At 43.1% G+C, this 72089-nt stretch overlaps 1 non-coding gene and 2 pseudogenes across 1 annotated transcript; all 3 read right to left on the reverse strand.

Moving 5' to 3' along the window:
- Positions 1 to 1761: 1761 nt before the first annotated feature.
- LOC112315315 (ADP-ribosylation factor-like protein 6-interacting protein 1 pseudogene) lies at positions 1762 to 2308 on the reverse strand (annotated as a pseudogene).
- Positions 2309 to 2506: 198 nt separating this feature from the next.
- On the reverse strand, positions 2507 to 19215 carry LOC112315644 (nucleolar protein 10 pseudogene; annotated as a pseudogene).
- Positions 19216 to 28099: 8884 nt separating this feature from the next.
- On the reverse strand, positions 28100 to 28229 carry LOC112315813 (small nucleolar RNA SNORA31). The gene has a single exon (XR_002975951.2). It is a non-coding gene; the product is annotated as a small nucleolar RNA SNORA31 (small nucleolar RNA).
- Positions 28230 to 72089: the final 43860 nt, after the last annotated feature.

Here is a 72089-nt window from a genome sequence, read left to right on the forward strand (position 1 = left end):
GAACCTCCCATTTCGTGGGACACATTTTACAGCACTAAGAAACCACCACCTGGTCTGCTTGATTAAAACTGGGGCAAAGGACGATGTTTATGGGGAGCAACCACTGGCAAAAGCACCCCACGGCTGGCACTCTGACCCAGAAGGCACGGGGACAAGTTGCCAAATCTTAACCTCTATATATGTGTCAAGAATTGGCATGGAACTTTTATTTATTTATTTTTTTAGGGATTCCAGCTTTTATTTTTCCCCTTTCACAAAGCAAAGTAGAAGAAATAATACTAGATTAAAACCACAAAAATTGTTAAACTGGTAGAGCAATCTAGATATGAAGACAGGCTTATTTACATTGAGGAAACACAGGAAAATTAGGGCAGCTTGTGGTTTTCATATGAAACATGAACAAGACAACCGTATGCTGTATGGGTGTCACTCTTTACAGCAACAGAGAAGGGGAAGAACACCACTCATTTAGGGGCAGACATACCACAAGGTCAAGGTTTTACAGTATCACTGCAATATATTCACAGATGAGGACTCGAGTCTATGACTTTTACTCCAAGACCAGCTAATCAAGGACAAAAATCTTCCTGTAGTTCATCCAGATTCAGCAGAAAATAGTCTTATACTACTAATTTTTCAATTCTCAGCTTATGGTAATGTGGCTGCTTTGGTCCCCATGGATTTGGCCTAGGAGGAGGTGACTACGCCGGCATCTGACTTTTGTACTGGATACTTTTCGGAAGGATACAAGGGCTGTTGGTGAGAGCGAATTTGGGGAGACGATAGATAGCCTTGCATCTGTACAGATTTTGCAACTCTTGGAAAGCATCTGAGAGTCACTCCCCCTCTCAGCAGTTAGAGGTTTGGAGTATTTGAAGTCTGTGGAATGAGACTCTAAGGGCCGAAAATGTGACATATTTGAAACAGGTCTTAAACTCTAATTAATTAGCTGTAATAAAGTTCTGTGAATATCTTACATGCTTTAGTTTTAGACTGCTGAAAATCTGAAATGAAAAGTACTCTAAAATTCTAAATCCAAGCTTTTAGAAGTTTGCTACTCAAAGACTTTGAAGGATAAGTGCACTAAGCCTGTCAGAGTCCCCGTTTCAGGGGAAGGATAAATATTTCCACAAAATGCTAAGTTTTGCACAAGAGAGAAACCAACATAAACGAGGGCATGTAATTAGTTTCATTTTATCCCATGAGGATTGTTCTCCCGTGGCACAGAAACAGAATGACTGAATCTTCATTGGTCTCTTCATTGGGGTGGTAAACGTGGTCCCTATATTCATGAAGCCAGGCAGTTTTTCTAAGCAGACTGTGGGCGTAGACAGTAGAACCAGTTTTCTGTCTCCACAGACCACTACACCTTGTATCTAGCTAAAAATAGCAAAGATCAACTGGAACAATTATCCAAAGTCGCAGTTAACTGCCCTTTAGGGTGAAACTCACCACTATATTATTTTAAAGGAAGTTGCCTACAAGTACAAATTCAATTAACCCAGGGTAAGAAAAATCAAAACAAGTTGTATTCCCAAACGAGTTGTCCGTTTCAGGTCCACTGTTGAGATGCACCCAGATGCACTTGACATGAAGATACCATGTATAAAGCCTTAGGCGAGTCTGGGTTTCTAGTAACTCAGGGCGGAAGGAGTGACAGCACAGTGCTAGTTATGTAAGACTGTAGTATCAGATGATACACACTGTTCCCAAAGACAACCAATGTGCACACTGGTAATCACACTGAACAGAGAAGATGCATTATTCACTTCTCTTTTCTTTTTGCTTAAGAAGCTTCTTCATCTCCCTTTTGGCCATTCCTATGTATTTTGGAATGTTTCCATATTGGTTTAGTTCAGGGAGCAATGTCAGCAAGAGAAACGATCATGGCCATGAAGTATGCTTTTGGCTTTTCTCTCTTCCTTTAGTGTGAAGAGGCATTTCAACCTGCCCACAGCTCGGCGTCGAGTGTTGTTTCATGGAATCTTTGCTGCCGCTCAGTGGTTTATTTCTTAGAGCCAAAAATTCTAGGCACTAGAATGGGAACAAGGCAGCCAGCCAAGCACAAAAACATAAGAAAACAAGAAACACCAGACAGAGCAGATGGATCTAGATAGTAGAGGGTCAGAAACACCAAGGAAACCACACACACGATGGCAGGTGGAAGCCAGGCTCTTTCCAGCTGAGGACTCTACCGGCCATGGGCATGACCTCTCCCCTCTCCCCATCCTCATCCTCACAGCTGCTCTTCCAGTCTTGCAGTCTCTGCAGCCAGCAAGACAGTGCTGTGATAACCTCCCTCTGCCATCGTCCCAAGGTGCAGCCTCAGTGAGCACAAGCCGGCTTCCTGACCGGCCTTCCTCTGCGATCAGCACAGCAACCCCAGCACCCACACAGAACTTTTAAATGTGCTCGGGGTGTCTGTGCTCAGTGTGCTCCCACCGTGATCAGTTTGGAGGAGGTGAGCCCCTCCTAAATCGAATCACCGGTGGGGATCACTCCAGACTCAGTGCAAAGGCTGTCCTCTCTTGTATTTGGACTTCAGGTTACCAGCTGAGGACGGATGCAGTGCTTTCATTTCCTGTCCGTGCAGTTTCTACGCCTCCTGTTGCTTCTTCTGATGTTCAGACCCCTTTAATGTGAATGTCATTGTTTGCTGCCAACTGTGGTGTCTGGTACACTCAGTGTCCCATTTTTTGCTTCAAGTTCCAACCAGTCTTCCAGGGTTTTATTCATCAGCTTCTGCTTGGTGGCAGAATCTTTGAAGCTTCTAAATTCTTTGCCTTCTTTGATCTCATAAAACTGGGGCTTGAGGACGTTGGGACTGGTCCTCCCCGAGCGGTTCCTGCCGCTTCACTCTTTCCTCTGCTGGAGAAGTCGGCGCTGGTCCTTGATCTCTCCCACTCAGTCTTTTCATCATCCGAACTTTCAGAACTTTCTGCATCACTTGGTTTTCCTTCCGGTTCTTTCTCCTCTTCTTTTTCACGATGTTCTTGTTGCTCTAAGAGTCTCAGTGTCTTTTTTCAGTAATCTGTGAAGTAAGTGGATTCAAAAGCCTGAAATCTTCACTCTCTTCATCTACTTGGAAGTCAGGGTTCTCAAACAGAACTTTAAATCAATCGTTGGTGAAAATATTCGGAAGGCTTTTAACTTTGTTTTTCCATGTAGGTTTTTGCTTCTCCTCCTCTTCAATTAACTGAAGACCGGCTCTCTGTTGACTTTTGGCAATTTCTCTAAGCGGACTCTCTGTCCAGGTGTTTCTTCTATCTTCCGCCGGATCTTTTACATCTTTCATAAGCAAGTGGATTTCCTACCAATTTCACCCTGTGATAGAGTCTTATATCCATAAAAAACCCACGCATGTATGCCCAGAGAAAAGGTGACCCAATGAGATGCGTGAGTCCTAAATTTTCAAGGTCTGTCTTGGTGACAAATTTGTAATGGTCATAAGCCATGCTTCCTGGATTCTCTTCTAATTCTTCTGGCAAGAGGTCTAAGAGGGAGCACCGCCTGGGGCAGGCCCCAGACTGTAGTGTAACAGATGCTCCTCTCGGGGGTTTCATTGGTGGCAAGAAGCACACCTGAGTTGGGGCAAAGGCAGGTAGGTGTCTTTGCTGTCAGGTTCTGGCTCCAAGGAAGTCAATATTTTCCCTGAGTTCTTATTCCACGTTTTGATAATTCGAAAGTCTGCAGACAAAATCAAGTCTAAAGAATCCTGGAAACCAACCGACTTAATGGGCAGCCCACATTGGGGATACTTCACTAGCAATGGCTTTTCAGATGGAAGGTCCCATAATGAGAGCTGCCCTGTGGGTGTTTCCACTGCCATGGTCAAGGTGCCGCTCAATTTCAGAGCAGGGGCTGTTGCTAAACTATTTATCTCTGACTCTGTCGTGACTCTACTTAACGCTTGGTCTAACAGGCCCCTGGGTTTCGTGTTCTTGGATCCCCGCACTCCACTCGGCCCTGTACTGTTCCTGTGGCAACCACGCCCCGCACGGAATGTACGTGAGAAACGTTATTCTCCGCAGCATTACTCTGTGGAGGACTTAGGTATCTTCCTTGTTCTAAGTTTATAAACCTCAGCTCTTGTGCCAACAAAGTGTGAGTCATGGGATGGATAATGAATGGCAAGAGAAACCTCTCCCAAACTGGTGTTCTGGCTCGGCACTAAAAACCTGACTGAATGGAATTCGCTGTGTCTATCATCATGTAAGAAGACAATTTTTGAATAGTCCTCAGACAGTGTTTCCAAGGTGACAACTTCTGAACTGATACACCTTTTAAACCTCAAGGATAATTGATCGGTGTCAGCATCGCTAAGTATATTGTCCATCTCTTGAAACCTTCATATTGGTACAAACAGGGATTTCACAGTCCTGCATACATTCAGTTCTCCTATGGGCATCGACATCTTTCTCCTGTAGGGCTCTCTTCTTCCTGTCAGAAACCACTCAGGAAAGAACCGGCTGCAGTTGAGACTGTAAATCTTTCTCCTGTTGCGGCTAGAGACCCGCAGGGTGGCAGGGAGGAGAGGAGGCCCGTGTTCCAGCTCAGGGCACTGTACCTGCAGTGCACGTCAGCCCGAGCTCCCGGGTGTCCTTGGTGCACCTCCGCGGCCTGTGGCTCCAGCACTCGTTGGCTTTTACTTCGGATAACCGGAACCATTGCAGGGTTTGGGGCACAGAGATGACTTTTAGGCAGGTTAGTAAGAAACTGGGAAAATTCTCTAGCAAGTGGAGTGAGGAAACGGAGACAAACGACTGAGCAATTAATGGCTAGGTGATACAGTACAAGACTCTATCCTCCGTAACCAAAGATCCTTGAGAGCAGGTGGTTTAAAACACCTTAATCAAGGAGATAGATAACAAAAAATTAATTAGAGCCCCACTAGTCCGAGATAGAGATGAAACTAACCAGAGAATGACCCCTGACCCCACTATGCACTCCTTTTGATATATCAGCCTGCTAAACGACCCACCCATAAATCTAATGACTATTCTGTTGAGCTCCTCCCCTGGGGCCCCCACTAAAATTCCTGCCTGTGGAGAATTGATGAACCCCTCAGGAGAAAGGACAACAGCTTTTGCTCTTCCTCGAGCACATCTGCAGCACCCTGCCCCTGCCCCCGCTTCCTCAGGCATGTACTTGGCTGCTGCTAGCCTAAGCTCTAAGGGTCCCGATGAGGCTTGCACCCAGGGGAGCAGTGGGCAGTGGCAGCTCACTCTGGGCTCACCCCCCGTCCTGTCTCCAAGGGCCCTCCTTTTGCCTCACTGACCTAAGCTTTAATAAACTCACTCTCACTTTCACCTGGACTTGTGTCTGGAAATATTCCCTGCAGGAGTCACGACCCTGGAGGTCCCTGATGGGTGAAAGTTCCCAGACCTGGCTGGGTCAGAGCCAGCCCTGGCGCTGAAGGGATCCGGTACCAACTTGATCGGACATTTGTAAAGGATCATTCTGGATTCTGAACTTAAGTTAGGACGTGTGTGTATGTAGTCAGGGGAGCAAAGGTAGAAGCAGGGAAACCTGCTAGACGGTGGTGCAGTAATCCAAGGATGCTTATGATAAAAGCTTTGACCGCCTGGTGGCTGCTGGGGAGGTGTAAAGCAGAGGGATTCTGCCTACATCTTGGAGATGATCCAACAGGCTTCCCTGGTGAATGGATGTGAGAGCAAGAGTGGAGTCAGGAGTGCCTCCAAGGTTTTAGGACTGAGCAACTGGGCAGATGGATTTACTGTCAATGAAAATGGGGAAGGATGTGGAGAAAGAGGGTTGAGGGGATGTAAAGAAAGTTTTGGGTTTTATATGTTTCTTAGTCATCTAAGTAGGGATTTTGAGTTGGCCGTCGAAACTCACATCTTGAATTTGGGAGAGAAATGTGGGCTGGAGATATACATTTGGGAGTGGTCAGCTTATAGACGGTTCTTCCAGGCTGGAGCCTCAGTGATGTCACCAGTAGAGTGAGTGTCGCTGGAGAGAAGATGGGGATTAAAGGCTGAGCCTGGGACACACCTGCATTATCCAGGGAGGCTTTGTGCAGAGACAGGATGTGTTACATGATGCTGTACTAATTCTTACATCAGTGGTAGTCTTGTCAGTCTCGTTTGGTATCTTCCCCCTTTTTAACTCATCATAGGGCTTATTCCATTTTGTATGTTATTTTTTGTTTGATATTCCAGAACCCTTGAATAGTGTAAATTTTAGCTATGAACTCAGGTAAGGGCAGACCCCTGATTTCAAGTTCTCAGGGAAGGGCTTTTCCCCCAGACTTTTGACCGGGATTGACTAGCTGCTTTGTCATCGGCTTAGTGGGCAGGGTTTTCTAGTCTTTACCGAGGATTAGTGCTTTACTGTCTTGTGAGCTCTTCCATGCATTTAAGCAATTGCTTTGTTTTATGCACTATTTAGTTTGTGGTTTTTCTTTTTGAGTTTAGTCTTCCATTTTGCCTTAAATATATCCACTATGTAATCCTCTCCATTGTCACTGTCCTAGTTCAGGTCCCCTTAATTTGTTCCTTTACAACTTCACAAGCCTCTGGGCTGTTATCTTTTTGCTCTTTCTCCCCTCTTGCAATTATCCTCAGGTGGACCTTTTTTTTTTAAGCCCTGCTTTATTTTTTAGTTTTTTAAAAAGATTTTATTTATTTTATTTTTAGAGAGAGGGGAAGGGAGGAAGAAAGAGAGGGAGAGGAACATCATTGTGTGGTTGCCTCTCGCATGCCCCCTACTGGGAACCTGGCCCGCAACCTAGGCATGTACCCTTGACTGGGAATCAAACCGGCGACCCTTTGTTCCTCAGCCCACTTTCAATCCACTGATTGAGCCAGGGCTCAGATGGACCTTTTGTAATGCAAATCTGAAAATTCTATAACCTGGTCAGTTTTTATGGCATTCCCTCCCTCATAAAGATAAGTCTCTAGGTCTTTAATAGGACTTATAAGGAATCTTTGACTTTGTCGCTCACCTAATACTTTCACCCTTGCTTTGTTCCACTGAACATAAGTGTTGGAGGGCTGGCGATGCTCTGTTACACTTTCTTAACCTTTTCGTAGGCTGAGAGCTCTTCCTGGAAGGCTCCGCCAGCTTTATCTGTCTGGTTATCACCCAGTGTCCTTCCAGGCTGACTTCAAATGCCTTCTTCTTTGGAACTCTTTCATACCAGTCCCATCACTTCTTTAGGATGAGTGTGAAGACTGTCCTTTGGAGTCCTTCTCTTTGCTCCCATAGCCCTTGGACGTGATTGTGCTATAACTCTTATTCTTTGCATTGTGACCAGGCTCTCTCCCTCCAGACTGAACAAGTCTCAGGGCAGGAACTGTCTTTTTACCCCCAGCGTCTAGCATTGTGCACGTCTGGCACGTAACACATACTCGATACATGTTTGCTGAATGGTTGAGAATATGAAAACAGAAATGGGAATACACTGTATCATTATAGCATGAAGAGTCGAACATGGAGTGGTGAACACAATACAATATACAGATGATGGATTATAGCATTGTACATCTGAAACCTATATAATTTGATTAACTGATGTCACCCCAATGAATTCAATCAAAAAGATAAGAAATAAAGCATTCATACCATCAAAAAAAGAATGATCTACTTTGATTTCAAAGACAAGTTCCTAAAAATATTGGGATCAAAACATGTTTTGAAATACCACATTTAAAAAAAATGTGTTAACACCTGAATGACAACAGGGTGAAATGGCAGTTGTCAAATACTGGAGGGTATTAAGCTACTACACTTGTTCAAATCTGGTAAGAATGCAAGCCTATTCAACACAGGGCACCCTTTATAAACCTCAAGACTATTTATGTGAATATAATATACAAAATGAAATAAATATTTTGGGTGCATTAACAGTGGCAAAAATAAAATAATGGGATGGTACTTGTGATTTGGGGTGGGAGGGTGGTGTGCCAAGCTGATGACATCGGCACTGTCAGGCCCGGGTGACTCCCTATGTTTTAACTGATTGTAGCTCGGTGAGGGCAGGGCCGCATGTAGCTGGGCACATAGCAGGCGCGTAATACCTGTTCACTGAACTGAAGTGTTCCTGAGGATGCTATGAAATGTTCTTAATAGAAATGAAAAAAGTTTTAACAACAGCATGTAAACATTGGGGAGGGAATTAAAAAAAAAATGTCCTTTTATTCCTGGCTGGTGTGGCTCAGTGGATTGAATGCTGGCCTGTGAACCAAAGTGTTGCCGGTTTGATTCCTAGTCAGGGCACATGCCTGGGTTGCGGGCCGGGTTCCCAGTAGGGGGAGTGTGAGAGGCAACCACACATTGATGTTTCCTTCCCTCTCTTCCTCCTTCCCTTCCCCTCTGTCTAACAATAAATACATAAAATATTTTTTAAAATAAAAATAAATAAATAAATTTTCTAAATTTTATTTAATTTTTCTAAATTTTATTTATTATCAAGGCTATGGTGAAATACGATGGGAGAACAATCTAATGACTAGCAGTGAACATTTGTATAGCACAGATGCTGTGCTCTACAAAATACACAGTTTTATAAGCATTTCTACATGCAATAACTCATTTAATCTGTATACTCACCTTACTAAGTAACTATTAATATCATCCCCATTTGAAAGACTGGACAAGCCTGAAACACAGAGACATTAAGTAACCTGCCAGCACCTTGCAGCCAGTAAGTGACAGAGCTGAGATTCAGCTGTTTCACAAGAGCTTTCTCGTGTCCTGTTCTCTCCCAGACTCTGCTCCCATGCTCACGTGTTGCCATAGTGGTAGTTTTGACACTTAAAGTCAGAAACTCAGACGTTTGTGTAGCATGTTTGAAACATTTCCCCAAAATATCGGGCCTAACCATTAGAATTTTAATTGACTGCACCACATTCTACTGAGTTGTGCATCGTAATCAGCCTGGCTGTTTCTCCCTTGCTGGCAATTTAGGTTGTTTCCAATTTTTTTCTGTTATGTGTGATTATGTTATGTTAATGCATGTAGCTTTTTCCTTCTTTCAATTTTTTTCTTTAGGATAAATCCTTAAAGTCAGACTAACTGTAAAAGGAGGTAAATGATTTAATTACCCTTCATGTGTAATGAAATCAAGAAGGGAAAGGTTGTATAAATATACGCTGTTATCAGCAGTATGTTAAGAATCTTATTTTCTTCCCAAATCTGCTTAGTTTTTGCTAGGTGTTCTTGTTTACTTTTAAATAGGTACATAATAGAATATTCTCTTTTCATTTTCATTTGTTTATTGGAAACTTTGGATACTTCAAAATACAATGTTTCCCTCCTATATTGACATACAGGGTTCAGCACAAATAACACCCCCTTTTTATCAGAAAATCTTTTATTAGAAAATCATAAGCACGTAATTCTGTAACGTAACAGTGTCACTCAAGCACACACCATATGACATTTTAGGTGAAATGTTCGAATTAAAACTGTAAATTATTACACCCGTATTATTACCCTACCATCCACTTTCACGTAGGCCTTCCTTCTGCCAGACCCTGTGTTGCTGCAAATGCTTTTCTAATCTGTTGTTTGTCTTTACAATGTAAATATTGACAGCTACATTCACAGAAATTTGGAACTTTCACGTTGGTCAAATCTGTTTGTCTCTTTAGTTATAATGTCTCCTGTATGTCACCATTCTAATGCAAATATTGTGGATTATTGTTTATGGCTAGAGTGTTATTTGATTCTGGTATACACAGTTGGAATTGCTAAGAAATGGTAGAAGTCTCAGAAGTGTGTGAGGGAGTCTCGGAAGGAAATGCAGCTGGAGGGACAGAGAAAACTGTGCTGATGGCTGTGCCTCCCCGTATGGAAACTACAGCGACTTGCAGTGCAATACCCAATCTTCCTGAATTTGTTTACAGTTCAAAGGCCTTGAATCCGTTCCTGCAACACAGATCTGACCCAGAACAGTAATTCTCTGGTTACGCAGGATTCGAACTGTTCTGTATTGTGAAGTATTTGAGGTAAACTGGCACATGCACGCCTAATACTGTTATTTGTTTAAAGTTGAATGATGGCATTTGGCAATGTCGGGACATTATTAAGGAAGGTTGGTTTGTCAATGCCCACATGTCTGCTAAATTGGCATTTACTTTCTGTAGATTCCACACTATCAATACAAGGTCAAGTTGTCAGCTTTGAAGCTTCAAATATTTAAAGTTTTATGCACACTTTTTATGGATCCAGCTCTCAGGGGGGCAGACTCCCACTAACCCAAGCAATAAGAGACTGATGTATAAATCAATGTGCCAGTACTTTTTTGCAGGGAGAACTCTGAGCATCCCTTTGACTGAGATATTAAGGCCAGTATGATGAACATATTATCTTTCTCTTGGCAGCTGTCCCTGGGGAGTAAAGGTATGATCAGGAAGTTTCCTGATTAATATAGAATCAGAATCAGATAATAATATAATATAAATGTTGTGGGTTACTTTGTAATAATAACGTAGACTATAGAATCAGATAATTTGTCACATTGGGTTTCAGCAGCCATCTATGTTCCAGTTTCCCGATTGTGTTGCTGGGGTCTGTGGGCACTTCTCCCCACCCCATCATCAGAGCTTGTGTGAGTGTGACCCCCGTCTGGACCTTCGAGTACAGCGTCTGTGTGGAGCAGGACTGCGGCTTGACGTTCAGGCTCTCTCCCGACAGGGTTCAACGCAGATGGCCCAGTCCCTGCTTTCCCGATTACAGTCACACTCCAAGCTGGCCTTGCTGTGGGGATTCTTGGGCCCCCCGACTGGCATTTTGAGTTTTTCTGAACACACTTCAACGGTCTCTTGGAGTAACCACATGGCAAATCTAAACCAGGTTTATCTCTTTGGGGACAACCTTCCTCCCACGTTCTTGGGGAGGGGTCCCTCATTGTTGTCCCCGTTGGCTCTCGGCACTGTGGTCCAGGGAAAATGAGGGGTTTGGTCACTTTGTGCAACTCCAAATACCTTCTACCCTGGCATCTCCTCGTTGCCGTCTCTTGGGATTTCCCATCCAGACAGTTAGCCTTCATCTTTCCTTTTTGGCAAATGTCAAGCCATCCACATCTGGGGCTTGGTTTTTCTCCTTTAAAGGTTCCATGGGAGCCCGGAGCAGTCTGTGGAGCCACTCAAGCCTCCACTTGCTCCATCGCAGCTGCGTTTGTGGGGCAGTGCTCACGCTCTGCCCTCCACTCCTGTCCTTGTGGGCCACCCCGCTGTGCTGCGTGCCGGTCCCGGCTCCTGGCCTCGTGCCTGGCTTACCAGCCCCGCACAGGCTCTGCCAGCTGCTGCGTGATGGATGGCTCTCACGGGCATGCTGGCAGTTTGGTTATAACCCAAGACGATCTTTGTTCAAAGCAACAAAATAAAATAAGTGAGGCAGTACTTTGGGGAAAATTTTAAAGATTTTAAAAAGTGTACTAAGAACAGTAAATTTTGGAATATGTCACAATGCCCAGCACAACAGTCTGGACTAATTAAACAAGCCAACAAAAAACAAAGGAACAGAAGTGACCAGATTTTTCACTGTAAAGGTATCAAACGTAGTTGCCTGAGCTCACGCACCACGCCGAAACAGTGAAGCTCAGCTATCCCAGGGCTGCTCAGTGATCAGGAATGTATGAAACCTATCAAATGTGACACTGTCAAAGTTCATTCCAGCCGAGTCTTTCATTTCGTGGGTGAGAGCACAGCACTGCTGGACCCAGGCCGTCCAGAATTTAGCTCTTCTTCTTATTAGTTCAGGCTCTTTTCACTATAGTTGATGACACAGAATCATTTTCTTCAGCGACCAGGTTCCAAAGGCAAACAGTGTAGGAAGGCAGAGGGGAGCAACCAGCTTTCAACTCAGCCAGACCTGACGTCAGCCCTGGCTTTGCTGGTGACAAGCTGAAGGACCTTGAACAAGGTAACTGACCACGCTAAGTGTCAATGGTTTCCCAGCTGAGAAAATGAAGTAGTGATAACAAGAATTATTATTATGGAATAAATGAAATGGTCACAGTGCATGTAAAGTGCACAAAGAGATTAGCCCAATAATAATGGTTATTACATACATGTTTTACTGTATTATTATGTAGCACTGTTCGGTCACCCTAATCAGTAGAGAGAGGCAGCAAAGGCTGGGCAGTTGAGGATTGTGAAGATACGTAAGAGCGGCCTTTACAAAGCAGGCCGCCCTCGCATTTGCTAAGATGTTCTCATGTGAGCCTTTGCCTAGAACATCACTTTGAAAGTCCTGAGCTACGGATTTAATAGTATTTGCTCAAATAGGGTTGTATCTCAATTCCGGAAAAGACAAAGAACTTGAAAAATTAGTTGGAAAAAAGTAATTGTATTGAATTTAGGTCAGAGTGAAGCTGATAGCTGTTTTTTGCAAATGTCCTCTTTTTGAGAATACAAACATATCCTGTATTCGTCTGTGACTTTTAAGTGTGTAAAATCTTTTCACGTCCATGAACTTGTTACATTCTATGATACACTATGAAATGGCGTATCATTCATGCTCTCATACGTAAAGAAATGGAGGCTGCCGTGGCCGGGTGGCTCCGTGGGTTGGAGCGCTGCCCCCGTGCACGGAAAGGCTGAGGGTTCAATCCCCAGTTGTGGTGCGTACGGGCGGCAACTGATTGATGTTTCTCTCTCACATCAATGTTTCTCTTTCTCTCTCTCCCTTACTCTCTTTTGCTTTTTCTCCCTTCCTCTCTACAAATTAATAAAAACATATGCTCGGGTGAGGATTTAAAAAAAAAAAGAAATTGAGGCTTATTTTATAAATGGCACATCTGGAACTCTAATTTCAGGGCTTTTCCTCCACATGGTGACCAGCCCCACAGAAATGATGTCTGTACGTGACTAATGAAAGGCAGGCTTCCCGTAAACACTCACACACACACATGCACGCATTCTTGCCAAGAGCCTTTGCGTTATCGGGCTGCTATATGTTGCTGTTCACAATGACAACGGCAGGTACTAACAGAACGTCTCCTCTAAGTCTGAGGCTGTGCACATGTTTTTATTTAATTAATTAATTAATTTTGAGGGTACATTTATTGAGGCTGGGGGCAGTGAAACAAGGAAGCACTTAGAGTAGAAGAAGCAACAGGAGAGCATAGGCAGGGCTGCTCTGGCTTGCTGGAAAGTCAGAGAAAGGGGGTCTTGGAGGCAGGTTCAGGGGTTACCCTGGGACCAGCTGCTACTGTTCATTGCTCCCTAAGTTGCAAGTCCTGGAGGAACCCTTAGAGTTTGGGAGGTGCACCCACAGGGGAGAAGAAAGGCGTGGGCGTGCTCCCAGGAGGAAGGGCGTGCTGTGTTTATGCTTGACATTTGCTGATTCACTCTCAGGCCCCATGTCCACCCATTCTCTCTGCTTTTCACCTCCAGGAACTATAGTCATCCCTTGGTATTTGCAAGGGATTGGTTCTAGGGACCCCCACCCCACCCCCCAGGACACCAAAATCTGCAGATGCTCGAGTCCTTCACATCACATGGCACAGCATTTGCATACAACCTTCCTTTGCATGCAGACTACAGCAGGGCACGGCCACACATCACTTCATTCACACGGACGCGGTGTAGTGCTTGGCAGGTGGCCAATTCAAGGTTTGCTTTTAGGAATTTTCTGGGATTTTTTTCCCCCAATATTTTTGATCTGCAGTTGGTTGGTTCCACAGATGCAAAACCTGTGGATACAGAGGGCTGACTGCATGCTTCCCAGGTTACCCTGTCTGCTCACTCCTACCTCTTCTGGTCAGCAGAGGCCCTGACAGGAGAGGGGACAGCAGGGGGTGGGGAGGCCTTCTCCCCCTTCCCCTCTGCTTTGTATAGTATCTCTGAATGCAGCAGCAGCTAGTCATTCTCCGTGGCGATAGCTCTCCTGCCCACCTGTGGACGGTCCTGGCTCCTGCTAGCCACCCTGACTCCTACACAGCCACCTCCCTCTTTCAGCAGCCAGTATCCCCACGGCCTCTTTATTCTGTTTGGCTCCTCAGCTCTTCCATCTCCTGTGGAACCAAATCCCTGCCTTGAAAGACCTGCAGTGGTTTTGTTTCATGCCTGGACCATGCTGCCGCACTGCGATATTCAACCTTTCCAACGTTCCTGGGAGGAGGTTGTGAACATTTACAGAGAAGGATATTGAGGCTCAGTGGAGGCAAGTGATGTGCCCAAGCTTATACAGTCCCCGTACAGGGATTCTGGGACTCAAATCCAGCAACATCCAGGTGACAAGGGACACTGACGGGGCCAGGCCCTGGGGCCTGATTGTGCCTCTGTGAGCTGTCCCTTGTAGTGAGCTGTCCCTTGTAGTCTCTACTCAGTTACTGGTGAGGAAATGGAGTTCAGAGATGTCAGCTTGCCAAATGTGCAGAGCTGGTAAGTAGCAGACATGGGATTCAAACCCAGATCTGTCTGCCTCCAAGCCTGTTCCTTCTACTATTCCTCGTGCTTCCCAAAAGTTAGTGCGCAGCACGGCCGTGGTGGTGGGATGAAATGTCATTTCCAGGCCCCGCCCTCAGTAAAACCATTGCAGGAGGTTTTGGAAGCGGCTCAGGAACACCCACTTTGCACAACTGTCCTGAGCGATGCTGAGGCTGGTGGTGGTGAACCACAAGAGGCCAGCCTTGCTTATCCCCTTCTCCCACGTGACACCTGTGTGTCCTCTGTGTGCCTCTCTCACCGGTCTCAGTTTCCCCATTTGCAAAGTGAGAGTTTGGACTAGATAATCTCCACGGTCGTCTCAGGTCTCTGCTGAGGCCCCTAAACCTGCGTGCTGCAGGAGAGTAAGGCTCATGGAGTCAAGATCCCAAGGGGACCACTGCTGTGCCACTGAGCCCCCCCCCCCCAGGGCATGGCGGAGGGCTGGGAGTCCCGGCTTTCTCATGGACTTCCCAGGCTGTGAGACTCAACGGGAACCTTGTGGCTTGAGAGTAAAGGAAGGCCCTGTTTATTGCTGTGCAGTAGCTGGCAAACTGGCGCTTTAAAAAGGAAGTGAATTGTGGGGTAAGGGGCTTAATTCAGGGAAATATTTGAAGACCTCACTGTTTGCTCCGAGAGGTCATTAAATAAGTTTTGTTCCCACACCCTCTGGAAAAATGATGCTTCATTAAAATGGCAACATGAGGTGTAGTGAAATTGGGAACACTAAAAAGACACATTCACTGGATTCCACTTAAAATGTAAAAGGAGTGTAAAGAAAACAAATGGACATTTTCTTGAGGCAGCTGAGCAATACAAAACACAGGCATCTTTGTTTCCTTCTTGAAAACTTCCACAATGCCTTCTCCTTTCTTCCTCTTGGCTAATCTGTACTTCTAAGAGGTGTTGAGTTTCGGCCAAACTTTCTGCTCCACTCGCATCAAAGCCTGCCTCCCTGTGAATAGGCAGCTCTCACCTACCAACGCGGTCCGCTTACCCACTGCTGCCCAGTGGCCCGCCACAGGTCATCCCCATAGTTAGCTCACAGACAGAATTTGCAGGCGGGCTCGGGAGCATCCATCACAGGGATGAATGGAAAGTCCATGTGTGGGAACACGCTGCGGCCCCTCTGACCTTGTCATCACATATCTGTCCGTGGGATGCCTCCTCAGTTCCCTGAGCTCCCGGTGGCCTGGCCCCATCTTGAGCTGACAGAACAGGTTATGCTGGTTGCCACACCAGTTCAGAGCGGTTCAATGCCCCACAAGTGGGAAGGCTCGAAGTTTCTTTTTCTGTTGTCACACCGCCTTTCTGCGTCCTTCCACCTGTGTCTTGGTTCCAGGTCGGGGGTGTGTGCCACTAGAGGTTATGTGCTTATGGACACTTAAGAACAAATCGGGTACAAGGAGGATTGACATTCTGCTTTTATTTTTACTGTAAAGCACTGATTTCTTGTGTTTCATTCTTTCAACTATAACGTGACCGATAGTCCAGAATTATTAGCTTATAATGAATGAGGATAAAACACTTTGAAAATACGAGGTAATGTAAATATGAAATCCTTGTTGGCTCATTACTAATAATCTTTCCTAAACCCTATTTGACCTCCGGTTCTCTCCTGACCTGGTTTTGTTTTTTTTTTTTCCCCTGCAGCTGCCCCCGGTGTTTCTGCTTCCCTCTCCCTATCCCAAAGCCAGTCCCTGCTGCTTCTGCTTCCTGATGCTTTAGAAAGAGCAGAGCCTGGGAAACTGAATTCAGCATGAACATAAATGTGGGCAGTTCTGATGCTTTTATATTGTATATTGATCCCTGTGCCTGATATCTTTACCCACACCTGTTATCTGGAACCACCACCGCGAAAGCCTAGTGAAGTCTAAGCAGCATCTGGTCTATGCTTCCACCTGGTGGCCATATCTTGTACTACAGCCAGCTTCCCGAGTGTAAAATGACAATCACTCTTGTGTCTTCTATTGTACAATATGAAAGCCTCAAGCTATGAAGAATCAAAGGTAGACTAAGGGCAATAAAAGTATAGATACAAATTTTCTTATGGGATTGAGGACAGGAGTTTTACTGTGGGAGCCTTTATCTTGTAACGAGCCTAAACTATGCCAGAATAAAAATAACACTTTTTACTATAAAGGACACATGGACAAAACTAAGGGGGAGGGTGGAGGTGGGGGAGGGAGGTGGGTTCAGCTGGGGTGGGGTGGAGGGATGGGGAGAAAAGGCATACAACTGTAATTGAATAACAATAAAAATTAAAAAAAAAAGAAAAAAAGAGACAAGTTAAAAAAAATAACACTTTTAATGGATTTAAATTGGGTTTGACAGTTAAGAATTAAAATTATATTTATTGAATTCATTTTGAATTTTACCAAGTTTTCTTTTTCGAGTTCCATCTCACTTTCTTACCTTTTACCATAGTTCCGGGGAAAGAGGATTCTGATATATTTTTAATCTCTACTTTCCTGACAAGGAAACCGGGAGCGAGGTCAGCACTCTGCAGAATCAGCAGCAGACTCAGGGGTAGAGGTTGCTGGGTCATAAATCAGAAGTCAGATGCGGGGCAGGGAGGTCTGGGGTCGACCTGGGGAGCTTTAATCTAGGATTAGTGGCTTCACACCCCCTACTTTTTCCTCATTCCTGTCACAGCACATGAGGAACGTTTCTGCTCAGCTGCTGTGCTCTGTGTCAGGCATTTCAAATATGTTTCTGGAAGTTGTCAGGCCTGAAGGCAAAATTCAATGTTTGCAGTAAATAAAGTACTAAAATCAAATCAGCTATTAAGAGAATGGATTATTTCCAAGTCACACAGCCATATTGGCTGAGTGTTGAATTCAGCACTGGTGCCAGCATGCTGTACACGAGCGTTTTGGATTCCTGGGCACTGAGAATCACACTGAAGAAGGTACCGAGTCTGCCGAGTGGGATATCAGGAAGGAGTCGATGGAGATGCAAGAGCAGGGTCTGGGATTTGCTGGGATGGAAGCTCCATTGGATTAGTTCCCGGAGAGGCTGATACTGAAGACACAGGCGGCATCAGAAGCTAGGCTCACAGTGTTTCACCCACAGTGGGCTTCAGGCAATAGTTGTGCCTTAAATTGAATGGGCCTTTATCTGGATTCTCTCTTCCCTGCTCTCTAAGTTTCTGTTAGGGCTGACTTTCTCTGACCCCCTGCCCCCATCCATATGTTGAAGTCCTACCCTGCCTGTACCTGAGGATATGACTTTATTTGGATATAGGGCCTTTATTTTTTAAAAAATTTTAAATTATTTGGATATAAAGCATTTAAAGAGGTAATTAAGTTACAATGAGGTCATTAGGGTGGTGCTTCATCCAACGTGACTGGTGTTTTTGCAAGAAGAGGAGACTAGGACACAGGCAGGTGTGGAGGGAAGACCCTGTGAGAACACAGCAAGAAGCTGCCCATCTGCAAGCCCAGGAGTGAGGCCTCAGAAGAAACCAACCCTGCCGATGCCTTGATCTCAAACTTCCCGTCTCCACACCTGTGAGGAAGTAAATTTATGTTGTTGACCCACCCAGTCTGTGGCTCTTTGTTATGGAAGCCCTAGCAGTCTAAAATAGTCTCCTTACACCCTGGCCAGGCAGCTCAGTTGGTTAGAGCATCATCCCAATATGCCAAGGTTGCCGGTTCGATCCCCAGTCAGGGCACAAACAAAAATCAACCAATGAATGCATCAACAAGTGGAATAACAAATTGATGTCTCTCTCCCTTTCTCTAATATCAATTTTTAAAAAGTCTCCTTTTGAATTTAGAGAATATAACTGGATGGCCCATCCATTCAGTATTAACACCAACCTCCGAACACCATGAAAAGCCACTCCGTAAGGAACTAAAACATCTTAAAAAAACAAACAGAAAAGTGACTCGTGAAGTAGCATGTGGTTTGAATGGCATTCAGTATCATGTACTAGACAAGATATATTGACATAATTTCTGGAGAAAAGCCCAAATACATGCCTAAAATATGTACCCCACAGCTATTACTGAATACAAATCTTTTTTCCTCTTTGGCTCTACGGTATTCTATGGGAGGAATCCAAGTAGTGTGAAAAATGTCCTCAAGTCTAAATGAATCTTACAGCCAATATTTATGGAACCAAGGTACAAAATTATTAATTGTTATGAGAAAAAAAATATGCACTTATGTTATCTTTACTTTTTTCTTAGCTCTTCTGAGGTATCTGGTATTTGTCTTACAGATTATCTGGCATTATTATATTTGATGAAAAGGTACAAAAAATTTAGTAAAAAAAGGAACCTAAAAACCGAAGACTTAGAATCCAGCAAATGCAAGGTGTACTATATATTGCATGGTATCCTCGGTGGTGGTGATGAGGCTGATGCGGGTGATTAGCCAGCCTTTCCGGAGCATGTCCCTTGGCACAGGCGCTACATTAGTGCGTGACACACTTCACTGAGGTTTCATAGAAACACGAGTGGATAAGACAACGGCAAGAAGGCAGCATTTCAAGTTGGGCCAACACCATCATGCAGCTGTGTGATCTTGAGCAAATTACTTTACCCCCTGTGACTCAGTCGTCTCATGTGTAATAGGTTTTTAACACACCTAAAGTGCCTGAAGTAGTGCCCGGCACAGATCAAGGTTTCAGTAAGAGCAGACTGCTAGTATTTTCCTTAGCAACTTCAGGTGAAGAAACAAAGTTAACATCAGTGGAGATGTTAAGCAGTTTGCTCAATACCTCGGGTACCATTGTGAAGGGGGAATCCAGGCCGGCACGTCCAGCCACGGCATTCCCCGGGCTCTCCAGCGCCTCCTGTTGGGTCATACTATCCTTTGCAGGTACTTGTAACCCTATTCCTGCTGAGTCTCATGAGGATGATTTCAATATGTGTGACACACGCTTCTTTACCCCTAAATACTTCAGTGTGTGTTTTTTTTAAAAACAAGGTCATCCTTTTACAGAACCAGAGTTCAAGGATCAAAGCCAGGAAATTAATATGAATATACTTACATCTAATCTGTAGACCTTACTCAAATTCTGCCAGCTGTTTCACTAATGCGATTTATAGGAAAAGAAAATTCTTCCCGGTCCAGCATCCAACCCAGGGTCCCAGGATTCATTTAGTTGTCAGGTCTCTTTAGTCTTTTTCATCTAGAACATTCCTGAGCCTTTTTTTTTTTTTTTTTTGTCTTTCCTGATTTTGACACTTTTCCAGTACAGGCCTTAGTTGTAGATTTCCTGTCAATTTGAAAACAGATTTGTTTTTATTGTGCCTTGTCCGGGGACACAGTAACTTTACATAAAAGAATGAAAAAATGGTGGAAATATATGAGACATCATAACAAACACCAGGTGGGGATATTCCGAGATGGATGGGTCTTCCGCAAACACTTAAACTGAGCTATGCTGGTAGATACCACGTTCGGCTCTGACATGAAAGTTGTTCCCTGTCGGTCCTGGTGAATCAGTTGTCTCCTGTGTAAGACTGTGGGTTTGCTGGGCATGGTCTCTTATAGTCTGTCCAGTTCTGGAACTCTTCTCCAATAACCTCATGGAATTCTGACACATTGTCAATGACACTGTTTCCACACTTTCTTTGTCTAAGAGTTCCCACACTGGCCTCCTCACCCCCTCTCAACAACTGTTCAATTCTCTCTTCCTCTGACCTTTACAATTTTTAGTCCTTTTGCTTCACATTCTCCCTTGCCAGTTTTGACTGTGCTTCTGCCATGTGGCTGCTGTTGGAATGCAGGAGATGCCTCCTAGGCTAGGACTGTGCTTCCAAAATATTTCCTCCGTAGAGGAAACTCTCAGCTCCTGGGGAGCAACACTCCGCTTTCCGTGGCTGCCCTGGTCGGTTGTAGTTTATTCTTCCCAAGAAACCCGTTGCTGTGTACACGCACTGGCAGGAACCGAACCACCTGCTGGAGGGCAGTGTGGGCCAGGAGTTGGTCTCAATGCCATTGTTCCCTGGGAGGCAGTCCCCAGGCGCACTTTCCAGTTGTTATTTCCAAGGGGCTCTATTTGCTCCACGTTTGTTTTGTGGGGTTAAAACGAGAGCAGCAGAAGGCCCTGTAGAGCCCTTTAGAATGTTAGAGTTTGCGAGTGAGTATGAGAGAATAATGGCGCTAAAAAAAGACGCCGTTTTGCTGACAATTACATAGTGAGGGTGCAGAGTTCCCAGTTGCTGTTGAAATGGCAAGGCATTGACTATCTTCTTGGAGGGCACAGAGGATGGGGGTCTAGGGAAAAAGGGAGGTTGCAGTTCCAGGTAGGCACTTCCGTCTGACGGTTATGGACCAATGGAGATAGAACAGCTTGCTCTTTACTAAGCGTTTTCAGGTATCCATCCCTCCAGCCAGCTATCCATCCATCCATCCATCCATCCATCCATCCTTCCTTCCTTCCTTCCCTCCATGACTTATTTATTCAGCAAGGCCCAGCTTCCATCCCCGGCCTCCAGAATGCAGAGGTGGAAAGAGGAAACTCTCAGCCCATTCAGCGGGGCAGGCATCACAGCGTGTGATTGCCGTTCACAGGATGTCGGGGGGCACAGAAGAAGGACCGAGGCAGGACATGCACATGGATTGGGAACATTTACTCTGGATCTTGTAGAACGTGTAGGAGTTCGCCATGGTGTGGCTGAGAGGCAAGAGAGCATTTCAGATACATGCCAAGGCCCGGAGTTACATATGAGAAGTGGCCTTGGGCGGCCCGGGGAGGCGGAGCCTGGGTGTGCGACTGGCTCTGTGGGTATTTACAGCCATGGGCATCTGACTGGGCAGAACCAGCTCAGTAAAATCAGAACGCGGAGATACCCGAGCCCCCTCAGTGTCCCTTCCTGTGTCTTCTTGGACTTCTTTTTTTTATCATCTGAGGGAAGGGGCTCAGAGGGTATTTGTTTAATTTAAGAGGAAAACAAACAACAGTTTGAGAGGGTTGTTCTCGCCCAGGCTGCCACTCACAATCTCCTTGGGAAGTTTCTGAGACTGACCTGGTCAGAGGTGATGTCCAGAAGCCCTGGGAACTCAGCAGCCCAGGGTGGGCCCAGGGCTCATCCCCTCCACAGGGCTTCCCGGGTGCGTCCTTGTTTAGGAGCATCTGTTCTGTGTATTTCTTTCTTTTTCCTTAAAAAAATGTATTTATTAGTAAGTTTTCAATGAAAGATTTATAGAGTCTTAATTATTTATTTACTTATTTTTAGAGAGAGGGGCATAGAGGGAGAAAGAGATGAAGACAAATATTGATGTAAGAGAGAAACATTTGTCAGTTGCCTCCTGTACACACCCCGACTGGGGACCGAACCCACACTCCAGGTATGTGCCCTGACTGGGAATCGAACTGGTGGCCTTTCCCTTTACAGGACAATGCTTGACCAGCTGAACCACACTGGTCAGGATGGTTCTTTGTGTTTCCTCTACAAGGCATAGGCATCTGCCTAAAGGAAGAGAGGGCCCTGGGTGCTACACTCCCATCTCTGAAGACAGGACCTGCGGAATGTTTCCCAGTAACCACGTCCCTCATCCTGCTGTGCAGGGTGTAAACTCTAGTGATGGAAACTTCAGCCGGTGTTCCCAGGAGGCCAGCTCAATTTCAGGACAAACAAGATTTTCTAATCTGCTTTAGAGTTGGAGAGTTTATTTGTACCATATTCCTTTGCTCATTTTTTATAATCAGATTTATCGTCATATTAGAGGCTGGGAGGAAATGTGTCGAGAGCTTCTGGGATGCTGGCAATGCTCAATTTCTTGACTGAATGCTGATTACATAGGTGTATTCATGTTGTAAAAATCCATTGTGCTGCTCATTTACCATGTACACATTTTAGCCAATACATGATACTTTAGTACATAGTTGATTTAAAAACAGATGAACAAGTTTAGAGTTGAAATTGTAATGTAATGAACGTGGAGACTGTCTTTCCCATGACCGGAGCCCCCGCGGTGGGCGGCCTCCCAGGGTAGCTCCCACCGTGGCTCTGCTCTCTGGCGAGGATACGGGTCAGGGCCGAGGCAGGGCCACAAGTCACCTGTGTGTGCAAGGCCTCTGTGGGCTGTGGGAATGGCAGTCTTGGATTTCCTGACTTTTGTGCATTGATGGTTTCACTCACAGCTTCTCATTAACCCACTTTGCCGGAGTGAATGAAACCATTGGCGACTCTCTGATTGTTCTCTAGCCTGAGTGGAAGCTGGTAACTAAGGCAGGAATTCCCAGGCTTTCCCAGGCAAGTGTGCAGAAACAGTGGGGAGCCTTCTCCTCTTCTCCGTCCATCTGCAGGCCAAGTGTGCAGTGGTCGGAGAAAACTCTGAATCGAGCTTTGTGCAAGTCTGGAAGGACACCCAAAATCGTGTGATGGGGAAAAGTAACAGAGGCGGTGGCAGTGGCATCTGCAGCGCTAGCCCCGTCCCTGTCTGCTGCAGAATGCATGTGGGCACGCTTTAGGAGAACAATTCGCCCGGCATAGAATGGGGCTTTTGACATCAGCTGAGGCCCGGGCTGCTTACAATGAGAGGCCTGTTTGTCAGAGGGACACTGTTTGACCAAGTGGAAATCAGAGGCCGGCCCTGGCCACCTGCGCCGAGCATCTTTGGAGCAGCGCTTTCCTGTAACTGCTGCGCTGAAGCACACTGCCTTCCAGAGAAAGCAACGGCAATGACAAATCCATAGTTCAAAATCAGGAACTTCTAAGTGTGTGTGCTGAAAAGCATTATATACATATTCTTCCACTTTATTAGCAAGCAAGCCTGAAAAAGTATCTTTTAGTTCTGAGGTCAATAATGATAATGGCTTTTTCCTTATGCCGGGAAGCCATGTCCTGCCAAGGATACAACCACACTTTATGAAAATGAACTTCATTAAAGCCCTCAATGATCAGGTGAGGCAGGCAGGTGAGCATGACCGTCACTGCTTGGCAGGGGAAGCACAGGGAGAACAATGACTCATGACCAAGGTCAAGTGGCAGGTGGGAGGTGGAGCTGATATCTGATTATGTCCTCCAGCCTTTGGCACTGGGGAAGGACTCGCAAAGCCTGCGCTGACTTTTCCTGGCACGCTTGTCATTCCCAGCCAGAATGCAGGTGGCAAGACTGTGATTTCCTGGCGTAACCTTCAGTGCTTCAGTGATAATCTCCATCGGCGCCAGGAACCAGCTGAACGTCACAGCGCAGCTCCAAGGCATAAGCGATGCCTGCCGAGGTTTGCATAGCAGCCTCTCATTTATTAGTGGTGTTGGAAAGAAATCTCTAACACCCGACTGGGTACCTCTGGATTTTAACAGCTGTGGCATATAAGAGATTTGGGAGGGAGGTTCTTTTCAAAGTGCCTTTCAGAAAGTGTCACCCCAGATTGGAGTTTCCATTCTGTTCCATAGACTGACTTGCAAGATTCTGTGCTCAGAAAACCAGGCTTGCAAGAAAAATCAGTTTCTATTTTCTTACAACTCATTTTAGCAAGTTGTCTTCACGCCACTTTCCCGTCTCCTCCCCTTCATTGGACGTAGTCCCCACAAAGGGTTTTATGTCAGATGTCCAGGATCTTGGAAGACACCCTGCAAAGACAACTGCTTGGCTGGGTGCTGGTGAGTCATGGTGGGATTTGGGGAGCTTGAAGTTCCCTCCAGTCTGAGAGGTTATGACCCCAGATTAGTTCCTACTCATCAAATGAAATGATGATAGCTACCATTTACAGAGCACTTTCTGTGTTCTGGATTCTGTGCTGAGATCTTAACATCATCTGACTTCTAACAAAACCCTTGCTAATATGATCTCCATTTACAAAGGAAGAAACGAGGATTTAGAGAAATTAAACACTTTTATGGTGGCACAGATTTAAGATTTAGGAAGTGGTGGTCACCTGGAAATTTATTCCAGATCAGGCTAATCCCAGGCTCTAAACCACAATTTAACCAGAATGAAATGTAGACACTTCGTGGTTGACCTCTTCTCCAATTAGCTCATGATCTATGGCTGTCAGGGTGGCCAGGACTGGTCCTCTCATCAGATTCAGTGTTGAAGTCAGGGAGGAAAACCTTCAGCTAGGTCTGGGGGTGTCCTGGCCCATGACATCACCTCTAGGTGGAGCAGATAGCTGGAAGATTCCTGTTTTCCTGCCAATTAGAGATCCACTCATTGTAAACAGTGCAAATTCCCTGCAGAGGGAATACATTAATTGTCACCCATTAACACTGTTGTGTGAATCAGTGTAATTTGGCAAATGACCTGAAGGAGGAAGCTGCAGGTCCACAGGCCCAGACCGACCCCAAGGTGGGCACCGGAGCACTAGCACTGGGGAGCTCTGAATGCGTGTGTCTCAGTGCTTGCGTGTAGCCCCTGCTCAGCAAAGGGGTGTTGGCTTAGCCACACACGGTCTTGCTTTCCAGGGGGTTGGAAGCATAATTGTGTATATAGAGGAGATATATAATAGTAAAATTACAATTTATTTTTAAAATATGGTCTGTGAAGTCAGATATATATAATATGTAATATACAATTATATATACAATTATATATTATATTAATATATTAATAGATATTGTACACATACAATCTTTATGTGTATATATAAAATAAATATATATTTATATATACAATTTATTTTTAAAATACGGTCTGTGAAGTCAGACTATATATATTATATATAAGTATATATATTAAATATTTATATATATATATAGTCACAAAAGAAGATAGCCAATAGACCCTCTCTGCCTGGAAAGTATCCAGCCATGTCATGTGAAGAATAGAGCCATTTATTGAAGAAGATACAAGAAACATTGTACAGAGGACAATGACGTCTTAGTCTCTTTCAAAGTAGACACTTTGGGACCTCACACAGTTCTCCCAGCGTCTCTTCCACTGCTCAAATCACTGTGCAAAATCCTCTGTTGGAACCACTGTCAGCTGCCTTATTGTATTTTCCGGAATCTCCTGCATCAGAATCTCGGACCCAGTAGTTTTTGGAATCCCCAGATCAGCTTCTAGTTCCTGCCCTGTGAGTCGCTGATCTTTGTTGAATGCAGCTAATACATGTTCAACCTTCTCAGGTGTTTGCTTGTTGCAGGCCTTCCAGAATGTGGATCGCTTTTAACAGATTCTTGACCATCTTTGAAGCATTTGTGCCACACTTTTATTGGTGCTGCTCTCATTGCATCGTCCCCCAAAACCTTCTGAATCATCTGAATAGTTGCCAGGGAGGAATGTCCAAGCTAAACACAACATTTGATGCAGATTTGTTGCTCTGTGCACTCAGTCACTTTTAATACAATGGCCACACAGCACACATGCTCACTCAATGTCTTCTGCCGCCCCCACTGACTAGTACAGTGAAGCCGTCATTGTTCACACACGTGCATTCCAGTCCACTCTCCTTGGCTGCCAGGTTACAGCGATGTCCCACAAACCATTCTTGTTATATTAACAATGGCTGGACTTTTTCTGGACAGACCTTGTGTACAGCATGGGGCAAAGGTAGGTTTACAGTTGTGAGTGTACAAAACAGAGTTTATTCTTGTATTATTATTTATTATCATATTATTTTCCATATATACAGTTATACATCTCTGTATATCTATATATCCATATATCTATATCTACCTTTATATCTATCTATCTGCTTTTAGTAGAAAAATTATCCTTACAATCCAACCCTTGGGGGACCTTATCTCTCATCCAGTCTGTGGCTAGTTGTATTACCAAGTAGCTCTTCCTGTCTTTTCAGTGGGGTACAGGTATGGAAGCTGTCTACACCAACTACTTTTAGCTACACATGTTTGGTGATGTCGAAAGTCAAAGTCACCTCTCTTCCACGGTAGGCCCTTCCACAATCAAACGTCTTTGTCATAAAGGTGAGGTTAGGAACCACGGGGTGGCTGAAAGCCATGTGACACACGCAAGTGCACTCTCACACTCGTGACGGAAAGTAGGATGTTTAGAATAACTCACGTTTTTCAGTTTGCTTTAATTTTGGAATTAAAATGTTCTCAGAAGTGAACAAGAAAAAATGCTCTATTATATGTGTTAGGGTATTGAGATAAAGTAAATATCAGATATTACAAGAAAATGTGCTTCATCTCATCACTCAGTGCCCATTAAAAAATCAATACCAAATACAGATTTCATCTATGAAGCTGATATTGTTCGGATTTTATGAGGACTTTTCAACTTTGTTGTTTTCAGAAACACTTGGTGATGCCAAGAGAGGAAGGTGCCCGGCCTGTCTGCTGCTGGCCGCCCGGATGAGGTTGGTCTGAACCGCCTCCCTCTCCCATGTGGCCACACAGCAGGCGTCTGCGAAAGGGCACTGGCAAAGTGTTCTTCATTTAATTTTAATTTTAATTTTGGAGAGAGGGGAAGTGAGGGGAGAGAGAGGGAGAGAAGCACCAATATGAGAGAGGAACTGGACAACTCGCCAACCAACTGAGCCACACTGGCCAGCACCTGACAAAATGTTTAAACACTTGGGCCCTACGACCTCTGCAAGGTTACCACTGAGGCGCTTCCAATCTAGCAACACAAAGAAAACTGACTTTGATATGTATCTTTCTCACCTACATTTTATCATTTCAAAGGTCTTATAAAAATTTCAAATGCGTATGTCTGGGAGGTGAGGTGAGAGATATTCCACTTTTAACATCTATGAAGTATCCCTTCCTTCCTTCCTTTCCTTCCCTTCCTTCCAACAAACAAGAAGAGCATGGCAAAAAATTATTTTGGAAAATATCACCAGTGGAAGTGCCCCCCATTAAACGGGGAAGGGAAGGAATGAGGGAAGCAGGGTGGCCCGGCTGGGTGCAGCACCCCTTCCCCACATCAAGCACCGTGTCTTCTAGGGGTGCCCTGCCTGTTAGTCGGCCTCCTCAGCGAGGGTCAGGCAGCGGTCAGCCCTTTAGGGAGGACAAGAGCTCCGAGGCCAGTGCAGGTGGGAGCTCAGCGATTTCAGCTTCGGCCCTGGATCTCTGAAGTCGTCCAAAGCTATGGCTTTTCCCTTATCCTTCACACAATCTGAGTCCAGGCTGCTTTCCTGATTGTCGCTATTGCCTCAGTGCGTAGAAAAGGGAAAATACTGGAAGTGAAGTCAATTCCTCAGTCGACCAATACATCAATTTCAGTTTCATATAATAAAACATCTGGTGCAAGAGAGGCTGCTGCTACAATAGGATTCTGAAGGTGTTATATCTGAAATTCAGCCATTAATCCATGCATTTTCAGCACACACTTCACCCAAACATCAGTTCTACATCTTCAATGTCACAGTGTTTTTGTCCTATTATCTCTTAGTAATTATCGTATTCAAGTAATAGTGTAAGTTTTCCAAAATCCTTTTAGAGCTTGCTGGATAAGTAAATCCTAAATTAATGAGAAGGTATAGCTTTCTACTTATAGTTATGTCACATCAGACTGAACCAAGCCCTAAATCAAACTTACCTAGCTACCCCATCTCAATCCTAATGATTTCTTTCCTCTACTCCCTGTTTTTCTCTCTCTCTCTCTCTTTTCCTTCCTTCCTTCCTTCCTTCCTTCCTTCCTTCCTTCCTTCCTTCCTTCCTTCCTTCCTTCCTTCCTTCCTTCCTTCCTTCCTTCCTTCCTTCCTTCCTTCCTTCCTTCCTTCTTTCTTTCTTTCTTTCTTTCTTTCTTTCTTTCTTTCTTTCTTTCTTTCTTTCTTTCTTTCTTTCTTTCTTTCTTTCTTTCTTTCTTTCATTTTTCCAGGCCACAGATACAGTCCCCTATTCAGTCTGGGCTGCCACAAAGACAGACAGAAAACGCAGGGATTTTTTTCTTTCGCATCCTAGTGCAAACCGAAAGAACAATGTTAGATTGTTCGAGGTCTATCAGTGGATGCGATACTCCCTGTTTTTCTTCATCATTCTGCTACTCACACAGGTAGAACATTAGGAAACCCATCACTCATTCATTTATTCATCTATTTGTTTTTCTAATCAACAGGTATTTATTGAACACAAACTAGGCCCTGAAACTAGGCAGTGTTCTGGGAATACAGCAGCAAACAAAACTGATACAGAAAAACCTCTGCCTTGTCGCAGATTATAGATTAGTTGGGTAGCGTCAATAACTATGATAAATAAATTTGACACTGAGTAGTGATTATGTCCACAAGGCCTTCCCCACTTCTGGGCTTCTGTGTCTCCTCTTCTGTCCCTCACACGGACACTTGTTATTGGATTGAGGGCCCACCAGCTAACCCAAATGACCTCATCTCAAGATCCATGATTTAGTTACATCTGCAAGGGCCCTCTTCCAAACAAGGGCATAATCACAGATTCCAGAGACGGAAGCACATGTATCTTTTTTTTTGGAGCCACTATTCAATTGTGTTTTTCTCATACAGGAGACCTTTCCGAAATGGCAACATTTGAATAAACACCTAAAAGAGGCGAAAGAGGGAAGTGAGCAGACTTCAGGGCAACGCGCTTCAGTGGGCAGGGGAAGCGTGAAGGCCTGGCCTGTGCTGCTGAAGGAGTTGACGGGCCAGGGAGAACAGATGGAAGGGGTGGAGGCAGAGACAAGATCTGTTCGAACACGAGAGTGAGGTGGGAACGATGGTTGCCTGACCCACAGTGGCAGCCGCAGAAGTGGTCAGAAGTGGTTGATTCTGAATATGGCTTGATATCACAGAGAGCATTTGCTTCTGAATCAGATGTGGGGGGTGAGAGGAAAGGAGGAGTCAAGGATGACTCCAAGTTTTCGGCCTGAGCCACTGGGAAAAATGAAGTTGACGTTTGCTGACATGAGGAAGACTGAGTGTCAGCAGCTTCGTTGTGGACAGCTAAGCTGTGGAGCTCCAGGTGTGGACATGGCTTCTAGCCATCCAGGCTCAGGCGAACAGGCAGTGGGATATACCAGACTGGCAGACAGGGGAGGTCAGGCTGGAGATTTAAGTCTGGATGTAGAGCATAGAGAAGGTCCTCAGCCACGAGACTGCATGAAAGCCCCAGTGTGGGACGGAAAGAGAAGTGGTTCAGGGACTGGGCTCTGGGTCATCGCAATCCAACGCTTAGAGGTCCAGGAAATGAGGAACCAAAGGCATCTGAGGAGAAGAGGCAGGTGGAAAGTCAGACAGCGTGAGGTGTGGAAGGCAAGTAAAGAAAGTGTTTGATTCTCTGCTTGTTCTTCCATTTCCTCAGATGCATCTTTCAATGTGGCCGTTTCTCCCTTTTAATCATTTCTTGTTACTCTCCTGGTCTTCCTATTCTCATTGTCTTCCTCATTTCATTAGCTCACACTGGGGTGATCGTACTAGAAGCAGTTCATGGTTTCAGACCCCCATTTCACCCGTCACAGATGTACTGGCCCCTCCCTAGCTCATACCCACAACTGTATGGTGGGGGCAGGGTCCCTTATGACCTCCTGATGGGGAGAAGAAAGGCCAAGGGTAATTTGTGGGTGGGTCAGCTTGGAACAGGGTACAAGCTCCGTCTGGACTGCTGAAAGACAGAGGTGAGGGGAAGTCTAAGGGTTAGTGAGTTGGGTGGTGCATCTAATCAGCCAATTAGTGAGTAAGGAGAATGGCCCGAGGCCCATGGGTTCATGAGTGGTGGCAGATACAGTCAGAGGACTGCAAGGGGAAAGGTGGACCATGAGGGAGAAGCAGGTCTGGGGAAGAAGCAGGTGGACACGCACCAAGTGCAAAGGGCTTGCTGTTCTGTGGGAGCCTCCCAGACAACGTCCACCATGCACGGGGCACTCAACAAACGAGTATGGAAGGGCTCACTCACCGGAAGCCAACCAGCCTCATCGCAGACCACCCGGTCCTGGCAACATGGTCTGCAGATGGAGTAGCCATGGTGGCAGGAATGGTGGCATTGTGTGCCCCCATCAGCGGGGCTCCCACTCACCAAGGCTACTGTACTGAAAGTGTCCAACCAAGACCAGTGCACTCGGGGGCAGGTGGAGCACAGCGCACTGGGTGGCACTTGTGTCACAGTTCAACTGCCCACCCGTCCTCCCCCCCTTCCCCCCAGGACCCCACACCCAATGCTGCCTCCTGCACTCCCTCAGAGGGTCTTTACTGAGAACACTCCCCATTTAATGTCCTATGTGCAAATACATTCTGGCCCAAGACAGGAAGAGATGCGAAAGCAAGAGGAAAAATAGAAAATGAGACAAATGAACATCTGATATGTCACTGAGTGACATACAGAATGTGACGTCTTTTCTCTCTGTGTCTTGGCACCACATACCTGCACATGCCATTTTTATTTCATTACATGTTTTTCAAAACATCCACTAGGTGGAGAACTTGCATCAAGTTTGCCACAAATTATGAGGCTTTGCCAGCCAGTCCAGGGAGCTAGCAGCGTTTATTTATTTATACCATTATTGAAATGATGGGTTCTAACCAACAATGAAATGCATTTATGGCTCTTCTTAGTGGCCTAAGCTTTTCAGACATTATAGACCTGAACACATTATAGAGAATTACATTTCTCTTGTGATTGACTGTTACTATGGATGTTTTCTGTGGGAAAAGATTAACTATGTGAAGACAAGGCTCAAATTTCTGCATAATCATTTTTGTTAAACACTGCCTCTTCGTTAATTTATTGCGATTTATTCTAAGCTCTTTTACATTTGCAAGATGATTTTTTTTGAATTTCTGGAAGTGAGTATTGATTGAAAGATAACTGCAGATTAAGAAAATAATTTTATTCATTAAAAAACCTTCTCCATGGATGTGATTTTTCACCCTTCAATTTTCAAACACCAGGCAAAGAACTTTCTTCTCACATGCATTGTTATTCTTGCTGATTGTGGAGAAAGTTTTATTGAGGTCACAGGATGTAGGTTAATAGAATTTAGTATGCTGCACTCTCGGGTGCAGCTGGGAGCAGTAGGAATGCGGCCGAGTTCAGTGGCCGGCCAGTCCGGCCACAGGAGGGAGCATTGCACCAGAGTTCAGGCTGCCTCCGTGTGTGTGGGAGCTTGTCTCCAGCACCAAGAGTCAAGGGCCCTGGAGGGCATGTTTTTTACATCCCAGCCCTGTGAGGATGCAGATCTGCTAAAAGAGTGTTGGCCACACCCAACACTCTATTTCCGAAGCTGACTCCTATTCGTCCCTTCTACAAAGCTGGGCGAAGACAGCTTTTGGCTTTTACAACACCCCTCATTTTTCTGGTCCTGGCCTCACGGGTCCACAGTGCCGCATGTCTTCCCTAGAAGAGTCTGCAGTCTCTTTCTCTGAGCGCATCTTAAAGTAGGAATTAGCGAACTACCGCCTGATGGTCAAATGCAGCCACTGCCTGGGTTTTTCACAGATGGACATTTTTCAATCGACTTGATGATAGGGAAAATTGAGTTCGAACTACAATTAAGTGAAATATTGTTCTCCTCTCCGCTTGCCAAATTCCATTCTTCTTGTGAACAGATCTGTATTGCAGAAATTGTACTCGATTATGTTTTGAATTTTATCAGTTAAAAGTTCTAGGCATTTGTTTTCTCTCTTGTTATATAAGTATCTGGATAGTATCTCTGATGTTGCCCCTTGACCTGCAAAGCCTAAAATACTTACTATCTGGCCTTCACCTAGAACAAGTTTACGGACTCTTGCTTTAGAGGGTCTGTTAACTTTTTACACCTTCTAAAATTATACATAAGATTGTGTGTGGAGCATGTGGTTTTTTTGGAGAGAGGGTACCTGGCTTTCTCTGATCTGAAGGTGAATGTGATCACCAAAATGTTAAGAATCACCAGTCTCGCTGGACGAGTCCTACCCATTGCTGATAATAGTAAGAGCTCTAAGTGTTATACGGGGCCAATGTATAAAGAATTGTCAGAACATTGTCCATAAAAAATTCAAGGCAGCTAAGTAGGGGTGAATCGAGTTGTTAAAATTTGAGAGTGATTCTTTAGTTATAATCACAGAGCTTATTATTTTTGCTGAAAACAATATGGGTACTTAGTAAGTTATTGTTCAATCAACTTTGTGGCATAATGTAAAAAATAGGGCCCCCTTTGTAGACGCACTTGAGGAAAGCGGAGTGCCTGGCACTGCCTAGGATTTTACTTTGGGCTCATGACTGAATGGTCCACATGGACACGATAAACGGTGCATTTGAAAATGGGTTACTGTCAAATGCGTATAGTAATTAGAGTTATGAAATCAGCTATTCTTAAGAATTTTAAGCTAACCTAATCAGGACAGCACCCATAAGGAGTGAGGTTATAAATAATGTTATTTGGCATTTCCTGTATTTCGTAGGGCCCACTCTGCTATAATAACTGCAAGACTAAGGAATTAATACATTTTAGAGAACAGAGAGGGCCAGAGAGCCTTCTGGCAATTCATAGCAATTCCTTAGAATGCAAGTTTGATACCTTGGTGCCATTCAGTTAGAATTTCTGGAAGACCGAGTCTATTTCAGCCATTTCAGATCCCATCCACGTGAGTATTCAGATCTGCTAAATGAGTGTTGGCCACGCACACACAGCACGCCTTTCGTTTCTGGAGCTGGCTCCAATTCGTCCTTTCCTCAGAGGTGGGTGGAGACACACGGCCTTTCCAACACCCATCATTGAAAAAAACCAGGGGCAGAAAGGAAAACAGAGATGCGACCATGACCTGGAATCAAAGCCAGTGTATTCTTGTCCAGGCGACCGGGGAAGTGCTGTCTCAGAGGACTGCACTTTTTTCCCCATAGAACACTTGCTCTAGTTTATCAGAAGGAGGATTCACACGTCTGCTTTGATTGAGCTGTTTGTGTTGCTGTGGATTCTGGCAAATGTCTCCTAGGGCTTAGCTGAGTGGTTTGGGTACAACATCGCCGGCTGTTCCAATTTAAGAAACTCTCACGAGATTGCCTGATGACAAAGAGTCTGCAGAGAGAGGCTCCAACACTCTAATCTGAGTTCTGCTCTGAGAAGTCCTTTCTAATCCTCGTGTATCCTGCTGTGGCTAGCAGTGTAAGGAAGGGCAGCAAGAGCAAAAGCTGCAGGATACAGGTTTAATTCAATCTAGCAAACATTTACTGAGCACCTCCCAAGTGCCAGACTCTGGGCCAGGTTCTGGGGCGGGGAAGATTAATAGAACATGATTCCAGAACTCAAAGGGGTCACGGTTTACAGGGCGAGATGCACAACCACATGAATAATAAAACAGAAGAGGGGAGCAGAGGGAATTCATCACTAAAGGGATGACATGGACGTGTCTTACCTGATAAAGAGATGTTAACAGGTAGAGAAGGGGCAGATGGGCATCCAGGGCAGAGGAAGCAACATAAGCAAAGTTAAGAAGGTATCAAGGGCTGTGGTGTTTGGGGTGGAAGATGAAAGGTTTTATCTTAAAGAGCCGTGAGAGAAAAAGACTAACAGTGTGGATTGGGGCCTAACTGTTGGTTCATTCATTTGCTGTTGGAGATGAAATAGCAAAGATAAACAAATCCCTGCCCCTGAGGAGTTTACCTTTGGGGGAAAAAACAGATAACAGATACAAAACACAGGCTGATTATATAATATGCACAGTAGCTTGCGAGGGCTGCTATAACAACGTACCATGAACTGGATGGTTTAGACAACAGAAATGTGTTGTCTCTCAGTTCTGGAGGCAAGAATTCCAAGATCAAGGTGTCAGCAGGGTCAGTTCCTTCTGAGGGCCTTGAGGGAGAATCTGTTGCAGGCCTCCCCCCTACCTTGTGGTGTTAGCAAACACCAGAAGCTTCGTTCTGATTCCTGCCGTCATCTTCACATGGCATTCTTCCTGTGCTTGTCTCTGTGTCCAAATTTCCCCTTTTAATGTGGACACTGGCCATATTTCATGAAGGCCCAACCCAATGACCTCATTTGAACTGGGCCATCTGCAAAGACCCTTTTCTCCAAAAAGTTACGTTCACAGGTACTGAGGATTAGGACTTAACATCTATTATGGGGACATGCTTCAACCCATAATAGTAGATGAGAGAGTGTAATAATGCTTCCAGCATAAAGCAGTGTAAGTGTGTTGGGGAGGGCATCTGTGTATGAGGCAGGGTAGGGGGAGGGTTGTCATTTTCAATAAGGTGATTCAAGGTATGACTCACTGTGGAGGAGGCGTTTAAATAAAACCTGAGGGAGATGAGGGACTGAGCCTCTAGGCAAAGGAAGAATAGTGCAAAGGTGTTGAGTTAGAGCGTCCAGGGGATCTGAGGCATGGGGAGGAGGCCAGTGAGGCTGGAGCCGGGTGAGAAGAAGGCCCTAGAAGGAGACGAGGTCGGTGACTATGAGGTGTCGGGACATGTAGAGTCCTACTGCCATTGGGAAGACTCTGATTATGGAGCCGTTGGGCAGTTTGAACAGAAGAGTGAGATGCTCCAACCTGGGTTTTTGGGTTGCTGTGCAGAGATGGTATGGGGGTGGGGCCAGAGGGGTTTGTGAAATGGGTTAGGAGGAGACTGTAAGGGTCCAGGTGACAGGCAGAGGTTGCTTGAACTCAGGTGGTGAGAAATTTAGAAATACTGAGTTTGAGCTATGTTTGTTTGACACATAAAGGTGAAGATGAGGAGGGAAGCCAGGGTTGGCTCTGGAGTTACATAGACGTGAGCTCACACCGACCTAGGCCATTTCGTCATTTTCACAGAGATGAGCCTCTCTTTTCTGACGTCATGGACTTACACATGCAATAGGACTCTCCAAGAGTGTTTTCCGTTATACGTTTTCCATATTCTTCAAGGCATAGCTCCATTTCTTTCCTACTCCCACCTGGTCTGAAGACACAGACATTCAATGATAAGCAATCATGTTCTGTGGACTCTCTCTCTTCTTAAAACTAGCAGACAGACACAGAGGTAAGTAACTCAGTATGATCTAGACATTCTGTTCCTGCATGGTTTGGATCTGGTACAATCCAGAGCGGTGACTTTCTTCACTGAGGTGGCAGGTTTGCCATATGTGTGCTGTGGGGCCATACACTACTAGGTAGCAACGTTAAGACAAATCAGAGTGACTTTGGGGTTGACATACCTCATCCTCACCCACTGTTCCAGTGGGTGTCAAGTTCCAAATCCTTTTTTCTTCTTCCTTCTGTAACTGTCCTAGTTCAGGCCTGAATCTTCTCCTGGGCTATTCCAGTGGTTTCCTCAATGATCTTCCTACTTCTGATCTTTCATCCTTTCCTTCTAAACTATTTGTAAATTTATTTCTATAATGTTTCCCCTCAAATATGAAACTGATGATAGACATCATTTCCTGCTCCCTCTTGAAACCCCTCAACGACCCATGTGGTCTCACAGAAGTCTGCGTTCTCTGTCCTGGCCCAAGAAACTGTTCCGACTCTGGCCCAGATGCGGTTTTTCAACTTCTCCTGCCCCTGTTCTTGACCTTGGATGCCAGGCCTTGTCCTCACTGCCCTAGTGGCTTTCCTCCCAACCTTCCTATCTCTGTGCCGAGAAGAAAACTTTCATCCAGAACAGTGATCATGATTTACTATCCAGCATTTTTGTCTGTGTTGTTCACTCTTGTGAAATAGTCAAAGGGCTTGGATTTCTAAGCCAGTAAGACCTGGATGGCTCTGAAAATGATCAGCCATGTGACTTTGATCGGCTACGTGACCTCTCTGATCGAGAACTCAATGTCCTCATTGGTACAATGGAGATCCCAACACCCACCCAGCAGGGCTGTTGTCGAGGTGGAGACAGCTCAGCACCAGACTTAGAAGAAGCACTCAGTGAGTGGTGACTATGATGAATAAACTTAAGTTTGGAGCTCGGGGGAGAAAGTCAGGAGTTGGACTTCCAGGAGTTGTGAATGTCTGCGGAAGCTGTGGGCCATTTAACAATTTCCTGGGCAGACTGAGAAAGTATAGAGAAAGAGACAATGACCCAGGACAGAACACGCACGATTAATTGACATTAGGCTTTACTCTAACACATGCTCACACCTCACCAACTTAATTTCAACTAATTTAGATTTTATGACATTGCAGACAAAACTGGGTTGCAACTGACTTCCGTGCTATTTATGAGAAAGTTAATAGGCAGAACATGATTCAGAGCTGCTAATGTGGGGCTGTTTAACCTACTTACCCAAGTCACCTAAAATTACTTGGGTATCAGTTTCGCAGGATTCATTTATATTGAGACACTGTGTTACTGTAAATGCTTTAGAGATGTAAATTTGGAATTTTGGAGCTGGAAAGGATATACAGATCATTAGCATATGCCCCTTGTGTTTAAGATGAGAAGAGAGAAGAATGAAAAGTTCAGCTGGCTTGTACAAGTCCACACAGGATAAACAACAAAACTGTGATGAGAATTCAGGTCACCTGACTCCCGAAGAGTGTTCCTCTGACTATGCGAGACATGAAAAGTGATCAGTGCTTTTTTCTAGACCATACTTGGTTAGTCAGTAGTGCTTTAAAAAAATTTTTTTTTGATGGCAATTAAGGAAGTGCTACTTAGAAATGATCATGTAATTCAGACTTACTCTTTCTTCCTGCCAGTGCTCCCAGTGACGTTCTGGAATGGACTGTGGGGATCTGGCCCGTTTACTTGAGCAGAGTTGGGGCAGGGAGACCCGCACGGGGATAAAATCCTGTAGGCATCATCTCTCTGAACAGATGTTCTTTATTTCTAAAAAATTGTCCTCTAAATATTCAATTTAACTTACTGGTCCTTAATTAGGACCATTATGAGTTTAGATTTGTTGTGCAGAGTAGGTTTTTTGAATGCTGAAGTCAGGGGGGCTTACCAGCTTAGTCTCAGCTAAGATCAAAAGCATTTCATGAGGGATTCAGCATCCTCCTCTTGTAATCTGATAGTACAGAATGTGGGTCAATGTATTTTTCAGGGTCACGCCTCTTCAGCTGTTCTTACTGGCTGAAACGTGAGCATGTACACATTCATCTCATTGGAGGTGTCCTGCGAAAAGTTAGCTGAGGCAAATGGTCTCAAAAGGTGAATAGTTGATGTAGGTCACTGTTGGCTATAACTATTTTTTTTTTGTGGCCAAGTGTGTACAGTCCCCAGAATCCCCATTATCTGACTTGAGGAGAATCAGAAAACAAGGAGATCTAGTGTGATTGATTTTCAAAATGTCCATGTACTTCTTTGACTTACACATTTGTACCCTTAGGCACATTGCCCCAGAACATCAAGACAAAATAAATCAGTGTGTTAATTACTTGAATATTTAACAGTAATAAGATAAATAACAGTAGAAAACAGCTGCAACTAATGGAAAGAAAACAAACAGAAGCCACCAGTATTATTCCACTGTGGAAAGTCATAAAAGAGGCTGGACTTACGTACAATAAGAAATCAGTAAAAATGGACACTCCTGAACTCTGCAAACCTTACAACTACAGTTAAACACTCCATTCTGCTTTCTACTCGGGTTTGAAGTACATTATGTCTCACCCTTTACCATCTGAGATACCACAGCTTTATCTTTTCTTCTTTGCCTTCTCCTCAACTTTCTTCTTGGAATTAATAATTATGATGGGAATACAAATGTAGAACAGACTTAAATATTATATTAAATCAAATATTATATACTCTTTAAATAGTATATTTTACATAGGATATAGACTATATATTTGCTTTGTTAAATATTAAATTAAATACTAAATACTCTGTATCTTTTTTGGTCAGAAACATAAAGAATATGAAAAGGACAGTGTATGAACCTACTGAATTCTCAGTTTTACAGACTGACCCAGACTTCGGCATGTGGGCTGGTGGCGATGGGATGCTCAGATGCCGTGTGCCTGGCCCTAGCGATCATGATTTCTAACACATCTGTGTTGTGGCGAATGAAGGGAAATCCAAGTCCTTCTTACCAAAAGCTATTTTTCAGGCGGGATTGTAACTTTTGGGCAAAGATGGAACTAGCTAAATCATAAAAACTCATCTATGATTTCTAACACTTAAAAAATATACTGATATAAGCATGTAGCCAGGACAAGGGACCCAAACAGCTCTAGCTAGTTCTTTACTTTTGGTAAAGCCAGGAAAATGGCATGTTAAGCCACAAACCAGGTTTTTTTTTTTTTGAAGCTGAGATGTTTTCAGAGCTTCCTCTGTTATTTCCTCCAGAAGATTGCAGAGTGGGACGCTCATAACCTTCCACAGCGGAATAATACGACAATTGCTCTGTTGCTTTCTAGGGCGTTCCCAGCCGGTGTCCAAGCACTTTGCTGCCCTAAAGCACTTTGTGTAGCTCTCAAAATGAGAGTGTCAGGGCACAAGAATCTCCCTCCTTGGTGTTTGTCCTTACTTCAAGTGTGTCAGACGGGACATCCTATGCTTTTGTGCAAGTGCCAGCTTTCCAGAAAGGCTGTCCTGGGTCACACTTTCTAAAACAGTGTTCCCTGACCTTGTCCTTTTCTATTCCCTTAACCACTTTATTTTTTCCGAAACTTCTCTTAGCAGGCACTGATGCTATGTATGTATTTATTGTGTGTCTTTCCCACAAGAACGCAGGCACCATCGGGATAGGAATATTATGTTGCTCACTGCTCTATCTGGTCAGGCAAAACCAGAGCTGGCACATAGTAGGTGCTCAAAAAAACCTTGTTAAATAAGTGTTAGATGGACAGTGTTGAGAGTAATTAATTGGATAGGGAAGTCAAGGAAGTCGTTATAGGACATGTATTTGAGCTAAGTTTTGAAGACTGAGCAGGTTCTGACCAAATAGGGAAGGTTGGAAACAATGACCCAAATGGGAATGGAAAATTCCACTTCCTGTGCCAAGCTTTTGGGTGGATTTAGGTCATGTGATTCTTTAAAGTGATGGCCAGTAGTGAAGTGAAAAAAATATGGTCACTGCATAGCTCACATGGTTTTGAAAATATTGGCTGAAATTTATTGAAAACTTACATTGCATGAATTACCTTGGTAAACTTCATTCTAAAAGCAACCCTTTGAGGTTTCCCCCCGCAGTTAAAACCCAAAGTTGTAGGTGGCGAGTGGTTAGGAAGGTTAAGTAACTTGCTCGAGGTCACATGACTAATATGTGGATTTCAACTCAGTTTCCTCAGGTTTGAAAAAATATAATGAACCATATGTGTAATTTGTAAATTGTTAGGGGCCACATGAAAAATAAAAAGAAACAAGTAAAATTTATGTGAATGATATATTTTATATCTTTATTGTTTTTAATTGATTATTGGGGTGACATCGATTAATAAAATTATTTATGTTTCAGGTGTACACATTCACAACACATCGTCTGTGCACTGTGTGTTCACCACCGCAGGCCAAGTCTCCTTCCATCACCATTTATCCCCCCTTACTTTCTCCTTCCTCTCCCTGTTGAATGATATATTTTATTTCCAATATATCCAAAATATTATTTCAACACATAAATCAACATAAGGAAATTATTAATGAGATGATTTATGTTTTTCTTTCATGTTGCCTTTGAAATATATTTTACATTTAAACTTCACCTCAATTTGCTCAATAGCCACAGTTCAAGTGCCCACTGGACACCCGACACATGGGACAGAGCGGATCGAAGCCCTTACCACAGTCCGTGGATCTGGTGCAATAGGGGGTGGTAACTGGGTTGTGCAAAGGACCGAAGTGCGTCTTTTTGCCCTTTTCTTGGGAAACTCCAGATACAGCGTCTTGCTCTCAGTGTCCTCAGCTTTATTTATGGAAACTCGGATGAGTCTATTTCTGGTTGTCATTTCTAGGACATCCCTACTTAACTGCATTTGTTCTCTAACCTTTGTTGACAGAGACAGGATGGGGCTGATTACAAGAGGCAGGCGACACTGCCTGTAGATGCCGCCGAATATGGTTATTATTTGGCTCCAAACCAGCTCCTAGGCTTTCGAGGGCAGGCGCTCTCCAGCGCCTAATGAATAATAAATGTGCAATAAAGTCTTTGCTGGATGTTAAATGGAAGATTTCCACCATAAACCTTGGCAATGACTTCTTTCTTTTGGCTAATTACTTAGGAATCATGTTAACTATCAGAGAGCCTAACAGGTTTCACCTGTAAAATTATTTATTCAACTTCGACATGGATGTCAGGGCCCAATAAGATCACAGGAGCAATGTGGGTATAAGTGAATTTTCTATTCCTCTTGAGTTACCAGTTTTGCAAAGTGGAAAGTTTTTAGAATATTCTTCAAACATTTGAAAAACAAGACCTAAGAACCCATTAAAAGGAATATGATTTAGTTTACAAAATGACTCATGAAGTTCATGATCCCTTTGTACTTCATGTGACTCCCGTTTGGGGGCTGTCCTTCACACCATCACCCAGAAGACTAAGGTCTCCACGAAAACACAGCTGTCAGGTCCTTGCCTGCTCGAGGCATTTCGTTGAATATTCCCACTACAACGTGACAGCTCAGGCTGGGGTACGCAGCTCCTAGGAACAAAGGATTTCCTAACAGTGAGTTTTCACTCTTTTTTTTTTTTTTTTTTTTTTGGTTGCTGACATACCTGCAAGAAGTGTAAGTTGAAGTATAAATTACCCAACAAGAAGACTTCTATTTGGTATTTCAGCCACGTTCCCTACACATTCCCAAATGTCAGGTGCTCTCTCTGTAAAACTTGCAATGGAAGTTTTGCTGGCACACAAGTGTAGATTCAACCTTTTTGCTTTTTCCTCTGATCTCTATCAGCAAAATGAGGTTTGGGATTTGATGGGGTCATGTCAGAATCAAATTCCCTCAATTCTCATTCTAACACAGAGTTCTATCTAGTCGAAAGGTCTTCTGCTCTCTTGACATTTATTTCTTCAACACGGGACGTATCAGAGAAGGAGTATTAGAGTCTTGGGTTTTCACCATCAATCTGAACTCTGGCAGAAATGGTTGATGTTGGCCTGTCTCTTACTGTCATGAATTAGCTGCAGTATGAGTTCGAAGTTATAATTTTTTAATGTCTTTATCTCAAATGACTTTATGAAAAATCAAGTGTTGATTCCATGTCCAGGTTTCATTCATATCTCCAGCGTGTATTATTATTTCACCTCACAAGACACATTTTACAGTAGCCATATCAAAGCGTTACTTGATGTTTACAGGCCTGTGATCCAGTTTTTCTGAGGAATAATAAATACTGTTTTCTATTTTGTCACCATGTCTCCAATGTTTCTGGGCCATTTTGGTGGCTTTGTTCTTCATTTTTTTTTGAGAAATATTTTCCCTATTTGGGAGCCTGGAAAAGGGCCTGCATTTCTCTGTCCTTAATGTCCTTACTGGCGAGAGCGAGATTGTATCTACAATGCTTGGACATTCAGGAGTGGAACAAAATTATATGCTTTCCTTCTCCTACGCCATAAACCAGACATGATGTTGAAATCATTTATTATGGAAACAGTTTCATCATCCAAAATATCTGGCTTTAATAGCCCTATAATAAATGATCCTGAGGTAATGGCAGGGCTGTGGGAGTCGCATAGAAATCTGGCTCCAGGACTGATACCAGAATGAAACTGTTCGCACATAGGAAACACAGTTAGATGCCCAATTCCTGTCTTTTCTATTTTACATCTTCCCAGGAGGTTGTATTTAAGACCTTTAAAATAAATAGGAATTTCTCTTGTTTTGTTTGGTAAAGATGGACAGTGGGAGAAACAGGCCACATACTGGACAGCTGACATAAATTCTCCCCAGACAGTCTAGTGGATTCATAGATTCAAGGTTAAACCCCACACAGGGGTCCTCAAGTCTCTGACTGGAACCACTGACTTGATGAATTTGAGGGGGGGTCTAATCATAGATTGGCATCGCCCTGAGCTCTTTGCTGAGGAAGGAATATTCCTATCAGCCGAAGGTGTTTAAATAAGCAAGCAAACAAACAAACAAAAAGCCATTGGTGCCTGTGGAACTAGTCCATTCTCTTGTTTTCTTAAAGTCAGAGTCAAAACATAGTATCCTATCAGCACCTTCCAATGGGATCTATTATTTTACTCACTATGAAAATTTTACATTTGAGTGGTTACTATATGCCTTTAATAAAACTATGGAGTTTGTATATGGTTTGAAAGGGGCCTACAGTTTTTCAAAGTTTGGAGAGAAGCAAATGCCTACTTTTCAGTTGAACATACCTAAATTGAAAAGAACTCCATAAAACTCTCATTCTGAGCCCTTGAAAATTAATAGAAGCATTTTATTACAAGGAGATCGTAAGTTTTAGTTCAATGAAGGAGTGAACTTAACTGACAACTGGCCTTCCTTAGCAAGTATGTCCAGAAAGAAGGACTTCAGAAACAAAACACATTTAATTTTTAATAGATGCCCCCACAACCTATAATTGGAAGATAGTTAATAGCTCCGAAAAGCAGATAAATCCAGTCAATCCATTAGGGCCAATTAAATCAATGATCTTGGGGGCATCCAGCAAGTTATAACCCTACTTAAAGTTGGGTGCCCAATAGGTGCTTCAAGGAGCATTTTTGGGGCGTTGGGAGTGGGGGGAGGCTGATATTTTGGTAATTTTTAATACAAAGACGATTGTTTCCATGTTTGTTTGTTTTTTTGTCATCATTTATCCTCCCTACATCCATGTTCAAGTACAGAGCTTTGGGATTCCACTGCTCGTTCTCCTGCGTGTCGGAGGACAAAGTGCTGCTCGTGTTTGCTGTGCTCCCAGCTCCCTCCGTGCAGCAGTGGGGCCTGCTCTTCTGCGTGCAACCGTTTCTGGTGTCTCAGCTCTTGTGAGAACCTGCTAACCTTGCACCTCGCTCAGCTGACTCTAGAAGCGTGTGCGTCATCCTTTAAGTGGCAACACGGAATCCTTGCACTTCTAAGTACTTGTCAAGAAGCGTTTGCTCCTCTGATCCCGGGGCATCCTGAAGCAGTCTTCACGGAGGTGTGCTTGAAAGCTACGCAGCTCATTTTCTACATTCGCTCATTTTTTTCTGCATCAAACCTAAACCGTCTTTGCTCTCCTACATTGACATTACCTTACTGAACTACAGGTGTATGCCATAGATACACCTCGAAGGCATATTAAAAATTATCTTATGAATACTCTTGTGTTTACCATAAGAATATTGGTGAAAATATAGGGTAGTAAGTTAAAAGAAGCCTCTTTATAAAGGTCTATCTGTAAGAGACATTTCTCTCGGATTTTAGATACTAAGAATGAAATCAATTTTTCTTATGATTCCCATTTTACATTGGCTGCTAGAAAGCTTAGAGCCAATTATTCAGGCACCTCAAGCAAGTGTACATCATTTTTTGGCATGGGTTTTATGCAATAATTTCATCTATAGCTTTATTGTTTTAAAGATTTTATTTATTTATTTTTAGAGAGGTGGGAAGGGAAGAAGAAAGAGAGGGAGAGAAACATCGATGTGCTAGAGAAACATCTCTATAGGCTGCATCTCACACGCCCCCTTCTGGGAATCTGGCCCACAACTCAGGCATGTGCCCTGCCTGGGAATCAAACTGGTGACCCTTTGGTTTGGAGGCTGGCACTCAAGCCACTGAGCTACATTCAGGGCTACAGCCAGGGCTATAGCTTTATTTTTATCTTTTCACCATTATGTTTTTATAAACTCAGTTCCTATTTATTATCTTGTTCCATTGTACATATTTTTGGACTTTAAATCCTGTGGAATCCTGTAGATATAGTACACATAAAGAAATAGCATGAACCGATTACATTTTGGGGGTATTTAGAACCAATTAAAGTGACTCCAGCCTTCATGGAAGTGGGTGGGGCATTCAAAAGCTTGGCAGGCAGCCTTCTCAGTTGTGAGGTCAGCTGTCATGGCATCGCAGTGCCTGTGTTCAAGTCACCCTATTGTACTCAGTAATGTCTCAAAGCACAGGAGAAGCGAGGCTGGTGATTCAGATGTGCTAAAGAGAGGCCATAAAGTGCTTCCCGTAAGTGAAAAGGTGTGTATGTATAGGAACAAACAGTATATAAGTGGTTCGGTACTATCCGTGGTTTCAGGCACCACCTGGGGGTGCTGGAACATATCCACTGTGGATAAGGGGGGACTACTAGAGAGGAAAGTGTGTATTTTCCCCTGTTTGCTCCAGAAGGCATAAGCAGGGGAGGTGGGAGGCAGTCTGGCTCTAAGAAAGAGGAGAAGTACCACGAGGACAGAACATAGAGATTTAATTACTATGTTTTAAAACCATTTTTGAACTGAGGAGGCTGGAAGCCCTGTACAATTTTGACTTCCCATTTCTTCTCACAAGCCTCAAGCTCACTTTCATTGACGGCAACACTCACTCAGCTTCACTCTACCTTCTCCTCTCCTTCCTTTACTCCTCTCTGCCTTTCCTAAGGTGTTACGGTGCTTTTTTCCCCCTGCTGCACAACACATGAGGATCCCATACAAACACTGACAGTAGCCAAAGCATAAAGACATCTCCCCTTCCTCGGCGCTGAGGACCAGCTGGCAGTCTGAGCTCTAGTTCTCAAAAGGGGTTGGATTCGCATGCCTGAATGTGTCCTTTAGCTGCCCTGGTGGCGGGGACAGTATTTCCCAGGTTTGTCTCAGTAGTTCACCACTCCCAGGACCCGGGTCTCTCTGCCTGTGAAGCGGAGGGAGGCCCCCTACTTGTGCTGCTGTGGCCTGGGTTCCCACCCTGGGTGGTTCCTAAAGTCACCTTCCACCCATGACCGAGCCCGACATCGGCCCACATACCTGGTTTCTGCACTTGTCAGGACAGTTCCAGAAGAATGCTCCCAGTGTTCCCAGGCCAATAGAGATTTTGGGGTCACACTGCCCTTTGCTTTTTCTGCTCCCAGCCCTTGTCCCTGGGACTCAGACACTACTTCAGGAAGTCTGATGGGTACCCACATCAGAACATAGATCTTTTTTCAAGTAATGGCTTGAGCTCCACAATCAGTTCTCCCTGATAGAAAACTTGCATTTCATGTTAGAGCTTTAAATACAGGCATATAAACCTACATCTGGGCCCTGTCTGAGCCAATAATCAAAGCCACATGCAGATCCATCTTCTGAAACTTCAAGAGGATGCGTTTTTGACCTTGCATTTGAAGACTGACATTGGCCAAATATACTGACCATAATGTTCCACAGTGTGAGGTCAGTCCAATTCTGGCTTTCATTATTTGTAATTTAATTTACCAATGCATTGTCCTGTGTGATATTTAAGCTGTTAAGAACCCTTATGATTCTAGCAACCGGATGTATATATCATATGGATGTTCTATAAGTAGTGCCTGAAGTTCAACCTTTCAGAAAAGGAACCTGTTTATTTATAATCATTTGTAAATGAGTCCCTGATGCCATATAAAGGACTTGGACACATATTTTAATTTTTACTTAAGGGGGCAATGGGAAGAGGTTGAGCACGCCTACTAGATATTTTTGCATGTGACATATTAAAGTTCTTGCTAAATTACTATATTGCTTGTTTTCTGATGGTCTTAATTGATTCTCCTTAGAGAAAGTAATTAAATTGTCATTAGCAAATTTGATGCTTATGATTTTTAAAATGTATTTTCCCATTACCATTTATCCCCCTATACCTTCTCTCACCTTCCCCCACACCCCTCCCTCTGCGCCCCCACCCTCTACAGTCACCTCACTGTTGTCTGTGTCCATGAGTTCTTATTCTTTTTTGCTTAATCCCTCCACCCCCACCCCTATAGCTGCCAGCCTACTCTTCAACTATGAGCCTCTTTGTTTTGTTTATTAGTTCAGCTTGTTCATTAGATTCCACTTATGAGTGAAATCATATGGTATTTGTCTTTCTCTGATTGGCTTATTTTACTCAGCCTAATGTTCTCCATGTCCATCCATACTGTCACAAAGGGTAAAATGTTATTCTTTTTTATGGCCAAGTAGTATTCCATTGTGTAAATGTCCCATAGTAGTTTTATCCTCTCATCTACTGATGGGCACTTGGGCTGCTTCCAAATCTTGGCTATTGTAAATAACACTGCAATGAACATAGGGATGCTTATGTTCTTTTGAATTAGTGTTTTGAGTTTGGATAAACTCCTGGAAGTGAAATCATGGAGTCACAAAGTCAAAATTAAAAGTTCCATTTTTAATTTTTTGAGGTAACTCCATACTGTCTTCCACAGTGTCTGCACCAGTCCGCATTCCCACCAACAGTGCAAAAGAGCTCCCGTTTCTCCACATTTTCACCAGTACTTGTTGTTTGTTGATTTATTGCTAGTAGCCCTTCTGATAAGTGTGAGATGATATGTTCTTGTGGTTTTAATTTGCATTTATCTGATGATTAGTGATGTTGAGGATCTTTTCCTATTATGACTTTATTTTTACTATATAAATCTCCAGCAATGATGGCCCTGTCCAGTTCCTCATTCCAACAACACAAAGTCTAACACATTCAAAACCTGGGAATGCTTCTATCTCTGTACCTGAACATGGGTTTTCAACATCACTGGGAGCTCCCGGAAGTCAGGCTTCCTCTAAGAGAGGGCACCAGGCTATTTACTGTAATGACAACAGAGCTAATGCAGTGACTCTTGGGGACACTGAGGGAGACAATGGAATCTCATCCTTGGGATGTTCAGAAAAGCAACTGGTACCTGTTTGGGCCATTCAAGCGACGACTTGCCCGAACGTAAAGCCCTGCAGTCATTCTGCAACATCTTGGGCTTTTCCCGTGCTCTGGCTGTGACAATGAAACAGTTCCGATGCGTCATTATTATTTAAATAATGGAAATCATTGAGTGTTCTTTGAAGAAAAAAACATAACAATGGGGCATTAGTCAGTAATATATTGTCTCTGAAATTCTATCTAGCTGTGCATTTAACAATTCTTTTATAGTTGGAATTTGTCAGGAATTCCCTGCACGTATAGCTGTAATAAGTTTATCTTCAATAAGAACACATTTATATATTTGATATAGTACAAATCCATTAATTGTAACACTGTCACATAGGATTTAGATGCCTCAGTATTCATATCATGTCCCTAAAAATAAAGTATTGGAATTCAAAGTCATATCCTATTCCAAAGGCTAACTTTTAAAATGTAAATTTATAATCCCCAGTTTATAGAGGACAGGGAGGGTTTTTTTCCTGGGCTCCAGGAAGCCCTTTGTTTGCTAAACATTGTGAAGATTATGTCTGAAGGTAGAAGATGGAGATGAGGCTAGAGTGACTTTCTCCCCATAATAAAGTAGGGAGGAATTTGAGGTTGGGGGAAGGAAGTCAGAAGGAGCACACAGGAAGCACTGAAGTTAGGCCCTGAGAAGGGGACTGGTGGGGAAAAATTACTCTCGGGGGTGGCCTGGTGGGGTGGATTGGACTTTGGAGATGGAACTGTTTAAGGAAGAATTTTAAAGTAGTTTATTCTGCAGTGTGGGATTTGATCTTTCTCCTCCACTACTCCTGTGAAATCTTCAGAAAATCTGTATTGCTAACTAATGTTTTCAGTGTGAATAGAATTTTTTCTTGGACTTGTGAAGACTGCTGAGTTGAGAAATGAGGCTGGCACAAAGCAAAACAGACGATGCGGGGGGGTCCCGCTGACGCTTGGGCATGCCTCGTCAGTGGGGGACGGAAGCTGGTGCAGATATTACACAAGCTGCATCATGGACACGGTGGGGAAGGGGATGAGAAAAGAAACATTCAAGAGGAGAAGTGAAAACTAAGCACATGACCATGGACTGATGGGCAAAAGTTAACACATGTTCTGGAATGCATTTGAGGCCAGAATTAGGAGGCACAGTTGTTAGATTGAAATTAGTTGTTCAGGGGGCAAGGTCCATAGGGAAAGCCAGAGAGAGACTTGATAGGAAATTGGAGTTAGTGTCATTGGGTCTATTAGTGATCAGGAGAAGCTGAGGTAGTTTCTACAAGTTCTAATGATCAGAAGGTCTTAGTTTGTCAACCTGCAGTTTTTGTTTCTAAGAAGCGTAGAAAGCTAAAACAGACCACATAAATCTAGCAACCACGCACACACTGAGATAGCATCCTAGGAGTTTCTGAAATATACAACAGTCAAGTTTGGGTAGCGTGTGTGTTACTGGATGGTGTATAGTGTGTGTGTGTGGGGGGGTGTTCTAGTTAGCAGAACGTACCAGATGGCTCAGAGGGAGTGGAATTAAATCAATGGGGAAGTGCAGGCAACGCTCTGGAGTTAGTTTTCTTCCTTACCTCACTGATTGCAAATTTCTTATTGCCTCTACTTCTGTAACAAAAACATCCATTCTTTAGATCAGTGATTTTTGGACTTTCTGTCTTTTTTAAGTAAGGAAATGCTTTCTTCAAAGGACTTTTGTGTGGAACCCTAATTCATGAAATAGATAGAGGTGGAATCTTCTGGTTGGAGTGGTATTGGTGGGGTTCACAGCCCCGAGCCCCGCCTCTTCTGCTGCACTGTCCCCTCCGTCTGTCCTCCCACCTCCTGCCTTCCTCAAAATCTCTGAAAACTTCGGGGCTCTGGGAACACTGTATGATTTTTTAATATAGTTATATAGTTTTTAAAATTATAAAATAAAACAGCCCTAGCTGAGAGGCAGAGGAGGGTGAAACATGACTATGGACATCAACAGTGGAAGGCACAGTGGGTCCATTTGGGGTGAGGAGTGGGGCGGGGGTGGAGGGGCAGCAGGTCACACAGGTCTCAGTCGAGGCCGTGGAGGCAGAAGTAAAGTGTGCAGGTCGGGGGCTGGGGGACCAGGAGCAGCAGCCGATATACCCCCCTCACTCAGGTAGGCACGAGGTGGGTAATTGGTCCTCCCTCAATCAACTCCCTGTTCCCCCTTGCTCTGGCTCCAGCCGCTGGCTTTGTCCTCTTCCATGAAACTAGGTCTTGGTCTTTGCCTCTGGATATGTGCCTTCCCTGGACCTCTCCAAGTAGAAGATTGCCACACAGTGACCTAGAGGGGAGGCAGGCACCTCCTGAAAATCGTCATGAGCTCCATGTAGATGAGGGTGTCCTGACCCTCCTCAAGGGAGGCTCTTCAGAGATCCCCTTGTGGATCTGTGATCCATTGGTGTGGCCCGGGCTGTTCCTGGTTGCCTAGGACCTGCCTGGCTCTTGGCTTCTGCCAGCCAACCCTCACATTTCTGTGCGTCCTACCTCAGCTGCTTGTTGTTGCTCAGTGTTTCAGTGTGTGAAGGTGCTTCTTCAGTTAAAGTCTTCCGAATTGTGTTTGTATATTCAGATACTCAGGAATTTCTACATCCAACCCCCAAAAGGTCACACTGTGCAGGCACAAATGAATATGATTACAAAGCAACTGTCTAAGAAGCGTATTTACAGGCTATGATTTGACTTGCTATTATTAGACAGGAAGTGATTCTGGCTCTGACTTATTCTTTAGTCAGAGGGTCACCCACGCTAAGTTGTCCTGAACACACTGCAAAGCTTCAAGTCATTTTCTTGTTTGTTTTGTTGAAACTGTACCTGTTTTCTGTAGTTAAAATATTGTCTCATGGATCTCGAACCAAACCTAACCCTGAGACAGTAACAAAAAAATAGACGCTGTTACTCTGGTATTCTGACAGCAGGCAGATTTGTGTTGTGATCTTCTCCAGTTATCAAGTATTACAAGTTATATTTTCAATTATAGTCCAACATGTTGAAGTGTATTTCACTTAATTATGTTGGGTAATTATTTGTCATCAATTATGTCTGTGTGGCAGGCAAATTTCTAAATCTGTTTTAGTTTGCTCAATTCTCTGGTATTCAAATGTCACTTCTCTAATCTCAATGTGCCCTATGTTTTTTTAAAAATGATATTATCTGTCCCATCAAGATGGCAGCACAGGTAAGTGGCAGCACAACCACATCAACATGACAACTAAACTACAGAACAACCACCATCCAGAACCATCCGAAGTCTAGCTGAATGGAAGTTTTAAAACTAGGGAATTAAAGAGGAAGCCACATTGAGACTGGTAAGAGAGGTGGAGACGTGGAAGAGGCTGGTCCCACACCCCTGTGTAGTGGGTAAAAATAGGGAGGGGTATCTTGGTGTTGGAGGTCTCTCTGAGGAGCAAGGGGTCTGAGTCACATATACCAGGCCCTGTAGTCCAGGGTTCCAGTGCCAAGAAGGTAAGTCCCCATAGCTTCTGGCTGTAAAACCCAGGAGGGATTTTGGCTGATTCAGAGAGAGGGTTTTGGAGTCCTCTTAAAAGGTCAATGAACAGACTTACTAAGACTCACTCCCTTTGAGTTTCGGCATTGGGACACCAGCTTGAAAGGCACCAGGGATACCTGGGGAGGAACTGAATTGTCTGGAATCAGGGTGACAGTTGTGGGGGCAGCATTCTCCCAGACAGAAGTGCTGACAGAGGCCATTGTTCCTTTGCTGAGCTCTCCCCCCACAGAGCTGATAGTCAGTGCCATATTTGAGTCTTCATCAACATGGCTTTCACTGTTTTCCCTATCCTGGTGAATACCTGAGACCCCACTCCATCCAAAATGTGGCCCCACCTGTGCTGTTTACAGTGGATTTAAAAAAAAATAACTTTATTGACTTTTAGAGAGACAGAAAGATTGATTTGTTGTTCCACTTATTTTTGCACACATTGATTGACTCTTGCATGTGCCCTGACAAGATCAAACCCAAAACCTTGACGTGTCAGGATGACACTCTAAGCCACTGAGCTACCTGGCCAGGGTGGAGTGGTTTCTCCATATGAATGTCCTGTCTTGTCTCATGCCTCAGACTTTCGTAAAATCTCTCACCAAGCAGCATCTGGCCTTGGTGTTCCTGTACCCCATACTTCTCAATAAGTGGCCCCAGAACTGGCATTAGCGGTAACTGACCTTGTTTGCAGCTTGGCCTCTCCTGGGCACCTTCAAGCCCAGCACAGGGTGCTGCCATCTGCAGATAGCTTTGTAGCTCATGATGGGTACTTCCTGGCAGAGCACAGACAGCAGCTGACTTTGACCTGCATCTGCTGGGAGGCCCAAGAACCAGTGCACCTGGTGGACAGCTTTAGGCCATGTAGAAGCACTACCAAACCTCTTCCACAATGGACACACTCAAGGGGTGGACTCAGCGGGCACCAGTGACCCATGGAAGTAAGTCCTGCTCCATGGGGTAGGTCCCTGCACAGCTGATCCTCCATGGTGGTCACAGCCAGCCCTGGTAGCTAATTGCTCTGAGGGTAAATTCCTCCCATTAATGTGCTAACTGCAATCATGGCTCAACTACAACAGGAAGGTGTACACAGTCCACATGGTGGAGGGCACATCTGGAGTGCCCAGCTCAGGTTAATGGGGAGGCTGTGCCACTGAACCTTACAGGATACCTACTAAATAAGGCCACTCTACCAATTCTGGGAGGTGTAGCAGCTCTACCTAACACATAGAAACAAACACAGGAAGGTGGCCAAAACAAGGAGACAAAGAAACATGACCCAAATGAAAGAACAGATCAAAACTCCAGAAAAAAACCTAAACAAAATGGAGACAAGCAATCTACTGAATGCAGAGTTCAAAACACTGGTTATAAGGATGCTCAGTGAACTTAGGGGAAGAGCAGATGAACTTAGTGGGAACTTCAACAGCATAAAAAAGGACACAAAAAAGAACCAGTCAGAAATGAAGAATACACTAATTGAATTTATAGGGAATCACCAGTAGAGTAGGTGAAGCCAAGAATCAAAACAGTGATTTGGAATAGAAGGAAGCAAAAAACACCCAATCATAACAGCAAAAAGAAAAAAAATACCCCCCAAATGAGGATACTATAAAGAGTTTCTGGGACAACTTCAACCATGCAAATATTTCTTTCATGGGGTGCAAGAAGGAGAAAAGAAAGAGCAAGAAATTGAAAACCTATTTAAAAAAATAATGACAGAAAACTTCCCTAACTTGGTGAAGGAAATAGACATATAAGTCCAGGAAGTGCAGAGAATCTCAAACAAAATGAACCCAATGGGGCCCACACTAAAACACATCGTAATTAAAATGCAAAAGGTTAAAGACAAAAAGAGAATCTTAAAAGCAGCAAGAAAAAAGCAGTTATTTACCTACAAGGGATCCCCTGTAAGACTGTCAGCTGATTTCTCAACAGAAATTTTGTAGGCCAGAAGGGATTGGCAAGAAATATTCAAAGTGATGAAAAGCAAGGACCTATAACCAAAGTAACTCTATCCAGCAAAGCTGTCATTTAGCATTGAAGGACAGAGAGCCTCCCAGATAAGAAAGAGCTAAAAGAGTTCATCACCACCAAATCAGTACTGCAAGAAATGTTATAAAGCCTTCTTTAAGAAGAAGGAAAAAAATATAAAAATATGAAAAATAAAACAGCAATAAATACATATTTATCAACAATTGAATCTAAAAACCAAAATAAATGAATAAGCAGGAGAGAAACAGACTCACAGAGACTATTTTGACAGCTGCCAGAGGGGAGGCATGTTCGGGAGATGGGTGAAAAAGGTGAAGGGCTTGACAAGTACAGACTGGTAGTTACAGAATAGTCATGGGGACATAAAGTACAGCCTAGGGAATATAGTCAGTAATATTCTAATAACTATGCATAGTATCAGATGGGTACAAGAGTTATTGGAAGATCACTTAGTAAGTTATAAAATGTCTAATCACTGGGGTGTACACCTGAAACTAATATAATATTGTATGTCAATTTTAATTGAAAAATAAAAATTATTTTAAAATAATATCAACTGGATTTATTTTAAAATACATCATTTGGCATATTGGGACAATATTTGAAAGTAAGTACATTTTATTAATATTAGGTTGCTTATACACTGTCTCCAGAATCCCATCTGCCCTGTATAAAGTGGTGTTAAAGATATTATCTGTGTCAGCCTTACATGCTGTCATTCAGCATTTTGGTGCATCTTGGCAACTGAAGATCTAGTTCCGATATAGCCAGCCAAGGTTAAAATTGATTCGACACCTTACATGCCAGGTATTTTCTAGTGTGAGTATGTGTGTGTTTGTGTGTGCATAGGATACTAGTCTATAGTAAAAGTGAATTTATTGGATTAGACACTGCAATGAAGTACTATGCCCTGGGTTTTAGAACTGTATTCTGTGGAGTCTGACCAAATTTTGTGTTCTCTTTTTAATTCCATCCATCCCATCCTCTTTCAATAAACATTTATTGAAGTACAAAGTACTATGGCAAAGTACTAGGCTTTGAGGATGTAAACACTAGTGACTCTCAGTTTCTTTCTTTCTTTTTTTTTTAACATTTTTTAATGTTGTTCAAGTACAGTTTTCTGCCTTTCCCCTCCACCCCTCCCCACCACTCCAGCCCTCCCTACCTCCCGCCCCTGTTTCCACCCCTCTCCCCTTGTTATTGTCCATGTGTCTTTTATAATTGTTCCTTCAAACCCTTCACACTTTTCCCCCATTATCCCCTCCCCTCTCCTCTCTGGTCACTGTCAGCCTGTTCTCAATTTCAGTGTCTTTGGTTATATTTTGTTTGTTCATTTTGTTGATTAGGTTCCTGTTAAAGATGAGATCATATGGTATTTGTCTTTCACTGCCTGGCTTATTTCACTTAGCATAATGCTCTCCAGTTCCATTCATGCCATTGTAAAGGGTAGGAGATCCTTCTTTCTTTCTGCTGAATAGAAACTGAGAAACATTCCCCTCAAGGATATGCTAGTTAGGTGGGAGAAAATTGTGGAAACAAAGTTAGTTATGCAATGGAGAGTGCTGCAGAATAATGTAATTTGGTTCCTAAGATTGATTTTTCTTTTATTTTTCCATTCCCCCTCCCAAACCCTTTTTTGCCCCTTTGGGTTTTTAGTAAGTAAAATAGTTTCCTATTGCAGCTATAACAAATTACCAAACATTTACTAGCTTAAAACAACTCAAAAATTATTCCACATCTTTGGAAAAGGTCAGAAGCCTAAAATGAGTCTCATGGGGTTAACATCACAGTGTCGGCATGTCTTCATTCCTTCTGGAGGCTATTTCCTTGACGGGTCCAGTTTGCAGACATTGTCCCCATTCCTTGCCTAGTGGCTCCTTTCCATCTCTAAAGCCAGAAATTGCATCATCCAACGTTCACTTTTGTTCCTTTTTCTGGTTCTCCTTTTATGCCTCCCACTTTCACTTATAAGATCTTTGTGATTATATCGGTCCCATCTGGATAATCCAGGGTAATTTTCCCATGTTAAGGTCAGTTGATTAGCAACCATAATTCCATGTGCAGCCTTAATTCCCCATATTATGTAACATAATATAACATGATGTAACATACTCACAGTTTCTGTAGACTAGGTCATAGCTTTGGGGATCGTCGTCTGTCTCCCATAGGGTTATTCCCTCCAGTTGCTAGTTTGTACTTTTACTGCCACGTTGTTTAAAGAAACACAATAATTCTTTAATCACATCAATTATCTAGTCAGTGAACATGAACGTCTCCTGGGTTGTTCTGTAAAAGTATATTTGTGAAGGGTTTTTATTTCCTTGGCAAGTCGTTATTTTTGTCATTAAGAAACTGAGTTACTTCTGTAATTATTTTAGTCTGGTTTTTGCTGTTTACATTCCTGTGGTATGAGTTATGTGTACCTCTCCTTTTATTTCCCGTAAATTGTTATCTAGAAGCTTGACCAGATTCAGTATTTTGAGAGAGCTTCAACAGATCATGTTGTATACCTCCACTGGATTTTGGTTTGACATTTTTGGCAGTGTGACTTCATAGGAGGTGAGCAAGTTAAGTCCAGTCAGGAAGTAGAAGCCACTAAACACAGAGAATTTAATATAAAGAATTGTGAACAGGTAACTGGAAAGGTAAACAGACAGCTTTCAGGTATCACAGAGTAGCAACTGCGAGAAGAAGCAACACTACCATTACTAAGATAAAAGAAGGACTAGGGTAGATTTATTAACACTTAGAAGTCTAAGGAGGAGCTTCCAGCAGCTGAAACTCACACCAGGGGAAAGGAGACCCTTGTGCCTGTTTTCCAGTTCATGGACAGGAACCCAGAACTCTGAGGAGGGGGTGTACCTGTGCTGGTGTATTTGAGCTAGCATGCAGTAGTGCTTTGTTTCCTTCACTTTCCAAATAAATTATATTTTCTATATCCATTAATTAGTTGATGGACATTTTGGGGATATGAGCACTTTTTGGCTATTATGAATACTGCTGTTATGAATATTTATATACAAGTTTTTAAAGTATATTTTATTGATTATGCTATTACAGTTGTCTCATTTTTTTCCTTTTAATTCCCCTCCACTTTGCACCCCTTCTTCCACCAGTGTTCCCTGCCTTAGCTCATGTCGATGGGTCATACATGTAAGTTTTTTGGCTTCTCCATTTCCCATACTATTCTTAACCTCCCCATCTATTTTGTACCTCCTATTTATGCTTCTTATTCCCTGTACCTTTTCCCCCATTCTCCCCCTTCCTCTCCCCACTGATAACCCTCCATGTGATGTCTATTTCTGCGATTCTTTTCCTCCTCTAGTTGTTTGCTTAGTTTGTTTATGTTTTTGTTTTTTAAGGTTCAGTTGTTGGTAGTTTTGAGTTTGTTGTCATTTTGCTGTTTACAGTTTTGGTCTTCTTTTTCTTAGATAAGTCCCTTTAACATTTCATATAAAGGGCTTGATGATGATGAACTCCTTTAACTTGACCTTATCTGGGAAACACTATATCTTCCCTTCCATTCTAAATGATAGCTTTGCTGGATAGAGCAATCTTGGATGTAGGTCCTTGCCTTTCATGACTTGGAATACTTCTTTCAAGCCCCTTCTTGCCTGTAATGTTTCTTTTGAGAAATCAGCTGATAGTTTTATGGGAACTCCTTTGTAGGTAACTGTGTCCTTTTCTCTTGCCACTTTTAAGATTCTCTCCTTCTGTTTCATCTTGGGTAATGTAATTATGATGTCCTTGGTGTGTGCCTCTTTGGGTCCAACTTCTTTGGGACTGTCTGGGCTTCCTGGACTTCCTGGAAGTCTATTTCCTTTGCCAGATTGGGGAAGTTCTCCTTCATTATTTCTTCAAATAAGTTTTCAAATTCCTGATCTTCCTCTTCTCCTGGTGCCCCTATGATTCAGATGTTGGAACATTGTCCTGAAGGTTATTAAGCCTCTCCCTGTTTTTTGAATTCTTGTTTCTTCATTTTGTTCTGGTTGAATGTTTATTTCTTCCTTCTGCTCCAAACCATTGATTTGAGTCCTGGTTTCCTTCCCATCACTGTTGGTTCCCTGTACATTTCTCTTCATTTCACTTTTCATAGCCTTCACTTTTTCCTTTATTTTGCAACCATACACACCCATTTCTGTGAGCATCCCAATTACCAGTGTCTTGAACTCTGCATCTAATAGGTTTGCTATCTCCTTGTCACTTGGTTCTTTTTCTGGAGGTTTTTTTTTTTAAGATTTTATTTATTTATTTTTTTAGACCAAAGGGAAGGAAGGGAGAAAGAGAGGGAGAGAAACATCAATGTATGGTTGCCTCTCACTCACCCACCACTGGGTACCTGGCCCACAACCCAGGCATGTGTCCTGATTGGGAATTGAACTGGCAACCCTTTGGTTTTCAGGCCAGTGCTCAATCCACTGAGCCACACCACAGAGGGATTTTTCTGGAGTTTTGATCTGTTCTTTCATTTGGGCCATATTTCTTTGTCTGGGCGCATCTGTTACATGGTAAGGGGGAGAGCCCTAGGTATTCACCAGGGTGGGGCAACCATAATGGTGTTGTGGCACTGTAAGTGGGGGGAGGGGTCTGAGAGGGAACAGTGCTGCTTGCTCTGCCCTCAGCCCACTTTCAGTCACTTCCCCGGCTTCCCACAAGCAAACTGGGCCCTTCTGGTGCTAATTCCCGGGTAGGTGGGTTTGTGTATGTTCTAGGACCCCATAGATCTCTCCAACAAACTCTCCTGGGAGGTTGAACTTTTCCTGCCACAGCAACTTCCACAGGTTTTTATAGTAGAGGTTTTGAGGCTTTAGTTCCCATGCTGGAACCCTGGGTTTTGAGGTCTCTCTCACTCCTCAGCTGTTCCTCACAGTTTATCCATATGCAAACACAGGACCTCTAGCCACATCGCCTGCCTGGTCCACCAGCGTCTTCTGCACCCCTCCTACTGATCTGGATAAATGTTTCTTCTTTAACTTCTTGGTTGTTGGACTTCCATACAGTTTGATTTTCTGGCAGTTCTGGTTGTTTTTTTGTTTTTAAATTTGTCATCGTCCTTGTTTTGGTTGTGCGACGAGGCAAAGTGTATCTACCTACACCTCTACCTTGGCCAGAATCCTTAAGGCTCTCTTTTTATGTTTAACTTTTGGCACTTTAATTATCTGACCTGTTTTCAAGTTCACTGAATCCTCTGCCAATTAAAGTCTACATTTGAGTCTCTCTAATGCATTTTTCATTTTGGTTATTGTACTTTCTAACTCCATAATTTCCACTTAGTTCTTTTAAAAATAATTTATATCTCTTTATTAATATTTTCTATTTGATGAGACATCATCTACATACCTTAATTTACTTCTTGTTTGGGGTTCCCTTTAGTTCTTTGAACATAGAGCTACTTTGAAATCTTCATTCCTAGACACTTGCTTCTAGCCCTGCAACATGCAGTTTCTCTCGCCTGCTCTTTCCCCCATGCATGGCTTACATGTTCTTCTTTCTTTGCATGTCATGTAATTTATTTGTTGTTGAAAACCGGACATTTTAGGTAATATACAGGGTAGGTATACAACTTTGAGTACACAAAACACAGTTTATTATTGTATTCTTGTTTCTTAATTGCTGTTTTATTTGTCATATGCACAACTGTAAACCTACTTTTGCCATACCCTGTAATGTAGCAGCTCCAGATGCTGATTATCTTACCTTCTCTTTGGGCCTCACTTTGGTTGTTGTTCGCTTATTTATTTGATTTGTGACTTAGCTAGATTCTTCTTCAGTGAAATCTATTTCCCCTGCAGTGTTAAGCAGCTCTTCACAACCTTGGGTGTGACAATGTTTTTACCAGGACTCTCTTAGGTTATCTCCCCCCCTGCCTCCCGCCCCCATCTCTCTGCTAAACTGCCTGACTCATTTGATATTTGACTCAACCTGTAGGCTCCATCAATTATCAATGGATTTCTCTATTGTTTTTGACAATGTCCCGGGGGCATAAATTACTCAGCAGTCTGATTCAATTAAATCCACACAGGGGTAGTTTTTTGAGGCTAGTCTTTGGGGTGTGTCTGACTCCAGGAAGGCTCTTCTTTGCTGCATCTTTTCCTGGTTCTCTCTGGTGAATTAGCTGGCTTATGTTTTAGCTTGTTGTTCTTAATTAAGAGGAACTACCAATTTGGGGAATACCCTTACTCTTCAACTTCCCCACAATCTATTTGAAATAAAGTCATGTTCCTTCTGAAAGAGCTTTGGAGCTCTATTATTTTTATGATCTGCCTCTCCCCTTGTTGAAACTCTCTGAATCGCACTCTACGTGCTGGGCATGTTGGTAACCTCTTGTCTTCTCAGCTTGCCTCTCCTGGACTGTAACCACTCATGTGCACGTGAGCTGGTTTGAGGGTGGTCAGGGTAATCTAACAATCTCGGCAGGCTGTGCTTTAGGATAGAGACTAGGTGGAGGAAGGAAGCCGTGACCCCTCAGCTGTTCTCAGCAGTAATTTAGCTTCTATGTCTTATAGTTGGTGGAGATGAGAAATGCTAGCAGAAAGCCTCTCCCATACTATAACCCTTGACTGAAAGGTGAGGAGCGATGGAGACCTGTGTTCTTGGCCACACCTGCCCAGAAGGAACTTCTGTCATACTTAACTCTCAGGGGGCGGGGGAAGTGGTTTGTGGTTCAATTGCACATTCTCACTGCTCTTATGGGCTTTAGTAGATTTTCTCGACTAAATTTGTCATTATTTGCTGTATGGTCTTAGGAATTTTCTAGAGTTAGAAAGTTCATTTAAATATTTTTTCATGAGTTTTTCTTATATCACTGGGGATTGGGTTCACAGGGCTCCTCATGCTTTTATCTCAGACATGGAATATTAGAGACTACTTTTCAAAACTTTAATTTTTCTTTAAGATCATTTAAAACATCAATATCATTGCAAAAATCAAATCTATAAATAAGATATATTTTAAAAGGACTAATTTATAATCTCTTCCCCCCTTTTTATTCTTTATTCTATAGGTAACCATTTAAATTTTTTTCTTTAAATGTATGAGTGAATATGTTTTTCAGGAAGGTTCCTATTTTTGTTCTCATGGTTACCTTTATACTACAACAACGTCTTCTTATAACACACTTAGTGCTCTCTCTTTTGCTATTGTCTACTTTGTCCACTGTTAGAAATACTGAAATGAGCTGCTCTCCTACTTCTCTTCCACTCATCTCCGCATCATCTGATCTGGTGTAATATTCTTTTACCACTTAATGCCTGTAAGTGAGATAATTCTACTTTCACATACTCTTCCCATTTTCCCACCTGGTTTTGATAGTGGTTTTATAACGCATATCATTGTACTTGCTTCGGCAGCACACATATAACGTACATCATTAACATCTATACTGTCTGCCTTGTAACCGTTATTTAGTATTTTTCACATTCTTTAAAAAGTTTTAATTGAATTTATTGGGGTGACATGGGTTAATAAAATTACATAGGTTTCAAGTGTACGGTTCTATAACACATCGTCTGTGTACTGTATTGTGTGGTCAAGTCTCCTTCTGTCACCAGCTATCTCCCTTTGCCCTCTTCTACCTCCCCCACCCCCATCCCTCTGGTCATCACCAGAGGGTTGTCTATGTCATGAGGGTTTTCTTCGTTTTGTTTTGCTTAATCTCTGCAACTTTGTCACCCAGCCCTGCAACCCCCCTCCCCTCTGAGAGCTGTCAGTCTGTTCTCTGTGTCTATGAGTCTGTTTCTATTATGTTTGTTAGTTTATTTTGTTCATTAGATTCCACATATAAGTGAAATCATATGTCGGTATTTGTCTTTCTCTGACTAGTTTATTTCACTTAGCATAATACTCTCCATGTTCAACTGTGCACCATATTTTAGTATTACATCAATATGTCTTATTTTATGTGGCTGAAGCTCATGTTCTAGTACATTCTTAGGGAGGATTTTTCTGAACCATGTTCCTGGAATTCAAAGCCATTAGTCTATGATTTTTAAAGTTGAAGACCAGTTTAACAGAATATCAAAGTATTGGCTTGCATTTTCTTTCTTTTTTCTTTTTCTGCTTATTTTAAACATATCATTCCATTGTCTTCTGGTCTTTAGTGTTGCTTCTATGAAGTTAGTTGACAGTTCATTTTCTTTATTTTTTACTGACACAGTCTTCTGCTGAATGCCCCAAGGTTTCCTTTTTGCCTTTTTAAAGACTAACTGTTCCTGGAATATCTCTCAGTATTGACATTTCATGGCCAGTTTTCTCAAGTATACAAGGTAGTTTCAGGTTTTTAAATTTTTTAAATTAATTTTTTTTTTTTACTTTTTAAAGATTTTATTATTTTTATTTTTAGAGAGAGGGGAAGGGAGGAGAAAGAGAAGGAGAGAAACGTCAACGTGTGGTTGCCTCTCATGTGCCCCGTATTGGGGACCTGGCCCACAACCCAGGCATGTGCTCTGACTGGGAATTGAACCAGCAACCCTTTAGTTCACAGGCCAACACTCAATCCACTGAGCCACACCAGCCAAGGCAAGTTTTTTATTTTTAATTCACAAAATTTTTCTTCAATTACATATTCATTTGTTTTCTTCCATTACTTTATTTCTTCGGAGAATCCTATATGTATATTGGATCTTCTTTTCACCCTTGAAATTACATTTTTGGTTTAAAATATTTATTTCTTCAATCTTATAACTCTCTTTAGGGCATTTTGTATTGTGTTTATTCAAGTTTGCATGATTTTTCTTTATTTTGAATTCTTTTTTTGAGTTTCATCACTATTTTGAAATACTCCTTTTGTCCAATCTATTTATTTCCAAGTTTTTCTGATTCTGATTTATGTTATTCTTTAATAATTCCTATAATTATTTATTTTTGTTCTTATTGAAATATTAGGTAACATTATTTATTTACTCTGTGGGCATATTTTTTTGATGTGATTTCATTGTTTGTAAGGATATCCAATCCTTCCTTCCTTCCTCCCTTCCTCCCTTCCTCCAGTCCTGCCTTGGCTGTCCTTCCTTGGTATTAATAACATTGCATAGAAATTGACCATGATTCTTTTATGTTGCTCATTTTTAAGTGAAGTACATTTTTCTATACTAGTTTTACAAGGCAAGGGCGGGCCTGAGCCTTGTAGTTTGTTGTTTTATGAAATGACACAACATGGCCTATTTTCTGAGCTCTGTCTTCTCTGCTCTTTCTTCTCATGTTTACATGGACTTCTCTTTTCTTTGCCCCCCTTGTCCTTGTTGTGCTCAACTTAGGATTCCACTCTCATCAATTTCTCCTTAGTGAGAGGCTTGCTCTAGAGGTGAGGTCAGTATTTCAAGTTTTGAGAATTCCTAAGAGCAAGACCATTTCAGCTCCTTTCTGTAGGTCCCGGTTCTCACCTGCAAATCAGAATGTGCAGAATCCCCTTTCTGTCTTGTTGCTATGCTTAAGGAGTTACTCCTCATGATTTTGGATTCTTCTCTTCTCAGAGCACTCAGATGCCCCATTTCTCTCTCCCGACTTTCTCCCACATGAATGTAGGTATCAAGTGGGTCTTCATCCCCCCTTCTCATACTTTGGGATTCTTAACTAGTTTTATTGTAGATCCATATAATCCTTCGATAGTGTGGTTTTACCTTAGATATAACCATGAGAGTAAACATGTGACTTCCTTGGGCTTCTTAGGCCACACCTAGAAATCATTCTGTACTTTAAAATCTTTCTGTGAATCATAGAATACTGCTTCGGAAGCAGAGGAGAGGTAACAGAACAGACCATCTAAGGTTTTGCACACAGTCAGGAGGCCTCTGAATCTGCTTAAACCTGATAAGCTGCTTTATCTAAATTTAATTGTATTTAAATTTTATCTCTGAACCAGTTCTAAAGAACTTCAGAAGGGAGAAATGGGAGTTTAGGGTCATTCCATTTGTGTGTTAAAAAATATTTTCCAGCATAGAAAATTAATATCTTCACCCTATGAAATTCTTAGCCTCTTGAAATCACTATGTTTTCAAAATAACCAGGCCTTGATCCTCTATTAGAACTAAAATTACAGAGTTCTTAACTGTGAAAGTATTTGATGATCTACTTTCAAGATAAGCCTAAAGTTATACGCTAATCATATATATGAGAAAAGTAATCACAGGTGAATTATGGTCAATTTTTCATTATCAGAGAAGAGGCTTAGAATTTACACTGAGTTCCCAAAGCCAGCTATTTTTATGTGTATGGGTTTAAAAACAGTAAATACTTCTTTGCTGAACTGCTGACGCATAAATCTGGGGCATATCCTACTTTAGGAAGTTGTTCTGCAATAAAATGTGACTTGGAGCTGTTAAAAAAAAAAAACCCACAACAACAATGCCCTAGTATCACTGAAAGTTTCATTTTCTCAGGGACAGAGTGATTGATAGAATTTTAAAAATCACAGTCATGACTATGAGATTTTTAGTTTCTTTGGTTCAATTATTAATTGCTACAAACTTCATTTAGATTTTTCTGTGCACTCCCTCATCAACAGGTAAAAGCTTCCAATCTCTATGCCACGTGGAATCACACAGAGAGGGAGAGAAAAAGAATAAGAGTGAATTCAAATAGAAAATGGAAATTATAAAAATATCTGCTTCTCTGGACAGCTACGTGCAAAAAAAAATGAAACTCGATCACCAACTTACGCCATACATGAAAATAAGCTCAAGATGGATAAAAGACTTAAATATAAGTAGTAACACCATAAAAGTCCTTGAGGAAAACATTGGCAGGAAAATCTCAGACATTCCACACAGCAACATCCTCACAGACATGTCCCCTAAAGCAAAGGACATAAAGGAAAGAATAAACAAATGGGACCTCATCAAAATAAAAAGCTTCTGCATGGCTAAAGAAAACAGCACCAAATTACAAAGAGAACCAACGGTATGGGAAAACATATTCGCTAATGATACCTCAGACAAGGGCCTGATCTCCAAAATATATAAAGAACTCACACGACTCCACTCCAGGAAGACAAACAACCCAATTAAAAAATGGGCAAAGGACTTGAACAGACACTTCTCCAAGGAAGACATACAGAGGGCCCAGAGACATATGAAAAGGTGCTCAGCATCACTAGCCATCAGAGAGATGCAAATTAAAACCATGATGAGGTACCATCTCACACTGGTTAGAGTGGCCAACATAAACAAATCCAGAAACAAATGTTGGAGAGAATGCGGAGAAAAGGGGACCCTAGTGCACTGTTGGTGGGAATGCAGACTGGTGAGGCCACTGTGGAAAACAGTATGGAATTTCCTCAGAAAACTAAAAATGGAACTGCCCTTTGACCCAGCAATTCCGCTGCTGGGATTATACCCTAAGAACCCTGAAACACCAATCCAAAAGAACCTGTGCACCCCAATGTTCATAGCAGCACAATTTACAATAGCCAAGTACTGGAAGCAACCTAAGTGCCCATCAGCAAACGAGTGGATCCAAAAACTATGGTACATTTACACAATGGAATTCTACGCAGCAGAGAGAAAGAAGGAGCTTATACCCTTTGCAACAGCATGGATGAAACTGGAGAGCATTATGCTAAGTGAAATAAGCCAGGTGGTGAGGGACAAATACCATATGATCTCACCTTTAACTGGAACATAATCAATAGAAGAAAAAAGCAAACAAAATATAGCCAGAGACATTGAAGTTAAGAACAATCTAACAATAGCCAGGGGGGGAGTGGGGTGGGGACAGTGGGAAGAGGGGATTACAGGAACTACTATAAAGGACACATGGACAAAATCAAGGGGGTGGGTGGAGGTGGGGGAGGGAGGTGGGTTCAGCTGGGGTGGGGTGGAGGGATGGGGAGAAAAGGCATACAACTGTAATTGAATAACAATAAAAATTGAAAAAAAATGAAAAAAATCTGCTTCTATAGATTTAAAATATTTGAATTTGCACATCACAAGGAATTTGGTTTCTTTGAAGATTTAAAAAATGGCAACTTAATGATCTGCAAGTAGACTGTTTCATTCAATTCAGTATGTTTTACATACTTTTTTCCCTTAGTAATACAAAATAGTTTCTAGCTTGGTTTGCAAATTCCCCGATCACGTGTCTCCCATGGTCCTACTATCTGTTGGAGTAGAGACTAAAAAAAGCCAGGAAAATAGGATTCATGACCTCTGTAGCACCGCAAGCTTCCAGCAACACTAGAAGGACCATTACAGAAGGAGGGAGGCAGGAGCGTTAATGAGCAGCTGACTACTGAGGAAGTCCTGATCCCCTCTCTAGAGGTCGCCTTCAGTTTTGGGCTTTGGGAAGTAATTTTTCTGTTAAGTTCTCTACTTAGCGTGCTACCATCCACACACCAAGTAGGCACTTAGTGACTAAATGAATCAAAGTCCTGCCCAATCAGGATAAAACACAAGTACCGCTTCCTCTATGAAAACTGCCTTTATCCTTTGTCAGAAACCATCTCTGATCTTTTCCTTCTCTGACCACCTGCGGAGTCCGGCTGTGAGATGTGTTTTGTGGTGTTGACTCTGAGTTCTTTACTAGATGCAACGACGTGGGAAATTGCCTTTCCCATCGGTAGCTGCTCCTGTGTATTTTATCCCATCCCACGTGTTCTTCTTATGACATCACTGACACTCCTCCCAACAAGAGAGGGTGCGACTGGGGGTTATGACCCTTCCTCTTGAATCTGGATTTGTGACTGTCCCGAATGTCCCAATGGAGTATGGCTGGAGAGATCCCATGTGCCTACTGAGGCTAGGTCATAGAAAGGAGAGAGTCTTCCTCCCCTCTTCCCAGCCTTTGATGTTTACCCTCGGAACCTAGTGCCGATTTGCTAAGGAAGCCTAGGACTCTGCTGCATCAGGGATCAGGGGCCAGCATCAACCACCAGACGTTTCTGAGACTCATGCAGTTACTTGCATTGTAAATGGCAAATATTAGGTACATGATTCTATTTATTATGATCTTTCAAAAACAGAAAACACACACAAATACCACAGATTAGTTCACCAGTTGACAAAGGAGACACATAAATGTGAGCTGATTTTTCTCTCAGAGTAGATAGCAAAAGAAAATTCCTAAAACTGACTGTATGGTTTTACTCACTCATTTTACATGTTTAGATATCTGTCTTGTTCAAATTGTGATTGTTTTCTCTCGCATTGATTTAATTAAATAAATTAAAATTTATTTTCAGATACAGGATTAATGTATGGAAATGACTTATGGCACAAAATGCACCCATCTCTTCACAATTAACTCCAGTGTGGCAGTTGAAAGAGAAAGACAAGTACCATATGATTCCACTTATCTGTGGACTCTAAAAAGCAAAGTAAACAAACAAAAAAATGGAAACAGACTCATAGATACAGAGAACACACTGATGGTTGCCAAAGGGGAGGGTGGTTGGGGGGCTGGGTGAAAAAGGTAACGGGATTAAGAACTGCAAATTGGTAGCTACAAAATAGTCCCTGGAATGTAAGGTGCAGCCCAGGGAATACAGTCAATAATATTGTGATAACTAGGTGTGGTGTCAGGTGGGTACTGGAAGTACTGGGGGGCTGCCTTGTAAAGTAGATGATTATCTAACCACTATGCCGCACACCTGAAATAACAGTGAATGTACGCTATAATTGAAACACGTAAACAAATAAATAAATGAAAGAATAAAACTAAGCAAACAAAGAAAGAAAAAGAGAACTGAACGAGTCAGGGAAGAGATAAGAATGCGGAGGAAATGAAGAGTGACCTGGGAACAGTGCTGGCCTCGATTTCCCACAGTTCTTTCAACACTATTTTTAACTCTCCAGTTCGTGAATGGAAAAAGTAACTAGCAATCGTTTTCCCAAAATGCAATAGCTACAAGGATGTGGCACTCAATTTCAGTGAAGGAATCAAGAGAATAAAAAGGCACATCCCCGCTCAACCACATTGAGAAGTCACTAATGTTCTAGTATGATTTGGAAAGTATCATGTTCTGGATTTTTCTCCCCTGTGACAAGGTGTCAGTGATAATTTTTATATATTTCCTGCCCATTCCCACATTCCCTTAAGACATTTCATTTCTGATATTCATCCCCCACCTCACCTCTCCCTTTTAATTACCAGCTGTTGTGGATAATAGTGGTCTCATCTTAGCCTGGTTTATTTACCCTTGCTACAAAGTCAGGTGTAAATGAAAGGAGCATCTCTTACATAGCTTTATGCTGGTTTAGCCTTTGGGCTTTGCTACTGAAAACCTTCACCCTCTCCTCTCCATTTGGGGATAATAGAAAGCATCTGGTTATTATATCTCCTTGCTTATGTTACTGTGGTCATATCATTAAGAAATAAGTATAGTGATTGTCAATGCCTGGTCTTGCAGACAAATTGAACCTAGAAGACTTAAGAGACACTTTACGTAGTCTTATATTATAAATATAAAATATCTTGGGTACATTGAAGCTATATCTTGAGATATACATAAGTTAATAAAATAACTAAGGATTATGACATGTCTTGTAAATGCTACACCTAAATATACAAAATTTCTGTTAATAATCATCTAAGCTTGGGAGCTGGGAAGGAAAAGATGCAGCAAACTGACAGACAGTATATGGAGCTTTTCCAATATAGAGCATTGTTATATTTTTCTACCTCACAATGAAAAGAGAAACACAGAGCTTATTGTCGGGAACTGCTCTGCCTGGTTTCAGAAGCTGTAACCCCCCATGGCTAAGGCTGAGTAAAAAGACCTTGGGACCATAAGCCACTAAGGAGACAAAGATTATCTCCCTGGCAGGAGCACCACCTCTGCCTACTTTACTTCACCCTGCTTGGCCCCCATGCATGACCAGTTAGCCAATAACAGGTAAGATTCCTCAAGGGAGGGACGACCTAAGACAGGCATGGTCACGAAGAGGCCCTCAGGGAAGGACTTGGGGGGCTATAGAAAAAGGGGGTGATGAACCCTCGCCCCTCAGCTTTGACATAGCCTAAGTCCTCATTGTGTCTGCAAGAAGTCTCCTAATGGTTTGGCTGCCTTACTTCCCCTGCCTGCCTGCAGCCTGAAACAATGCCAGAGGCGGGTGCAGCCCTGGGCAGGAAAGGGTGGATTCCCTGGGGTGATCAGGCCTAAGAAAGATGCATAAAATCCTGTGAACCTACTTTGCTAATACCCTCAATTTAAATGATAAAGATCCAAGCACTAAATGAGTTTGTTCCCCAAAGTTTTATGGCCCTTCAGCTATCTGATCCTGACTCTAAATAAGCTCTCAGAGTTCTTTGAATGTTATCTATTGTTTGATCATTACTGCCTGACAATGATTGAGCTTTATGTATATGCCCTGTATTCCAGTGCAAATTAAACCCAATAAAAGCCCATTGAGGAAAAGGCTCTTGGCCCATCTCCTATGAAAGATCGGCTACCTTTCCTCCCCAAGCAGATCATGTCCTTGTAGACTTATTCTCATCCATGACGGATGCGGGGGCTCAGCGGGCAAAGCCCCTCCACATTTATTAAGTGCTTTGTCTTTAAAGAGTTCAAGGGGTTATAGATAATTCTGTTCTGCTAGAGAAATATTTTGATTTCCACTATTGCCAAATCATTTCTGCTCACGTATACAGTACAGCTTTCCGACTCAGGGGACAAAGACCAGAAGAAAGCTAGTCCTGCTCTAATGGACAGGAGTGTGGAGTGGCAGTAGATGGGGTGGGAAGAGGACGCACTGCACTGTAAGAAGACTTGAAGGGTGGCCAGGAGGTGGGGCTTCTTTCTTGCATATCTGACTTGCTCATGCTCTGTTTGCGATTCAATTAGACACTGAAAATTTCCCCAAAGACCTACTCAAGCAACTGAACAAACACGTCTTCCTGGTCAGATACCAACTCCTGAAGAGAGAACAAAAGACCAAAGGTTCTCAGTTATATCCATACCGAGGAAAAAGTCTCAGGACATGAAACTCATTTGAAGACCAGTATTAGAAGGTCAGGGAAGGGGCAATTTCCCTCTGTCCCTTTGTCCAGACACCCAAATAAATAGGTCTAATTTTTTCTTTTCTGTGTTTAGTTTTCAAGTAAAGATGTATTGATTTGGCCTTGAGATGGAGTAATGGAGAATTGAAATAGGCTGTTGGTTACATTTTCACATGAACTCAGGAGTCAAGTTAGTTATACTTTCATATTTGGGAGGTACATGGAATCTTGCAGGCAATGGGAATTTATCACATTTCATTTCTACTCACCAAATGATTCAGTATTCTTAATATCACTTTCCAAAGAAGATTTTGAATCAGGTACAAGTTTTACTATTTTTATACTCTTACACCTTGGAGAATTTGAAATAGAGTGCAGTTGGATGGAATGCTTACATTCAGAGTGAAACAGGGTGCAGCCAAGTGGAGGGCCCCAAATAGAATTTGTAATGGGGCCCAGAACTCAAGGTGTCCAGGAAATATTAGAAAAATATATATAGGATGCCCTCACCCCCACCAGCCTGAGCTGGGGGATGGGACACATGGAGCAGGGCCATTCAGAGCTATTTTTTTTTTTTTTTTTTTTTTTTTTTTTTTTTTAATATATTTATTGATTATGCTATTACAGTTGTCCCATTTCCCCCCCCCACTCCACTCCATCCTGCCCAACCCCCTCCCTCCCACATTCCCCCCCCCCATAGTTCATGTCCATGGGTCATACTTATAAGTTCTTTGGCTTCTACATTTCCTACACTATTTTTACCCTCCCCCTGTCTATTTTCCACCTATCATCTATGCTACTTATTCTCTGTACCTTTACCCCCCTCTCCCCCTCCCACTCCCTTATTGACAACCCTCATGTTCTAGTTGTTTGCCTAGTTTGCTCTCGTTTTTGTTTTATGTGTGGTCGTTAATAACTGTGAGTTTGTTGTCATTTTTACTGTTCCTATTTTTGATCTTTTTCTTAGGTAACTCCCTTTAACATTTCATATAATAAGGGCTTGGTGATGATGAGCCTCTTCAACTTGACCTTATCTGAGAAGCACTTTATCCTCCCTTCCATTCTAAATGATAGCTTTGCTGGATACAGTAATCTTGGACGTAGGTCCTTGCGTTTAATCTTGGGTAATGTAATTATGATGTGTCTTGTTGTGTTCCTCCTTGGGTCCAGCTTCTTTGGGACTCTCTGAGCTTCCTGGACTTCCCGGAAGTCTATTTCCTTTGCCAGATCGGGGAAGTTCTCCATTATTTGTTCAAATAAGTTTTCAATTTTTTGTTCTTCCTCTTCTCCTTCTGGCACCCCTATAATTCGGATGTTGGAACGTTTCAAGGTGTCCTGGAGGTTCCTAAGCCTCTCCTCATTTTTCCAAGTTCTTGTTTCTTCATTCTTTCCTGGTTGGATGTTTGTTTCTTCCTTCTGGTCCATACCATTGATTTGAGTCCCAGTTTCCTTCTCATCACTATTGGTTCCCTGTACATTTTCCTTTGTTTCTCTTAGCATAGGCTTCATTTTTTCATCTGTTTTTCGAATAGATTCAACCAAGTCTGTGAGCATATTGATAACCAGTGCTTTGAACTGTGCATCCGATAGGTTGGCTATCTCTTCGTCGCTTAGTTGTATTTTTTCTGGAGCTTTGAAGTGTTCTGTCATTTGGGCCATTTTTTTTTTGTTTGTCTTGGCGCGTCTGTTACTTTAAGGGGCGGAGCCTTAGGTGTTCACCAGGGCGGGGTAACGCTGGTCACTGGGCTGTGATGCTGTACGTGGGGGCGGGGCCGAGAGGGAGCAATGGCGCCCGCTTCACTCTCCTCCGGATTTCAGTCTTTCACTCCGCTACCCACAATCAAACTGGGCCCCTCTGGTGCTGGTTCCCGAGTAAGTGGGCCTGTGCACACTCTAGGCCCCTGTGGGTCTCTCCAACAACCTCTCCTGTGAGGCTGGGAGTCTCTCCTGCCGCCCCAACCCCCAGGGGCGCTTTCAATCAGAGGTTTGAGGCTTTATTTCCCCGAGCTGGAGCCCTGGGTTGCGCAGAGGTCTGCTTCTCTGCCCGCCGTTTGTCCGGTTTATCTGTGGGCGAATGTGGTGCCGCAATGTGCTATCCGCCACTCTGCCTGCCCCACTCTCCGTCACTCTGAGTCCGGCCCTCTGGGTTTATCTGTGCAAATGTGGGACCTCAGGGTCTGCTAGTGCTCGGACTGCCTGCGCCATTTGTCCCACACTCCGCCAGTCTCAGTCCCGCCACAGCCACGCGAGTCCTCTCCACCCCAGTGCCGTCTCCGCCCCTCCTACCAGTCTGGATGAATGATTATTTTCTGTTTCCTTGGTGTTGGTCCCCCTTGCTGTTCGATTCTCTGTCAGTTCTGGTTGTGCGAGGAAGCGCAGTGTGTCTACCTACGCCGCCATCTTGGTTCCCATTCAGAGCTATTTTGTATGGCAACAGCTTTGCAGCTAACCCCTGGCATGGTCATTTAACATATCTATAACCTTTAACTGGTTTCATAGATAGGTTAAATAGCTGTGGCCATGCTCTGAGCCAGGGGGATGGAAGTGACTTCCACCCCAGATGTAACTGAGAGGAAACTCCCCCTGGTTACAGCACCTGTGTCAGAGCTTGGAGAAGATTGGTTCCATCCCATGGGGCCACACCTGCCCAGACTTACTATGGCAGCCCAGTAAAGCTGGAAGAATAGGGAATGCTGGCAGGTGTAACTGATTGTAGGAGGAGGTGGAAATGGGGCTGCAGAGGAAGATGGGCACTGGGATTTAAACCTAGGCGCAGCAGCCATAGAGAGAGAGGACCATGCGGTTTTGAAGGAGAGAAGAGGGTTGACCATGTGCTTTTTGGGGATAAGGGAGAGGATCACGCAGCTTTGGTGGAGTGAATAGGAGAGGAGCATGTGGTTTTGGGGAGAAGAGAGAGGACCAGGTGGTTTTGGGGTGTTCCTTTTTGCCATGTGGCTTAGGCAGCAGGAGAGACTTTGCTGAGAAGAAAAGGGGAGGAAGGACTCTTGCTGGTGGGCCATGAGAAGGTGCCACATGTCTTTGGATTACCTGGAGATTGCAGCAGCCACACAGCTGATGGTGCCGGGAGCCTGAATCATGGACTTCTACTTCTTTTCCTGAGATATGGTACCCCAGACTCGGCAAAGGGAGAAGGAAGGACTGTGCATCTGTGGGTATTCTAGAGGACTTTAGTATTTTAATGAAGACATTAAGTCATTACTCTAAGTCTGTGTAACTTTTAAATAAATAATTTCTTTCATTTTCACCAGTCTCTGGCATTGAGAGACATCTTTCCTCTGGCAGCGGGCATTTCGAACCTAGTAGGTGTGTGTGTGTGCAAGGGGGGAACCCCAGAGAGAGAAAGGGGGGATTCTTTCTGTAATAGTATATTGTAAACCCCCCATCTGTTCTGTAACAAGAGCAGTGACTTAAAATAAATACATATAAAAATTACCAACTGAGAATGGAAAAGAGAGATCTGCCTCAAGTCTTCATTTTTACTGTGTATAATTATGGTTTTTAAAACATTTCTAGAACTAAAAAAAAAATCATCCCACACAAAAGAACAGCCAATTTAGTTTAGAAGGAAATGAGAACTGTCAAGAATGAATTTTATCTTTTTTTCAGCGTCCTAAGTCATAGAATTGCATCAACTCCTCATTTAACCTTGCGTCAAAAAGAGAAATTCTTTGGGAAGAAGGTTTTTAGGCCTCCCCTGCAATATTGCAGAGCTCAACATTACAAACTTCCTTTGAATTTACATCTCAATAGTTCACTGTTAGAAGCCAGACATTCAGACGTTGACAACAAAGTCACCTTCCTC

Source organism: Desmodus rotundus, chromosome 8 (genome assembly GCF_022682495.2).
Source record: "Desmodus rotundus isolate HL8 chromosome 8, HLdesRot8A.1, whole genome shotgun sequence".
NCBI lineage: Eukaryota > Metazoa > Chordata > Mammalia > Chiroptera > Phyllostomidae > Desmodus > Desmodus rotundus.